Source organism: Aegilops tauschii, chromosome 7, assembly GCF_002575655.3.
Source record: "Aegilops tauschii subsp. strangulata cultivar AL8/78 chromosome 7, Aet v6.0, whole genome shotgun sequence".
In the NCBI taxonomy this organism is placed as follows: Eukaryota; Viridiplantae; Streptophyta; class Magnoliopsida; order Poales; family Poaceae; genus Aegilops; species Aegilops tauschii.
The window spans coordinates 504,835,243-504,907,331 of NC_053041.3; the positions used below are offsets into that span (position 1 = coordinate 504,835,243).

A 72,089-nucleotide genomic window follows, 5' to 3' on the forward strand; every position below is an offset into this window, starting at 1 on the left:
TTTTCGTTACCGACTCATAGCGCAGCGGGAAGTAGAGTCGATGACGATCGGCGGTGCAGATCCTCGCAGCTAGGATTTACAACCTCCCAACCGCGAGGATGTATACCCTCATCTGCTCCTCAGACAGCCCTCCGGGAGGCGGTCGAACAGCCCCCCGGACGGTGTCGCGGACAGCCCTTCGGGAGGACCTTCGAAACTCGAACGGTCACTCGGACAGCCCTTCGGGAGGACCTTCGAAACTCGGACGATCACACGGACAGCCCTTCGGGAGGCACTCACGAACTAAGACCAAAACTATAATCTTTCTACAGAGTTGCACACATACTGTGTCATCTATCCGGCAGGGCTTCGCCGTCCAGAACTAGTTCCCACCGGAACCCAGACAGCCTTTCGACTCTACGAAACTATTTCGCTGGGAGGGAGAGAGAAGCCAGATCATGCATGGCACTTGTATGTGAGAAGGGATGAGTGTGGAGGGCTGCCCCTCCACCTCTATTTATAGGAAATCCCAAGGCGTAGGGTAGTTTCACACAAAAACCCAAAATGCACATGAATGAAGTCCTTCCACAAGGACCTAGGAGTGAAACCAATGAACAAGAGGGTCCCCAAGGGGGGATACCCCATGTGGCCGGCCACACCCCCATGAGGGGCCCAAAAATGGCTCCTATCCATCCATGTCATCCCCAAGATCTTTTGGAGCAAAGCCCCAAAAGGTGGCTTCCCATAAAGTAACCATAAAGCTGATTTTCACTATTCACGACGACATTTTTCAGCGTCCGTTCGAACTGAAAATATTTATGTGGGCTTAGAACATTTCCAGTACCCACCAAAATTATTTTCAACGCGTTCCGAAACAATTCCGGTTTAGTGATTTTCATCTGCGAAAAGCATCTGAAGTGGTTCCGGCAGCTCCGGAGCATATCCGGTTATTATCCCGGAAAATTCCAGAAAGCTTCCAGAATGATTCTGGCACCCTCCAAGAATTATCAAGCATGTGCCGAAACCAATTTAACTTTATGGTATCCCCTAAAACAACTTTTCAGTTTCATCGAAACTCATCCGATGACCTCTTTCTGCGGAACCTTTTCCGCTGTCCGAAACTTTTCCGGTGTCCGAAACTTTTTCGGTGATTTTCTCTCAGACTCCTTGTCTAGTATTCAGCAGATAGATGACCCTTAAGCGTGTGACCCTATAGGTTCGGTGAAGTATAGACATGACTGGAACCCTTTCCGATCAATGATCAACATCGGAGCCGTGGACACCCATATTAACCCCTATACCCACACGAATAAATATTCGAGTGAACCTCCAGTTGCCGTGTGCTATTCCTGTTGCTTCGTGATATGTTACAAATACCCGAGGTGAGACATGTTGGCATTCCCATGGATCAACAACTTGTCCACTATGCTAGTTACCTCATTACCGGTATTGTTATCTTTTCTCGTTATCGTGTTCCGGCATCCCCGTGATCAAATCACAAAGTGTCTGGCCAGACGATGATGGATACCGTAACACCGAGAGGGCCCGATTATATCTCTCCATCGTCGGAGGAGCAAATCCCAATCTCGAGCTATCAAGTTACTTAACACTTTCCCATGAACCCGTAAGCCGCCGTAATAGCCATCCAGTTACGGATGACGTTTAACAAACCCCAAAGTTCATGAAGCAAGCATGAAGAAACTCGATACTCTCATGGTCTAAGGAATTATGCAAACATTAACTATCTCTGTGTTATAAACCATTAACTTGTGACGAATGTATCTCATAGCATAACATCAATTCGGGTCGATTCAACACAAATGTCCTTCCTGACATTGTGCCCTCAAAGTTGCTTGGCATAGACATGCCCATGATTGGGAAAACATAATCATCATGCAACACTTGAGCTAGTCTTAGAGGCACGACTAGGAATACAATTTATCGTTTATTATTCCACACGTGCATATGGGTTCTCCCCAGAGCCTTTATGGATATACGGGCTCGGGAACCACAACAGTTATAGCATGGAACATAAACATAATTATGAACAGGGAGATAATCAATAACATTTATTATTGCCTCTAGGGCATATCTCCTACAGACTCCCACTTGCACTAGAGACAATAATCTAGCTTATCCTAATGCACTTCACACTTGTGGCACACCGGTGTAAATATGCTTCGCTTGTGGTATAGCCTGATGTCCAACGGATCTGACGACTTCAGCTCCGTTTGTATCTTTGCATGTCCTCGCGTTTTCACATTTTCACAAAATTCATATTTTGTGTGGACTTGGCTTTGTATGTATGTGAATCACAGGTCGAACCTGGATTCCTCAGACTGAGTTATGGAGCAACTCTCTGCAGTAGTGTCCCATTGTCAAAAGCCATCTTGGAACCATACTAAGTTCATGAATGAACTATATGAGTCAACATCTTCTTTGTCGCTTCTAAAGCGTCAACATACTTAGCCCTTGTTATAGAATTCGCCACAGTAACTAGTTTGAACAAATTCCAATTAACTGTGTCACCACATTGTATGTTACACAAAACCCTTAATTTAAATCGAAAATCGCATGGAGAAAAGATGAAGACTGTATCGATGTAACATTTTACAACGAACTCTTCATGATCTCTGCTTGCGAGAAAACCATGTCATCGGTACTTACTCTAGTACTCTGTGACATCTTTCACTGTTGTCCCATGATCAGTAATTTGATCACTTTGGTATCCATACTCGCAACACCTTGGGAGTATCGGACATATCTGGTTGTTTTACATACCATGGCATACATGATTAATCCAAACACAAGAGTGTGTGGAATCTCCATCATGTATTTTACTCATCAGTGTTTTGGGGCACCGAGTCTTGCAAAAACTCTTTCCATGTGACTTCGGCAAGAATCACTCCTTGGCGTTTTAAATGCTAAAAGGTTTTAGCATCTTGTCAATATATATTCATTGCTTAGCCCCATTAGGTAAATATATCTCCATAGATCATCATGCCTAATATTGAGGCTATTTAGCCTAAGCACTTCATCGAAAAACTATTTTCAAATGAAGTCCTAATTCGTGTCAAGAAATTTATTTCCAATTACCAATGTGCCAAGCACATAAGGTTTTTAGAAATATTATTACGCTCCCACTTACTTTCTTGAATTATAAGCATCTTCATTACCCATTGATGAAGTCAAAACCCCTTTGACCATTTCATCAAAACACAAAGATTCCAACTCCATTTTGCTCTCTTCTGTCCATTGCTGGAACTCTGAAGTTTGCATACCTACTAGCATCCTCTGGATCGACAAATTACTTTGGACTGTATCATATACAAGTCCTAGCTTTCATTTCCATCAGATGGAAATCCTTTTATCATCCATGTTTCATATCTCATGATTGAAATATGTATTAATTGCTAGTTCAACCCGAACCGACTTTAAGCATCGCTACGGTGAAACCACCTCATTGTAGTCAACTCCTTGAACTTGTTATTTCAACAAGTTGAGCTTTATGGATAAAACATTTTTATCCGTATCAGTTTTAAGTTCCATAGATATTCGTTAGACTCTAAGTCTTCCGAAAGGTGTATCAAGGTTTTAATCTTGAATCACTTATATGGAAACTAACTCGGGTTGTATTGGCATTTAGCCAATTCCGGAGTCAGGGCCCATCAACGCTTCCTTGTGTATCATAGGTATATTGTTGTCTAACAACAATATCTCGTTTGCGCACCTGAGAAGTTTGCACGAGCTTTGCCTACGTGGTTCAGCTGCAAGTTTGACTGAAGTCCATACATTTTATTGTAGAGACTTTCGTATCAGTCGCAGTAGGAAACTCTGGAATTACTTCCAAGGTCTCTTTGCTTTGATCTGATGACGAAGATACTGTTTATCTCGTCGAGTTGCACTATTCTCCCACTCACCTTTTTGAAAGAACCATTCTCTTTAAAAGCACACCGTTTCACGGCAAAACTATTTGCCTCGGTATAGTGAGGGAGGAATACCCAACATTTTGGTATAACCTACAAAGTAGCACTTGTCTGATTTGGAATAGGTTTGTAACCTTTTACACAAGCCCCATATTCCAAATGTTAAGAAAAGATATAACATGGTTGGGCGTACCATAACATGGCTTCATTTCAACAGACCCGATGTAGCTCTTTTCAGTGTAAAAGCCGCAGTCTCTAAAGCATCACTTTAAAAAGGATAATGGCAAATTTATTTCTGTCATCTTTGACCTTACCATGTCATAAATGGTTATATTGCATCTCCACGGACTTTTCACTTGCAGTGGTGTTCCGGGAGGTGCAAGTTATGAAACCCCTTTCACAACTCATCAGACATTCGCTAAACATGTAACTCAAATATTCCTTTGTGCAATCAAATTGTAGAAACATAATTTTCTTGTTACAATAACTTCTACTTCATTTTTGAAAACCTTTCAAATGATTTCAAAAGATCCAGACTTACGTCTCATCAAGCAAATATCCATATATCTACTTGAGTCATTTCTGAAGATATATAAATCCACTACTTGCAACAACATTTATTGAACTACACACATCAAAATGTATGATCACCAATAAGTTTGTTGCTCGTTCCTTATGGCCTGTGAACGGTATTTCAGTCACTTCACTTTTCGGAGAAAAGTTGCAAGTGTCAGATGATTCAAAATCAAACGACTTCAAAATCCATCACAATGGAATTTTTCCATGCGGGTTTCTCCAATGTGACCAAATACAGTGCCACACATGTGTGGTATTCTCATAGTCTTGCGACATTTAGCGTCAGTGTTATGGATGTATATATTACCATCAATATTCATAACATACATCCATCTTGGATGGAAGCATGGCCCTTCATGTTATTCATAATACTTAACAACAATTGTTGTTTTTATGAACAACTCTTTTGCAACAAACATTGTGCAATGGGCTAGAGTGTATGAAACTCTAAAATGAATTATGAAAGTAAACCCAGAGGTATTGTATTATTATCAATATTCATAACATACATCTCATTCATAATGAAAGTATGGCCCTTGTGTTATTCATAACATCGAACATAAGAAGTTCTCTTATGAACAACCTTCTTGCAAGATACCTTATGCAATGGGATAGAGTTTGTAAAACTCTAAATGAATTATGAAAATAAATACAGATGGCAATACACCGATGGAAGGTATAGTAACATTTACTATGTTCCCTGTGTATACCTTAACCTCATTTTTGGCTAGCCTTTTAGGCCATAGTAGCTCTTACATTGATTCGTAACAGAATGCAATTGAGTGGGTATCTTTGTGATTAACTCACAATACCCAAGAATTAGTGATTAACATGTTTAACCATAATTCCCAAGAACTATATCTTTGACCAGCCTACTATACATCAAAAACTTGTATGACATTCATACATGAGCTGGATATTCCAGTCATCTTTCTTTCTGCCTTTATACTTCTAACAGTTTAACTTTTAGTATTTCTCCTACTCGCAAAAGAAGCACCCAACTTAAGAGTGGCGTTAGCCCCGGACTTCCTAGGCGTGTAAGTCATACTAACACCCTTTGGACACTTCCTTTCTGTTTAAGTTGTTGTTTTATTCACCTTTCATTATATGACAGGCGTTCTTCTGGATCCCTCTCTTATCAGTCTAATGCATAGTAAACACTTTACTAATAATTTGCAATCAAACATTGCTTTGGATATTTCATATCTTTCAGCCTTTGTTTGTATCTGAAAATTAATTTCCAGTTCCATGAATATCACATAACTATCCCAAACTTTCAAAGTTCGAGTTTCATGGAAGCAAACATATTTCACTTGACCATAACAGAATTCTAGCTTTTGGATCGAAGGACGAGAGTCACATGATCCATAGCATTAGCGGGAGGATACGGAAAGCATGCGATAGGACAAAGTCCTTCTCGGCACTTTTGAGGACAATCCTCATATTACGTTACCAATCATAAAGTTTTAACCGGATATTTAACAGCTATTCAATTTTAATAGGGAAGGTGGAAACGCGAGCCGTTATTCTACAACTATTTTGCATATAACACTTAGACAATGTTCATAATTAATTGCACTAAGAATTAAACATGTTAATTCAATAGTGCGCTCCCACTCAAATCAATATCTCTCAAAATTGATTGTGAGTGATACAAGACCCACATTTCAATTGTTCTCCATTGGTGTAACACCACTGATGACGAAAAATCTCAACCGGTAGGCCAACTTGCCAATCACATCTCTATGTGACTCTTGTTCATCTTTCGATGCGTGTGTTCCAAGCTCATGACGGTCATGCCTGAACGTCAAGACAACCAAGTGATCTCGCTGCGAGGTCTCAACTCACCCGCCTCACACTTCTCTAATCGTTCGTACCCATGTGACACGGCGCACCCCGAAAAGATAGGTGCCGTGACGGTGCTACACTTGGGAGAACACTAACTACTTGGTATTTTTGTGAGAGATCACCCTAATAAAAAGCGACTACCGCGCAATCAAGAAGGGTGCAACATAAGGGATAAACATCTCAGGCAATTCATAATAGCATGATATGGTATAGCCCTTTCTGACGAAGAAGTATTTCATTTCTTCGTCTTCGGCATTCATGTTGGTGTTCACCTTCGCGAAGATTGCCACCACCTTGTCGATGCACCAGATAATATTGCTATCTCCATAGCGTATAAAATTAATGCATTACTTAAGGTTGACACGCAGGTCATTAAAGTGCAATCATATGGCTCCAGCCATCATGCCGAACCATGACACGCAGGTCATGTTAATCAAATTACATCATATAGTCATCTCATACATAATCGAATTAGTATGAGCACTGCTATACCACATCACATGCACATCCTGCAAAACCAAGTTAGACGCCTCTAATCGATTTATGCAAAATTTATTTTACGTGGCTTCTAAGGTTTTGACTTAAACCGCAGCGACCAACGTTCATCATCAAGTATGATAGTTCATGTCGCTACATTAACTTTGCAGGGTGTATGAAGCACGAGACAATAAAATCTCGAACCCCATACTAAACTTCATCATACGCATGACCCCCGTGCAGATCATATCTGCATTGCCCTGTCGTCTGCGAATTTCATCTTTCTTTTGACTACGGCAGAACCCAAAGAACTGATAGAACTTCCATGATCAATCAGGATCACGGATTGCAAGAACTTTGTCAAATTCCACCATGCTGTCTCGAGATTGAGCAAACGCAAATTCTAGGGAAGCAACAAGAACATCGGGTAACAGATTTCATCTGTCACCCGCATAAATAATTTTCAGCAATAGATCTCATCTACTACCTAATTATATTATGCAATACCCATACATCTCTATGTATTCTAGATCGCAACCTGCATCTACGCATAGCACGGCTCATGATGACACTGTAGGGTAACGCAGCAGAAAACAAAAAAATTCCGACCTACACACCAGCCCAGGACCACTATGGAGACTGCATACATGGTTTGATCTTTTTCATTACCGACTCGTAGCGCAGCGGGATGTAGAGTCGATGACGATCGGCGGTGCAGATCCCCGCAGCTAGGATTTACAACCTCCCAACCACGAGGATGTACACCCTCATCTGCTCCTCAGACAGCCCTCCGGGAGGCGGTCGAACAGCCCCCCGGACGGTGTCGCGGACAGCCCTTCGGGAGGACCTTCAAAACTCGAATGGTCACTCGGACAGCCCTTCGGGAGGACCTTCGAAACTCGGACGGTCACACGGACAGCCCTTCGGGAGGCACTCACGAACTAAGACCGAAACTACGATCTCTCTACAGAGTTGCACACATACTGTGTCATCTATCCGGCAGGGCTTCGCCGTCCAGAACTAGTTCCCACCGGAACCCAGACAGCCTTTCGGCTCTACGAAACTATTTCGCTGGGAGGGAGAGAGAAGCCAGATCATGCATGGCACTTGTATGTGAGAAGGGATGAGTGTGGAGGGCTGCCCCTCCACCTCTATTTATAGGAAATCCCAAGGGGTAGGGTAGTTTCACACAAAAACCCAAAATGCACATGAATGAAGTCCTTCCACAAGGACCTAGGAGTGAAACCAATGAACAAGAGGGTCCCCAAGGGGGGATACCCCATGTGGCCGGCCACACCCCCATGAGGGGCCCAAAAATGGCTCATATCCATCCATGTCATCCCCAAAATCTTTTGGAGCAAAGCCCCAAAAGGTGGCTTCCCATAAAGTAACCATAAAGCTGATTTTCACTATTCACAACGACATTTTTCAGCGTCCGTTCGAACTGAAAATATTTATGTGGGCTTAGAACATTTCCAGTACCCACCAAAATTATTTTCAACGTGTTCCGAAACAATTCCGGTTTAATGATTTTCATCTTCGAAAAGCATCTGAAGTGGGTTCCAGCAGCTCCGGAGCATATCCGGTTATTATCCCGGAAAATTCCAAAAAGCTTCCAGAATGATTCTGGCACCCTCCAAGAATTATCAGGCATGTGCCAAAACCAATTTGACTTTATGGTATCCCAAGAAACAACTTTTCAGTTTCATCAAAACTCATCCGATGACCTCTTTCTGCGGAACCTTTTCCGCTGTCCGAAACTTTTCCGGTGTCCGAAACTTTTTCGGTGATGTTCTCTCAGACTCCTTGTCTAGTATTCAGCAGATAGATGACCCTTAAGCGTGTGACCCTATAGGTTCGGTGAAGTATAGACATGACTGGAACCCTTTCCGATCAATGATCAACATCGGAGCCGTGGACACCCATATTGACCCCTATACCCACACGAATAAATATTCGAGTGAACCTCCAGTTGTTGTGTGCTATTCCTGTTGCTTCGCGATATGTTACAAATACCCGAGGTGAGACATGTTGGCATTCCCGTGGATCAATAACTTGTCCACTATGCTAGTTACCTCGTTACCGGTATTGTTCTCTTTTCTCGTTATCGTGTTCCGGCATCCCCGTGATCAAATCACAAAGTGTCTAGCCAAAGGATGATGGATACCGTAACACTGAGAGGGCCCGAGTATATCTCTCCATCGTCGGAGGAGCAAATCTCAATCTCGAGCTATCAAGTTACTTAACATACTTTCCCATGAACCTGTAAGCCGCCGTAATAACCATCCAGTTACGGATGACGTTTAACAAACCCCAAAGTTCATGAAGCAAGCATGAAGAAACTCGATACTCTCATGGTCTAAGGAATTATGCAAACATTAACTATCTCTGTGTTATAAACCATTAACTTGTGACGAATGTATCTCATAGCATAACATCAATTCGGGTCGATTCAACACAAATGTCCTTCCTGACATTGTGCCCTCAAAGTTGCTTGGCATAGACATGCCCATGATTGGGAAAACATAATCATCATGCAACACTTGAGCTAGTCTTAGAGGCACGACTAGGAATACATTTTATCGTTTATTATTCCACACGTGCATATGGGTTCTCCCGAGAGCCTTTATGGATATACGGGCTCGGGAACCACAGCAGTTATAGCATGGAACATAAACATAATTATGAACAGGGAGATAATCAATAACATTTATTATTGCCTCTAGGGCATATCTCCTACATACCACGTAGGGCGCGGATGTAAAAATTACATCCGCCCCTACTTCCGCTTATGTTGTTGTGCCTGGCCAGAGCCCACGGTACTACCGCGTAGGGCGCGGATGTAAAAAATTACATCCGCCCCTACTACCGCTCGAGCAGCTGCGCCTGGCCTGAGGCCACGGTACTACCGCTCCCAGGGAGCGGTACTACCATGAGCACCTGTGGTACTACCGCAAGGACATGCGGTACTACCGCTCTGAAGAGCAGTACTACCACATGCCCCAGAATGGCAACACTAGGAGTCCTTCATTTTACATAGACACAAAGAGACGGAGGATGCTCCAAAGAGCCAAAGGGAAATGTGGTGCAAAAGGAATAGACGTGTACGTGATGATTCCACCCAAACCTTTCCAACGCGGACCCCCTCTTAATAGTATGGCTTTCCTATGACTCAAATCCACCAAAAAGAAATGTAGATAAACGCCGTCTTCAATAAGCTCCGAGGGGCACCAAATCATCTTGTGCTTAGACATGGTATATCTGAAATGCTCACTGCACACGATTAGTCCGTAAAAGCATTGTCATCAATCACCAAAACTACTAAGGGATAAATATGCCCTTACAATCTCCCCCTTTTTGGTGGATTGATGACAATACGGGATTTGCACAAAGGGATATAAAAAGAAACAACGACAATCCCACCATCTATAAAATATAGACGGGCTCCCCTAGATGTGTGCACACTAGAGAAGTGTTTTGGACTGCATGACACACATACTAGGATCAACACTCCCCCTATATTTTATAGACAAGGCATATCTTGCAATAATGAACCTAACACTAAGCAAGCAGGCAAGATAATAACTATGAGCATAAAGAAACTGGCACAAGATATCATACGCTCACGGGATACTAAGCATGAAAGACAATAAGATACGCTAGAGTGCATATGTCTTACACCATATGATAGGGAACTAGGTCTTACGAGCACAAACCAAACCAAAGCAAACGAGGTCTAACAGAACGAAAGCAAAGCGACAAAGCGAAACAACAGACACAAGACGCAAATCGCAAATCCTACACTCTCTCCCCCTTTGGCATCGAGACACCAAAAAGGCAGAGAGGACACCTATGACACAGGTGGTAGCTCGGGCTGATACGATCACTCGTCGCGCTCCTCGTCAGTCTCGGCAGTGGCATGGTCTCCTCCTTCTCCTCCTCAGAATCAGTCCACTTGTAGCCCTGCTTTGCCATCCAAGCTGCCTCTAGGGTGATGTACCCGATGGATACCTCCTCGCCAAACGTCCTCAAGATCCTCTTGTCGCGCCGGCGACTCTCCTTCTGAGCAACATGTGACCTGTACTACCCATTGGCCTGCATGCAGAACAGAGCCTTCATCTTGTTCTTCAGCTTCTTATCCCAAGAAGGCTCAGAAGATGAAGGTGAGTAGCCAGCAGAGCTGTCCTCATCGGCGTCCTCCTCCTCGATCTCATCCTCATCCACATCCATCTGAGCAGCCGCTGCCTCAGCACGGGTAGTGGTGTTGGCCCACTGGGTCTTGATGCGGAGCTTGATGGGCTCATGACGAATCCAGTCAGGGGCAACAAACTCATCATTGGGATAGAGCTTCTCCCAAGTCTTCGTGATCAAAAGAAACAGATAAGGTCCACAGATGGGTACCTTACGGTTGAACACCGCAAACTGAAGCTCGCACCACATGATATGTGAGAAATCAAGTGGTTACGTCTGAGCATGACGCGCCTCCTCACAAATGAGAATCATATCCACGAGATAGGCATGCACCTTGTCCTTGTCACCAATGCGCAGAAAGAGGGAGTTGCGGAAGATGCGATGCATGATGTCAAGGAATGAGTTTAGCACCCATGCCTTCTTACCACTGGGAAGCGTCTTCTCAACATAGTAGGGCTGAAGCTTGTTCTTTCTGGCTGACTTGGGATTGGCGTGAGGGCGTACCCCAATGGGCGTGTCGAGCCCCTCATCAGGAACCTGAAGCAAATCCATAGCAGTCATCCGCTGTCCATTGGTCATCCAGGTCATGGTCCGCTCCTCAACAAGATGGAAGTGGACCGAATCAAAGAACTGAGCCACAATCTCAGGGTCAAAGTCCAGATGGAAAGTGATCAAGCCTCAATGCCAAACTGCTCTACCAGGTCCAAAGCCTCACCAAAATAGCCACGGTGCCTATCCTGCCTCATATGATTCATGTCAATCCAGTGCACATCCACGTAGATGTTCTGCTTGGCCTTGATCACATCCAGATAGATAAGATTCTGCTGCTTGGTCCAGAACAAATCATTCCCTCTGGAGTTTGCACGGGGATTCACATAGGGTTGATCTTCCTACGAGTAACAAACTCAGCCAGTGGTATCTCATCCATGCCCATTGAGGGCTCCTTATTCTTGTTGGCGGTGGTCTTGGTTCTGCGTTGGGGGGCATTGGAGCCCTCTGAAGCTTCATCTTGGTTGTGCAGGCGCTTCGAGCCCGTGTCACGAACAGGGTTCGACCGACGGACATTGGAACCGGAGCCACCACCTTTTTCCATGGCAAGAGGGCGTGGTGGGGAACGATCCCACCGGTTGAAATGCGAGGAGAGCGGCCGGAGACGGAGATCCGGCGAGGTCCTCCGTCGCCGTTCTTGGGCAGGAGAGAGAGAGAGAGACGACGTGGGGAAAAGAGTTGAATGGGTATGGGGGAGTTGGAACTCCCCCTGCCCGCTCTTAACCCCCGCGCGCTCGCGACTACGCGGTAGTACCACGTCATCGCGGTAGTACCGCCCGGGCGGAAGTACCGCACCGTGGGCGGTAGTACCGCTCCTGCAGCGGCAGTAAAAAAATTACTGTTGTGCTGGTTGCGGCAGTACCGTGGCAAGCCACGGTAGTACCGTAGACCCAAGATAATGCAAGGTTCGCAAAAAAGAGAGGAAAACAGCCTTTGCAAAGCAACCTTCAAGCGAACGGACTCACCAACGAGCTAACACACGAGACACCACAAGCACAAGCTCGGCACGAAGAAAGAAAGGCAAGAGACAACAAGGACCAAACATGCGACACAACCTCTCCAAGGAGAGGGCGGTGGCCGGAGCCACCTATGTTTGAGTCAATTGGTATGGCACCGCGAAGAATTATCCTTGGGCCCATGACCAAAACTCGTCTTTGAAGCACAAGTACCATAAAAATGGCTAATGTGAAAGAGTTGATCAATTTATGCATAATGGGGGGAGGGAGAGTTCATTGAGAGAACAACAGTCCCCCTATGTCCATGCCTACACCTAAACAAGACATCAAGATGCATATGGTGGGGTGTGCAAGGGTTCAAGCCACATTGCTAGAATCAATGATATTTAGCTCATGCCTTAACTCGCGAAGTCTTGCTTCATCCAAGGGCTTCGTGAAGATATCTGCAAGGTTATCATGAGTGTTGACATAGTTGAGCTTGATCTCCCCTCGCCTGATATGATCCCGGATGAAGTAATACCGAATCTCAATATGCTTCATCTTGAAGTGTTGCACCGGGTTGAGAGAAATCTTGCTGGCACTTTCATTGTCACACGAAAGAGGCACTTTGTCACATATGACACCGTACAAAACCTTCTTGTTGTAACATATACAACTTTTCTTTAAGATCTCCATTAAGGAATGTAGTTTTGACATCCATTTGCCAGATTTCATAAAATGTGGCAATTGCTAACATGATTCAAACAGACTTAAGCATCGCTACGAGTGAGAAAATCTTATCGTAGTCAACACCTTGAACTTGTCAAAAACTTTTTGCGACAATTCGAGCTTTGTAGATAGTAACACTACTATCAGCATCCATCTTCCTATTGAAGATCCATTTATTCTTAATGGCTCGCCGATCATCGGGCAAGTCAATCAAAGTCTATACTTTGTTCTCATACATGGATCCCATCTCAGATTTCATGGCTTCAAGCCATTTCGCGGAATCTGGGCTCATCATCGCTTTGTCATAGTTCGTAGGTTCGTCATGGTCAAGTAACATGACGTCCAGAAGAGGATTACCGTACCACTCTGTTGCGGATTTTACTCTGGTTGACCTACGAGGTTCGGTAGTAACTTGATCTGAAGTTTCATGATCATCATATTAACTTCCTCACTAATTGGTGTAGTCATCACTAGAACTGATTTCAATGATGAACCATTTTCCAATTCGAGAGAAGGTACAACTACCTCATCAAGTTCTACTTTCCTCCCACTCACTTCTTTCGAGAGAAACTCCTTCTCTAGAAAGGATCCATTCTTAGCAACACATATATTGCCTTTGGATCTGTGATAGAAGGTGTACCCAACAGTTTCCTTTGGGTATCCTATGAAGACGCATTTCTCCGATTTGGGTTTGAGCTTATCAGGTTGAAGCTTTTTTCACATAAGCATCGCAGCCCCAAACTTTAAGAAACGACAGCTTAGGTTTCTTGCCAAACCACAGTTCATATGGTGTCGTCTCAATGGATTTAGATGGTGCCCTATTTAACGTGAATGCAGCTGTCTCTAATGCATAACCCCAAAACGATAGTGATAAATCGGTAAGAGGCATCATAGATTGCACCATATCTAATAAAGTACGGTTATGACGTTCAGACACACCATTACGCTGTGGTGTTCCAGGTGGCGTGAGTTGCGAAACTATTCCACATCATTTCAAATGAAGACCAAACTCGTAACTCAAATATTCGTCTCCGCGATCAGATCGTAGAAACTTTATTTTCTTGTTATGATGATTTTCCACTTCACTCTAAAATTCTTTGAACTTTTCAATTGTTTCAGATTTATGTTTCATCAAGTAGATATACCCATATCTGCTCAAATCATCTGTGAAGGTTAGAAAATAACGATACCCGCCGTGAGCCTCAACACTCATCGGATCGCATACATCAGTATGTATTATTTCCAATAAGTCAGTTGCTCGCTCCATTGTTCCGGAGAACGGAGTCTTAGTCATCTTGCCTATGAGGCATGGTTCGCAAGCATCAAGTGATTCATAATCAAGTGATTCCAAAAGCCCATCAGCATGGAGTTTTTTCATGCGCTTTACACCAATATGACCTAAACGGCAGTGCCACAAATATGTTGCACTACCATTATCAACTTTGCATCTTTTGGCATCAATATTATGAATATGTGTATCACTACGATCGAGATTCAATAAACCATTCACCTTGGGTGTATGACCACAGAAGGTTTTATTCATGTAAATAGAATAACAATTACTCTTTGACTTAAATGAATAATCGTATTGCAATAAACATGATCCAATCATATTATGCTCAACGCAAACACCAAATAACATTTATTTTAGGTTCAACACTAATCCCGAAGATAAAGGATGGTGATCTTATCAACCTTGGAATCACTTCCAACACACATTGTCACCTCGCCCTTAACTAGTCTCTGTTTATTTTGCAACTCCCGTTTTGAGTTATTACTCTTAGCAACTGAATCAGTATCAAATACTGAGGGGTTGCTATAAACACTACTAAAGTACACATCAATAACATGTATATCCAATATACCTTTGTTCACTTTGCCATCCTTCTTATCCGCCAAGTATCTAGGGCAGTTCCACTTCCAGTGACCATTTCCTTTGCAGTAGAAGCACTCAGTTTCAGGCTTGGGTCTAGCTTTGGGCTTCTTCATGGGAGTGGCAACTTGCTTGCCATTCGTCTTGAAGTTCCCTTTCTTTCCCTTGCCCTTTTACTTGAAACTAGTGGTCTTGTCAACCATCAACATTTGATGCTTTTCTTGATTTCTACCTTCGTCGATTTTAGCATCACGAAGAGCTCGGGAATCGTTTTCATCATCCCTTGCATATTATAGTTCATCATGAAGTTCCAGTAACTTGGTGATAGTGACTAGAGAACTCTGTCAATCACTATTTTATCTGGAAGATTAACTCCCACTTGATTCAAGCGATTGTAGTAAGCAGACAATCGAAGCACATGCTCATTGGTTGAGCTATTCTCCACCATCTTGTAGGCAAAGTACTTGTCAGAGGTCTCATACCTCTCGACTCGGGCATGAGTCTGAAATACCAATTTCAGCTCTTTGAACATCTTATATGCTCCGTGGCATTCAAAACGTTTTTGAAGTCCCATTTCTAAGTCGTATAGCATGGCACACTAAACTATCAAGTAGTTATCATAGCGAGCTTGCCAAACGTTCATAACGTCTGTATCTGCTCCTGCAATAGGTCCGTCACCTAGCGGTGCATCAAGGACATAATTCTTTTGTGCAGCAATGAGGATAATCCTCAGATCACGGACCTAGTCTGCATCATTAATACTATCATCTTCCAACATAGTTTTTCTCTAGGAACATATCAAAAATAAACTGGGAGCTACATCGCGAGCTATTGATCTACAACATAGTTATGCAAATACTATCAGGACTAAGTTCATGATAAATTAAAGTTCAATTAATCATATTACTTAAGAACTCCCACTTAGATATACATCCCTCTAATCATCCAAGTGATCACGTGATCCATATCAACTAAACCATGTCCGATCATCACGTGAGATGGAGTAGTTTTCAATGGTGAACATCACTATGTTGATCATATCTACTATATGATTCACGCTTGACCTTTCGGTCTCAGTGTTCCGAGGCCATATCTGCATATGCTAGGCTCGTCAAGTTTAACCCGAGTATTCTGCGTGTGCAAAACTAGCTTGCACCAGTTGTATGTGAACGTAGAGCTTATCACACCCGATCATCACGTGGTGTCTCGGCACGACAAACTGTAGCAACGGTGCATACTCAGGGAGAACACTTGTACCTTGAAATTTAGTGACAGATCATCTTATAATGCTACCGCCGTACTAAGCAAAATAAGATGCATAAAAAGATAAACATCACATGCAATCAAATAAGTGATATGATATGGCCATCATCATCTTGTGCCTTTGATCTCCATCTCCAAAGCGCCGTATTGATCACCATCCTCACCGGCTTGACACCTTGATCTCCATCGAAGCATCGTTGTCGTCTCGCCAACTATTGCTTCTACGACTATCGCTACCGCTTAGTGATAAAGTAAAGCAATTACATGGCGATTGCATTTCATACAATAAAGCGACAACCATATGGCTCCTGCCAGTTGCCGATAACCGTTACAAAACATGATCATCTCATACAACAATTTATATATCATCACGTCTTGGCCATATCACAACACAGCAAGCCCTGCAAAAACAAGTTTGACTTCCTCTACTTTGTTGTTACAAGTTTTACGTGGCTGCTACGGGCTTAGCAAGAACCGTTCTTACCTACGCATCAAAACCACAACGATTTTTTGTCAAGTTTGCTATTTTAACCTTCAACAAGGACCGGGCATAGTCACACTCGATTCAACTAAAGTTGGAGAAACAGACACCCACTAGCCACCTGTGTGCAAAGCATGGTGGTAGGACCAGTCTCATGAACGCGGTCATGTAATGTCGGTCTGGGCCGCTTCATCCAACAATACCGCCGAATCAAAGTATGACATGCTGGTAAGCAGTATGACTATTATCGCCCACAACTCTTTGTGTTCTACTCGTGCATATAACATCTACGCATAGACCTGGCTCGGATGCCACTGTTGGGGAACGTAGTATTTCAAAAAAAATCCTACGATCACGCAAGATCTATCTAGGAGAAGCATAGAAATGAGCGGGGAGAGTGTGTCCATGTACCCTCGTAGACCGAAAGTGGAAGCGTTTAGTAACGCGGTTGATGTAGTCGAACGTCTTCGCGATCCAACCGATCCAAGTACCGAACGCATGGCACCTCCATGATCTGCACACGTTCAGCTTGGTGGCGTCCCTCGAACTCTTGATCCAGTTGAGGCCGAGTGTCGGGTGGTAGGTGCGACATTTGCCAACGGGTGGCTTATCATTGTGGGAGCCAGTAAGACATCGCCGGTGCCTGGAAACGGGATAAGGCGAAGACATGCACGCCGGTGAATCTTACCCAGGTTCGGGGCTCTCCGTGGAGATAACACCCCTAGTCCTGCTCTGCGGGGTCTCCGCATGATCACTAGATCAACACAAGTGGCTATAAGTGGCTCCTTGAGCTGTTCGGCTAGAGGAAGAAGAAGGGCAAGGCTAGCCCTCCTCTTCTCTCTATGTGGTGTCTAAAACTCTAAGAGATCAACCCTTTGCATGGGTGCCCTGGGGGGTTTATATAGGCCTACCCCCCAGGGGTACAATGGTAATCCGGCTGGATGCGGGTCCAGGCCGTCAATGTCTGCATCCGTCGGCTTCTCCGCTGCCCGCTGGGGCCCGCTGACTGGTGGGTCCCGCCGGCTGCCGGCCTCTTGGCCGACAGGCCGGCCCCACCGCTTGGGGGTCTTGCCGGCGGCTGGTTACTGTAGCCTCGCCCCTGATGACGAGGGCTTTGCCGAGGTAAGCATGGCTACAGTGCCGCCGTCTGGCGGGCTCTCACTATAGTCTTACCTCGTCTTGTCTCCTTAATGATGCACATACTTCGAGGGAGTGAGGTAGCCGGCTATTGGGAGCCGGCTACACCCCAGGCCGACTGGGGGGGCATGGCCGCCTTCGAGCGTCTCTCCGGCTGAAGGGGCTCGCCGCCCGCGGGCTGTACTGACAGCCTGTCGTGGGTGACGTCATGGTCAACATGGCAACAGTGCCACGCCGGACGGGGGATGGCCGACCCGTACGGCGCACTGTGGCCATGCGTGCTCCAGGATTCGGGGGTGGCAGGCTTTACTGTAGCCACGCCCCGTCTCATCACCGTTATGTGGGTGCAGTCCTTGAGGGTGCAATCTTGGCCGCTTACCGGGAGCCGGCCCTCTTGTGGCCGGCATCGTGGAGTCGGTCTTCTTGTGGCCGGCTTCTTGGAGTCGGCCTTCTTGTGGCTCTCTTCGGGAGGGTTTTAGGGCCAGGCCGCCTTCCAGTAGTCGGCCTGTGAGATAGCCGGCCAGGGGAAGGCGGCCCTGTGCTTTGGGTGCTTGAAGGATCGATCGGCCCGATAATTTTTGAAGAGCCAGGGGGAGTCGGTTAGGCTACCCGTGGTCATTTACTCCGACAGTAGTCCCCGAAGCTGGTTGGGCTACGTGGCTGAAAGGAGGACGAGAAGCTTAATCAGCTTCCTATCTTGAGGAGCCAGCAGCTAGGAGCCGGCTTTGATCAGGTGCGCCGTCTTCGTGAGACTTTGAAGTCTGAAGGCGGGAACCAGCTGGCGCGCACGCCAGGTTGCGGGCCGGCCGCTTGCCGCCCGCGCGCCACGTGGCGCCCTCCGGCTGGGAGAGCCCTCCAGCCCACGCACGCGATGGGACGCCGCCGCAGACCGGGGCCTGCCGCTTCCACGCCTCGGCCTAGGTGTGGATCTTCTGTGGCCCAAAACGGGCCATTCGCCTTCCAACGGCAGTTTCCGCACGCCGTTAGGGCGCAATAATCGCGGGACGTGGGGGAGTGGGCGCAGTTAATCCCACGCCCCCCCTACGCCTCGCCTCCTCGGCTTCGCCGCACGAGGCTATAAATAGGGGGAGGAGGAGGAGCGGCAGACGCTCGCATGCTCGCCCTCGCTCCGCCATCTTCTTCTTCTTCTCCATCGCTGTAGCCCTTCGCTGCCGCGCGTCCCTCCAGTCATCGCACTACCCCGCAGCTTCGCCGCCGTGGGGCCGTGCTTTCGCCGTCGCCACGCCTTTTTCATCGGCTTCTTGCCCTCATGTCGCGCGGCGGAGACTGGGACGGCTCCAACGTCCACGAGGACCACATCGACTTCCTCCGCAAGACGCGGTGGTTGCCCGACAAGGATCATGTGCGGGTCCGTCTTGCGCCGGAGAGGGAGATCTCGCCGGCGCCGGAGGAGGGCGAGTGGGTAATCTTCCGCTCGCACTGCCTGTGCGGCCTCGGCCTGCCTGCGAGCGGCTTCTTCCGTTCCTTCCTCGAGTTCTACCAGCTCCAGCCGCACCACCTCACTCCAAACACGGTGGTGCTGCTGTCTGCCTTCGTCACTTTGTGCGAGGGCTTCCTCGGCGTCCTTCCCACCCTCGAGCTCTGGGGGGAATTCTTCCAGTCCAAGCTCGGTACCGCCATGAGGGGCGTGCCGGCTCAGAGCGGCGCCTTCATCGCGATGCGGAGGCCGGTAGCCGACAATCCTTTTCCTCCCATCACGCTGATCCAGTCGGTGAAGCTCTGGCAGCAATCCTACTTCTATGTGAAGAACGTCGCTCCGCAAGGCGACTTCGTCAACTTGCCGGCTTATGTAGCCGGCCCGCCGGCTGGGAGGCGGCCCCAATGGTCCTATCGGGCCAAAACACTATCGCCTGCTAGAGCCGCCGCCGTCGCATGACTCCGGGTATTGGTCCAGTCGGAGGGCCTGACCGGGCCCGACCTGCTGGCCGCCTTCGTGGCGCGCCGGGTGCTCCCGCTCCAAGGCCGCCCTCATATGATTTATCAAATGAGCGGCCAACTCGATCCGAGTCGGTTGTGTACCAAGGAGATGCCTCATGCAGAGGTAGCTCACATGGTGAACTACCTTGCGAACTGCAAGCTCACCGACGAGTGGCAGTTTGGCAAGGAGCCGTACTCCCGTGCCAATCCCCCGCATATGGTAAGCTTTCTTTTTCTTCTCTTCTTTACTTTTGTCACCAAGTTTCTCTTGGCCGACTCTGACCAGTCGGTTTGTCTTGACAGAGCCCCCTCCTTCGACCGACAGCCGGGGCAGCGGGGGTGGAGCGCCAATATCCCCCGACTGGACGACACACGACTTGGACGACCTCGACTTGGGGGCGGCCGCTCTGGACGATGACACCGTGGGGGGAGGCGGCGAGGCAGGCGGCCGGATGATGACGAGGCGGAAGTCAACCCGCGCCGCCAGCCGGCGTCCGATCATCATGGCGCGGGTTCATCTGCCGCGCCAGCTGTCCGAGGCGGCGCGCAGAAGCGCCGGGCCGCGCCGAGCCTCGGCAGTCGGCTGAAGAAGCCCAAGAGTGCGGCGGCGGCGACCAAGCGGGACGAGGCAGCTGCGAAGGCTACCCGCTTCCGCAAGGTGGTGAAGCAGCCACAAATGGTTTCGGCGTAAGTGTCAATTCTCTCACGTATTCCTTCTTCTTTTTTGTTGATATTCTTCTGAGTCCTTGTCTTGACTTAAAAAAAATAGGGCTCCGCTTTCTCTTGAGCGGACCGCTGCCGCCTCCGTGGTTGGAGCGGCGGGAGGATCTGCAAGCGCCCGCCGCGTGGACCCCCGTGCCGAGCTTCAAGCGGCGACGGAGCGGAATGCGCGGGAGGAGCGGGAGGCGTAGGAGCTGAGGGCGGCCGCTGCCACGGCGGCGCAGGAGACGACGGAGAAGTCGGCGGAGGCACAAGCCGACGCAGCGGCCAAGGCTCAGGCGGAGGCTGCAGTCGCAGAGAGGGCGGTGGAGGCCCTGCGTAACCGGCATCCGCAGCTTGTCGTCCCCCTTCACGCTGTGGCGCCCGAGTTCCCGGTGCCCCCACCGGAGGAAGCCGGTGGCGACCAGTTGGTGATGGACAGGGAGGAGGGCGACGTCGTCGTCCTGGAGAGGGAGGCTGCACCGCCATCGCCGACTGGGGCGGACCAAGGCAGCCGGCCTAGCATGCCGCCCGTGCAACCAGCTGGAGGCGAGCCGGCTGCGAGGGCAGACCTTGTGGTCCGGTCGCCATCGCGTCAGCGCGCAGGGAAGGCGACTTCGGCGCCGGACCCGCAGAAGGCCGCGGGCTCTAGCTCGTCGGCCCAGGATCTGGAGACGGCCAGCGCCAGCTCGCCGGGGTGGACGCCGGGTGGTGGGACGGCCATGCTAAACATGGCGGCGCAAGAAGTCCGGAACCGGCTTCAATCCCAAGCCACCGTGCTGAAGCAGTATACTCAAGAGTTCCTCGCGACGCAGACGGCCATTCGGGTGAGTCTTCCCGCTTTTTTGTTTCTTGTTCTTGATTTCTTCCGTGGGGGCGCGTCAGCGCACCCACTGGGTGTAGTCCCCGAGTTCCGAGTCGGCTGCTGAGCGGGCGGCTTGGAACTTCTTAGTAGACTTCGATTGCTATCTTGTTCTTATTCGCTCCTCTGTCCTATTTGCAGGACTATCACAACCTCCGCGCGGCTACCTTCAACTCCCAGGCCCGAGAGCTGAACCAGAAGACCATTGATCTGACCGAGAGCCGGAGTAAGTGCTTCATCTTTTATCTCACGTGGGGGCGCGTCAGCGCACCCACTGGGTGTAGTCCCCGAGATTCGGGCCGACTGCTGAGCAGTCGGGCCGGATCTTTCCTGGCGACTTCTTTCTTATTGCTTTTTTCTTCTTTACCATATCTGCAGAGGCCAATGCCGACCTAAGGGAGCAGTTGGGTGGGGCCCAGACCGCCCTTCGTGCCAAGGAAGCCGAGTGCAACGCCTTGGCTCAGGAGCGTGAGCGCTTGGTCAAGAAGCTGGCCGACCAGGAGGAGAGCCATAAGGCGGCCCTGAAGGCGGCGCAGGACACCGAGGCCGCCCTCCAAGCCGTATACGAGACCGAGGCGGCGAGCTGGGCTGAGGGAAGGCAAGCGACGGCGACGGCCAGATCGAAGATTTGGTTGACGGTAGGCCACCTTCTTCTTCGTCCCTCTGCTTGCCGCTTGCCATTTGGTCCATTTTCTGACTTTGTGTTTTTTCTCTTCCTTTCTTACTTGCGCAGAGTACTTCCCTGGTTACTCCGTTGCCGCCAACCAAGTCATCGAGGCCCGCCACGACGCACAAAGGCAGGCTGGAGCTGAGATCGCGTCGGATGCTCGCCGGTCGCTTGAGGAGCAGCTTCTGGCGATCCAAGCCCGCCTTCAGCCGGCTCACCGCATGCTCCGCCGTCTTCAGCGTGTTGGGGCGCAAGTGCTGGCCGCCCTATGGCCCGGCGAGGTGGTTCTCCGTACCCCCAGTCGGACTGCCGACTGGCTGGAGGTAGCGGTTGGCCGCTTCGAGGCCTGGAAGGCTTCTGCAGCTCGGTCAGGTGCCAAGCGGGTGCTGGAGTTCGTCCGAGCTTGGTATCCTGGGCTGGATTTGGCCCAGCTGACTACCTGGCGGTAGGAGGCCAACAAGGAGCTAGAGGCGGTGTGGCCGGCTATCATCCAGCGCGCCCCGGCGATCGCCAACTACACCGACACCAGTGCCTTTGCCCCTGAGGTGAATGATGACGGCGTTGCTCGGCCGGAGGAGTGGTTTGGGCTGAACCCAGCGGATGGTGAAGACTCGGTGGAGGAGATCGACTCCAGTGACGAGGGCGAAGAGGAGGAGGGAGAGGATGGTGAAGACGCCGTGCCAGACGGTGGAGCAACCGGCCAGCCTTAGCTTGATCGTGCCTCCAGCAACAAGGTGCGTGCGAGCGCGTCGCCTGCAGCCGGTTATGATCAAGCCGAGACTCGCCAGCCGGCCACTCCTCCAGCCAGCACTGCCGTCTCCACTGACCTTCCTGGCTCGCCTGTTGCACCTTTGGCCTGATCCGCCACCTTTGCTTTCATGTTTATTACTCTTTGAACAATATTTGTTAGGTTTGCGCAGTTCCACCCACTGGGGGTGTATTCAAACTATGTTGAACGCCGGCCTTTCGAAGACCTTTTGTGTAAATATAATCATGCATGTGCTTGGCTTCCGATTGTATTTGCTTTTCATCCTTTTGGTTGTTTCCTTTGCCGCCCTCCCTTGGTCGCCGCCTTCTCAGCCGGACAGCTGCTCTGCAGTCTGTGGCTGGGGAAGGGCTTGGCTGTTTGGGAGGGCAAGTACTCTAGCTTTCTTAGATTGTAGCAAGGTGAATCGGAAGCCGGCCAGCCGGCTGTTCTGACAGCTGGTTGGTGGGGTAGGAGGTCGGCTTGTGTTATATAAGTTCGTTAGTCCTTAGCCGTTTTTCGTGTGGGCATCCTTTCCTGCCTTTGACTCTTGCCAGTCGGACAGTCGATTCTTCGAGCTGCGACTTCCAACAAGAGAGGGCTTGGGTGCCGGCACACTACTTGTTTGACTGCAGGTAGAACTTTAATATAACTCAAGGCGGCAAGTCCCCGGGCCGACTGATCGAATCCGGTGCCGGACAGGAAAACAAATGTAGTAATACATTCATAGGTATGACACTCATCATACATAGATAAAAGAGGGTAGTCCCCGAGTGCTCCTCGGGGGGCCCGTTGTCTTGTACTTAATACAAAAGGTAGTGTGGTACATACTGCATTTAGCTGTAAAATCTTCAGAGGAGATTGGCGTTCCATGGTCGTTCCAACTCCTTGCTGGAATCATCTCTCTTGCGTGCCTTCGGCTTCTGTGCGTCGATCAGGTAGTAGGAGTCGTTGCCTAGGGCCTTGCTGATGACGAAGGGGCCTTCCCAAGGGGCCGAGAGCTTGTGTTGGCCGGCTGTTCGCTGGATCATCCGGAGCACAAGATCGCCTTCTTGGAAGGATCTTGGCTTGACCTTCCGGTTGTGGTAACGGCGCAAACCCTGCTGGTAGATGGCGGACCGGCTGAGTGCTAACAGCCGGCCCTCTTCCAGCAGGTCAACGCCGTCTTCTCGCGCTTCCTTGGCCTCCGCCTCCGTGTACATGGTGACCCAAGGTGAGTCGAACTCAATGTCAGTTGGGATGACAGCCTCGGCACCATATACAAGGAAGAAAGGGGTGAAGCCGATTGACTTGTTCGGGGTAGTACACAGACTCCAAAGGACGGCCGGTAGCTTGTCGAGCCAGCAGCCGGCCGAACGCTCCAGTGGTACGACCAGTCGGGGCTTGATGCTGGAGAGTATGAGGCCGTTTGCTCGCTCGACTTGGCCATTAGACTGCGCGTGGGCAACGGATGCTAAGTCCAGTCGGATGCTCTGTGTCGCACAGAAACGTGCCAGTGCTCCTTTGGCAAAATTCGTACCATTGTCGGTGATGATGTTGTGTGGTACGCCATACCAGGTGGTGATATCTGCGATGAATGTCACGGCAGTCGGCCCGTTCAGCTTCTTGATTGGCTTCGCTTCAATCCACTTGGTGAATTTGTCCACGGCGACAAGCAGATGTGTCATGCCGCCGCGCGCCGTCTTGAATGGGCCCACCATGTCCAGTCCCCAGACGGCAAAGGGCCAGGTGAGGGGGATGGTCTTGAGTGCAGAAGCCGGCATGTGTTGCTTGGAGCTGAAGACTTGGCACCCTTTGCAGTATTTGACTAATTCCTTGGCGTCTTCCAAAGCAGTCAGCCAGAAGAACCCATGGCGGAAAGCTTTGGCGACAAGTGATCTTGAGGCCGCGTGGTGGCCGCATTCGCCTTGGTGGATGTCCTTGAGGATTGCTATGCCCTTCTCTGGCTCGATGCAGCACTGGAAGACTCCAGTGACGCTACGCCTAACGAGTTCTCTGTTTACTATTGTTTATGCTCCGGCTCGGCGTTGAACTTGTCTTGCCGAGATCTCGTCAGTCGGCAGCTCTCTGTTTACCAGGAAGTTGAGGATGGGTTGGGCCCATGATGGAGCTGTGACTTCTTCTATTGCCAATACGGCTACTGCGACCAGGGTGGGTGGGTTGGGTGGTGAAGAGTTGGAGTCAGCCACCGCCTGTTGTGTCGTTGCAGTCCCCGGGCCGACTGCTGCAGTCCCCGGGCCGGGTTCTGAAGTCCCCGAGCCGGGTGCGACTACGTCAGTCCCCGAGCCGCCTGTCGAAGTCCCCGAGCCGCCTGCTGGGTTCCCCAAGTCGGATCCGACTGCATCAGGTTCAGGCGGTACGAAGATGGAGTCTGATTCTGGAGACGGCTTGACAGACGGTTTGAGGAGGCGTTGGAGAGAGACACCGGTTGGGATAGCTTGTCGGGTGGAACCGATTCGTGCCAGGGCATCTGCTTGCTCGTTGTCGGCCCGTGGCACGTGGAGGAACTCGCATCCTTCAAAGTATCCGTTGATTTGCTGAACGAGGAATCGGTAGCTCGCCATGTTTGCGTCCTTGGCGTCCCAGTCGCCAGATGATTGTTGGACTACCAAATCCGAGTCGCCATAGCACAGGATCCGGCGGATGCCGAGCTCTTTGGCTAGCCGGAGCCCATGTATGAGCGCCTCGTACTCGGCCACGTTGTTGGAGGCGGCAAAATGAATTTGCAATGTGTATCTGAGTTTGTCGCCCTTGGGAGAGGTGAGGACGATGCCGGCTCCCAAGCCGGTGCGCACCTTGGATCCATCGAAGTGCATCCGCCAATGAGTGGAGTCAGGAGCCGGCGATAGGTACTGGGTCTCGGCCCAGTCGACAAGGAAGTCGACCAATGCTTGGGACTTGATGGCGGTGCGAGGCTGGTAGAAGATCGTGTAAGGAGCCAGCGCAATGGCCCACTTGGCCACCCGGCCGGATGCATCCCGGCTGCCTATGATCTCGGCAAGCGGGGCAGTACATACGACCGTGATGGGATGCTCTTGAAAGTAGGGCTTCAGCTTCTTGGCGGCGAAGTATACTCCATAGCACATCTTCTGGTAGTGCGGGTAGTTTTGCTTCGAGGTGGACAGTACTTCACTCAAATAATACACCGGCCTCTGGACTAACTGAGCCCGGCCTTCTTCTGGGCGTTGGACCACAATAACTGTGCTGACCACTCGGCTAGTCGCGGCAATGTAAAGGAGCATGGGCTCTTTCTCAGTTGGCGCCGCCAAGACAGGTGGCGTGGTTAGCATCTTCTTCAACTCGTGAAAAGCTTGGTCTGCTTGGTCGTTCCACTCGAAGTGGGTGGACTTTTTCATGAGTCGGTACAGGGGGAGAACCTTCTCTCCTAGCCGGCTGATGAAGCGGTTCAGGGAGGCCAGGCACCCGGTAAACTTTTGGACGTCTCGCAGCTTGGTAGGAATCTCCATTCTCTCTATGGCCTTTATCTTCACTGGGTTGCACTCGATGCCGCGTTCGAAGACCAAGAAGCCTAGAAGCTGGCCGACTGGTACTCCGAACACGCATTTCTCAGGGTTGAGCTTGATCTGAAACCGGCGCAAGTTGTCGAATGTTTCTCTGAGGTCTTCCAGCAGGGTGCCGCGCTTCTCCGTCTTCACCGCAATATCGTCTACATAGACGTGGGCATTTCTGCCGAGTTGCTTGAGGAGGCATTTCTGCATGCAACACTGAAAAGTGGCACCTGCATTTCTCAAGCCGAATGTCATAGTCAGGTAGCAGAAAGCTCCGAATGGTGTGATGAAGGCGGTCTTCAGGCGGTCGGCTGGATCCAACTTCATCTGATGGTAGCCTGAGTAAGCATCCAAGAAACTCAACAGCTCGCATCCGGCTGTGGAGTCTATCACTTGATCGATTCGAGGTAAGGCAAACGGATCTTTGGGGCAGGCTTTGTTGAGGCTGGTATAATCTATACACATGCGCCATTTATTATTTTTCTTCAATACAAGGACCGAGTTGGCAAGCCATTCTGGAAAAAACACCTCCATAATGAAGCCGGCTGCCAGAAGCCGGGCTATCTCTTCTCCTACAATCCTTCTCTTTTCCTCCGACAGTCGGCGGAGAGGTTGTTTGACTGGTTTTGCGTCTGCTCGGACGTGTAGCTTGTGCTCGGCGAAATCCTTCGGAACACCCGGCATGTCCTTTGGGGACCATGCAAAGATGTCCCGATTCTCACGGAGGAAATCGACGAGCTCGCCTTCCTATTTGTTGTCCAGGTTTGCTCCAATGACGGCAAACCTCTCCGGGTTCTCTGGGTCCAGAGGTATCTTCTTTGTTTCCTTGGCCGGCTAGAAGGAGCCTTGAGCATCATATTCCTTGGGGTCAGGGGACAGGGCCGGCTGCTTGCCGGCCATGGCCACGACTCGGTCCAGCATCTTTTTTTCTTCGGCAATCACGAGGGACTCGGCCAGCCGGCTGCTGGCTGCAGCACACTCAAAGGATTTCTTGTAGTCTCCGGCTATGGTGATGATCCCCTTTGAACTAGGCATCTTCATCTTGAGGTAGGCATAGTGGGGCACAGCCATGAACTTGGCCAGGGCAGGTCGGCCAAGCAACGCGTGGTAAGGGCTCTCTAAATCCACCACTTCAAACCAGACTGCTTCTCGGCGGAAGTGATCCTTGTCTCCGAAGAGAACATCTATCTTGATCTTGCCGATTGGTGAGCAGGACAGCTCGGGTACGATGCCATGGAACACAGTCCGGCTTGGCATGAGTTGCTTCGTCTTGATGTTCAGCTTCTCCATGGTGTCACGGTACAGTATGTTGATGCTGCTCCTGAAGGAAATATGCCCTAGAGGCAATAATAAAATTATATATTTCCTTATATCATGATAAATGTTTATTATTCATGCTAGAATTGTATTAACCGGAAACATAATACATGTGTGAATACATATACAAACAGAGTGTCACTAGTATGCCTCTACTTGACTAGCTCATTAATCAAAGATGGTTATGTTTCCTAGCCATAGACATGAGTTGTCATTTGATTAACGGGATCACCTCATTAGGAGAATGACGTGATTGACATGACCCATTCCGTTAGCTTAGCACCCGATCGTTTAGTATGTTGCTATTGCTTTCTTCATGACTTATACATGTTCCTATGACTATGAGATTATGCAACTCCCGTTTACCGGAGGAACACTTTGTGTGCTACCAAACGTCACAACGTAAATGGGTGATTATAAAGGTGCTCTACAGGTGTCTCCAAAGGTACTTGTTGGGTTGGCGTATTTCGAGATTAGGATTTGTCACTCCGATTGTCGGAGAGGTATCTCTGGGCCCACTCGGTAATGCACATCACTATAAGCCTTGCAAGCATTGTGACTAATGAGATAGTTGCGGGATGATGTATTACGGAACGAGTAAAGAGACTTGCCGGTAACGAGATTGAACTAGGTATTGAGATACCGACGATCGAATCTCGGGCAAGTAACATACCGATGACAAAGGGAACAACGTATGTTGTTATGCGGTTTGACCGATAAAGATCTTCGTAGAATATGTGGGAACCAATATGAGCATCCAGGTTCCGCTATTGGTTATTGACCGGAGAGGTGTCTCGGTCATGTCTACATAGTTCTCGAACCCGAAGGGTCCGCACGCTTAATGTTACGATGACAGTTATATTATGAGTTTATATGTTTTGATGTACCGAAGGTTGTTCAGAGTCCCGGATGTGATCACGGACATGACGAGGAGTCTCGAAATGGTCGAGACATAAAGATTGATATATTGGACGACTATATTCGGACACCGGAAGTGTTCCGGAGAAGTTTCGGATTAAACCGGAGTGCCGGAGGGTTACCGGAACCCCCCGGGGAAGTATTGGGCCTTAGTGGGCCTTGAGGGGAGAGAGAGGGCAGCAGCCAGGAGGTGGTGCGCCCCCTCCTAGGAGGAATCCTAGTTGGACTAGGAGAAGGGGGCGCAGCCCCCTTTCCCTCTCCCTCTCCCTCTCTTTCCTTCCCCCCTTCTTTTCCTAGTTGGACTAGGAAAGGGGAGTCCTACTCCTACTAGGAGGAGGACTCCCCCCCTCTCCTTGGCGCGCCTAGGGCAGCCGGCCTCCCCCTTGCTCCTTTATATACGGGGGCAGGGGGCACCTCTATACACACTTGATATACGATATTTTAGCCGTGTGCGGTGCCCCCCTCCACCATATTACACCTCGATAATACCGTTGCGGAGCTTAGGCGCAGCCCTGCGTCGGTGGAAGATCATCATCATCACCACGCCGTCGTGCTGACGAAACTCTCCCTCAACACTCGGCTGGATCGGAGTTCGAGGGACGTCATCGAGCTGAACGTGTGTAGAACTCGGAGGTGCCGTGCGTTCAGTACTTGATCGGTCGGATCGTGAAGACGTACGACTACATCAACTGCGTTGTGATAACGCTTCCGTTGTCGGTCTACGAGGGTACGTGGACAACACTCTCCCCTCTCGTTGCTATGCATCACCATGATCTTGCGTGTGCGTAGAAAATTTTTTGAAATTACTACGTTACCCAACAGTGGTATCAGAGCCTGGTTTTATGCGTTGATGCTATGCATGAGTAGAACACAAGTGAGTTGTGGGCGATATAAGTCATACTGCTTACCAGCATGTCATACTTTGTTTCAGCGGTATTGTGAGATGAAGCGGCCCGGACCGACATTACGCGTACGCTTACGCGAGACTGGTTTCACCGTTGCGAGCACTCGTTGCTTTAAGGTGACCGGCGGGTGTCTGTCTCTCTCACTTTAGTTGAACCGAGTGTGGCTACGCCCGGTCCTTGCGAAGGTTAAAACAGCACCAACTTGACAAACTATCGTTGTGGTTTTGATGCATAGGTAAGAACGGTTCTTGCTAAGCCCGTAGCAGCCACGTAAAACTTGCAACAACAAAGTAGAGGACGTCTAACTTGTTTTTGCAGGGCATGTTGTGATGTGATATGGTCAAGACATGATGTGATATAATTTGTTGTATGAGATGATCATGTTTTGTAACCGAGTTATCGGCAACTGGCAGGAGCCATATGGTTGTCGCTTTATTGTATGAGATGCAATCACCATGTAATAGTTTTACTTTATCACTAAGCGGTAGCGATAGTCGTAAAAGCAATTAGTTGGCGAGACGACAACGATACTACGATGGAGATCAAGGTGTCGCGCCGGTGACGATGGTGATCATGACGGTGCTTCGGAGATGGAGATCACGAACACGGTGCTTCGGAGATGGAGATCACGAACACGGTGCTTCGGAGATGGAGATCACAAGCACAAGATGATGATGGCCATATCATATCACTTATATTGATTGCATGTGATGTTAATCCTTTATGCATCTTATCTTGCTTTGATTGACGGTAGCATTATAAGATGATCTCTCACTAAAATTTCCAGATAAAAGTGTTCTCCCTGAGTATGCACCATTGCGAAAGTTCTTCGTGCTGAGACACCACGTGATGATCGGGTGTGATAGGCTCTACGTTCAAATACAACGGGTGCAAAACAGTTGCACACGCGGAATACTCAGGTTAAACTTGACGAGCCTAGCATATGCAGATATGGCCTCGGAACACGGAGACCGAAAGGTCGAGCGTGAATCATATAGTAGATATGATCAACATAGTGATGTTCACCATTGAAACTACTCCATCTCACGTGATGATCGGACATGGTTTAGTTGATTTGGATCACGTAATCACTTAGATGATTAGAGGGATATCTATCTAAGTGGGAGTTCTTAAGTAATATGATTAATTGAACTTAAATTTATCATGAACTTAGTACCTGATAGTATCTTGCTTGTCTATGTTAATTGTAGATAAATGGCCTGTGCTGTTGTTCCGTTGAATTTTAATGCGTTCCTTGAGAAAGCTAAGTTGAAAGATGATGGTAGCAATTACACGGACTGGGTCCGTAATTTGAGGATTATCCTCATTGCTGCACAAAAGAATTACGTCCTGGAAGCACCGCTAGGTGCCAGGCCTCCTGCAAGAGCAACGCCAGAAGTTATGAACGTCTGGCAGAGCAAAGCTGATGACTACTCAATAGTTCAGTGTGCCATGCTTTACGGCTTAGAACCGGGTCTTCAACGATGTTTTGAACGTCATGGAGCATATGAGATGTTCCAGGAGTTGAAGTTAATATTTCAAGCAAATGCCTGGATTGAGAGATATGAAGTCTCCAATAAGTTCTATAGCTGCAAGATGGAAGAGAATAGTTCTGTCAGTGAGCATATACTCAGAATGTCTGGGTATAATAATCACTTGATTCAACTGGGAGTTCAACTTCCGGATGATTGCGTCATTGACAGAATTCTTCAATCACTACCACCAAGCTACAAGAGCTTCGTGATGAACTATAACATGCAAGGGATGGATAAGACAATTCCCGAGCTCTTCGCAATGCTAAAGGCAGCGGAGGTAGAAATCAAAAAGGAGCATCAAGTGTTGATGGTCAGTAAAACCACTAGTTTCAAGAAAAAGGGCAAAGGGAAGAAGAAAGGGAACTTCAAGAAGAACAGCAAGCAAGTTGCTGCTCAGGAGAAGAAATCCAAGTCTGGACCTAAGCCTGAAACTGAGTGCTTCTACTGTAAGCAGACTGGTCACTAGAAGCGGAACTGCCCCAAGTATTTGGCGGATAAGAAGGATGGCAAGGTTAACAAAGGTATATGTGATATACATGTTATTGATGTGTACCTTACTAATACTCGCAGTAGCACCTGGGTATTTGATACTGGTTCTGTTGCTAATATTTGCAATTCGAAACAGGGGCTACGGATTAAGTGGAGATTGGCTAAGGATGAGGTGACGATGCGCGTGGGAAATGGTTCCAAAGTTGATGTGATCGCCGTCGGCACGCTACCTCTACATCTACCTTCGGGATTAGTTTTAGACCTAAATAATTGTTATTTGGTGCCAGCGTTGAGCATGAACATTATATCTGGATCTTGTTTAATGCGAGACGGTTATTCATTTAAATCAGAGAATAATGGTTGTTCTATTTATATGAATAATATCTTTTATGGTCATGCACCCTTGAAGAGTGGTCTATTTTTAATGAATCTCGATAGTAGTGATACACATATTCATAATGTCGAAGCCAAAAGATGCAGAGTTGATAATGATAGTGCAACTTATTTGTGGCACTGCCGTTTGGGTCATATCGGTGTAAAGCGCATAAAGAAACTCCATACTGATGGAATTTTGGAATCACTTGATTTTGAATCACTTGGTACTTGCGAACCGTGCCTCATGGGCAAGATGACCAAAACACCGTTCTCCGGAACTATGGAGAGAGCAACAGATTTGTTGGAAATCATACATACAGATGTATGTGGTCCGATGAATATTGAGGCTCGTGGCGGATATCGTTATTTTCTCACCTTCACAGATGATTTGAGCAGATATGGGTATATCTACTTAATAAAACATAAGTCTGAAACATTTGAAAAGTTCAAAGAATTTCAGAATGAAGTTGAAAATCATCGTAACAAGAAAATAAAATTCCTACGATCTGATCGTGGAGGAGAATATTTGGGTTACGAGTTTGGCCTACATTTGAAACAATGCGGAATAGTTTCGCAACTCACGCCACCCGGAACACCACAGCGTAATGGTGTGTCCGAACGTCGTAATCATACTTTATTAGATATGGTGCGATCTATGATGTCTCTTACTGATTTACCGCTATCGTTTTGGGGTTATGCTTTAGAGACGGCTGCATTCACTCTAAATAGGACACCATCGAAATCCGTTGAGACGACGCCTTATGAACTATGGTTTGGAAAGAAACCAAAGTTGTCGTATCTTAAAGTTTGGGGTTGCGATGCTTATGTGAAGAAACTTCAACCAGATAAGCTCGAACCTAAATCGGAGAAATGTGTCTTCATAGGATACCCAAAGGAGACTGTTGGGTACACCTTCTATCACAGATCCGAAGGCAAGATATTCGTTGCTAAGAATGGATCCTTTCTAGAGAAGGAGTTTCTCTCAAAAGATGTGAGTGGGAGGAAAGTAGAACTTGATGAGGTAACTGTACCTGCTCCCTTATTGGAAAGTAGATCATCGCAGAAATCAGTTTCTGCGACACCTACACCAATTAGTGAGGAAGTTAATGATAATGATCATGAAACTTCAGATCAAGTTATTACTGAACCTCGTAGGTCAACTACATCAAGATCCGCACCAGAGTGGTACGTCAATCCTGTTCTGGAGGTCATGTTACTAGACCATGACGAACCTACGAACTATGAAGAAGCGATGGTGAGCCCAGATTCCGCAAAATGGCTTGAAGCCATGAAATCCGAGATGGGATCCATGTATGAGAACAAAGTATGGACTTTGGTTGACTTGCCCGATGGTCGGCAAGCCATTGAAAATAAATGGATCTTCAAGAAGAAGACTGACGCTGATGGTAATGTTACTGTCTATAAAGCTCGACTTGTTGCGAAAGGTTTTCGACAAGTTCAAGGGATTGACTACGATGAGACCTTCTCACCCGTAGCGATGCTTAAGTCTGTCCGAATCATGTTAGCAATTGCCGCATTTTATGATTATGAAATTTGGCAAATGGATGTCAAAACTGCATTCCTGAATGGATTTCTGGAAGAAGAGTTGTATATGATGCAACCGGAAGGTTTTGTCGATCCAAAGGGAGCTAACAAAGTGTGCAAGCTCCAGCGATCCATTTATGGACTCGTGCAAGCCTCTCGGAGTTGGAATAAACGCTTTGATAGTGTGATCAAAGCATTTGGTTTTATACAGACTTTTGGAGAAGCCTGTATTTACAAGAAAGTGAGTGGGAGCTCGATAGCATTTCTGATATTATATGTGGATGACATATTACTGATTGGAAATGATATAGAATTTCTGGATAGCATAAAGGGATACTTGAATAAGAGTTTTTCAATGAAAGACCTCGGTGAAGCTGCATATATATTAGGCATTAAGATCTATAGAGATAGATCAAGACGCTTAATTGGACTTTCACAAAGCACATACCTTGACAAAGTTTTGAAGAAGTTCAAAATGGATCAAGCAAAGAAAGGGTTCTTGCCTGTACTACAAGGTGTGAGATTGAGTAAGACTCAATGCCCGACCATTGCAGAAGATAGAGAGAAGATGAAAGATGTTCCCTATGCTTCAGCCATAGGCTCTATCATGTATGCAATGATGTGTACCAGACCTGATGTGTCCCTTGCTATAAGTTTAGCAGGAAGGTACCAAAGTAATCCAGGAGTGGATCACTGGACAGCGGTCAAGAACATCCTGAAATACCTGAAAAGGACTAAGGATATGTTTCTCGTTTATGGAGGTGACAAAGAGCTCATCGTAAGTGGTTACGTTGATGCAAGCTTTGACATTGATCCGGACGATTCGAAATCGCAAACCGGATACGTATTTACATTGAACGGTGGAGCTGCCAGTTGGTGCAGTTCTAAGCAAAGTGTCGTGGCGGGATCTACGTGTGAAGCGGAATACATAGCTGCTTCGGAAGCAGCAAATGAAGGAGTCTGGATGGAGTTCATATCCGATCTAGGTGTCATACCTAGTACATCGGGACCAATGAAAATCTTTTGTGACAATACTGGTGCAATTGCCTTAGCAAAGGAATCCAGATTTCACAAGAGAACCAAGCACATCAGAAGACGCTTCAATTCCATCCGGGATTTAGTCCAGGTGGGAGACATAGAAATTTGCAAGATACATACGGATCTGAATGTTGCAGACCCGTTGACTAAGCCTCTTCCACGAGCAAAACATGATCAGCACCAAGACTCCATGGGTGTAAGAATCATTACTATGTAATCTAGATTATTGACTCTAGTGCAAGTGGGAGACTGAAGGAAATATGCCCTAGAGGCAATAATAAAGTATTATATATTTCCTTATATCATGATAAATGTTTATTATTCATGCTAGAATTGTATTAACCGGAAACATAATACATGTGTGCATACATAGACAAACAGAGTGTCACTAGTATGCCTCTACTTGACTAGCTCGTTAATCAAAGATGGTTATGTTTCCTAGCCATAGACATGAGTTGTCATTTGATTAACGGGATCACCTCATTAGGAGAATGACGTGATTGACATGACCCATTCCGTTAGCTTAGCACCCGATCGTTTAGTATGTTGCTATTGCTTTCTTCATGACTTATACATGTTCCTATGACTATGAGATTATGCAACTCCCGTTTACCGGAGGAACACTTTGTGTGCTACCAAACATCACAACTTAAATGGGTGATTATAAAGGTGCTCTACAGGTGTCTCCAAAGGTACTTGTTGGGTTGGCGTATTTCGAGATTAGGATTTGTCACTCCGATTGTCGGAGAGGTATCTCTGGGCCCACTCGGTAATGCACATCACTATAAGCCTTGCAAGCATTGTGACTAATGAGATAGTTGCGGGATGATGTATTACGGAACGAGTAAAGAGACTTGCCGGTAACGAGATTGAACTAGGTATTGAGATACCGACGATCGAATCTCGGGCAAGTAACATACCGATGACAAAGGGAACAACGTATGTTGTTATGCGGTTTGACCGATAAAGATCTTCATAGAATATGTGGGAACCAATATGAGCATCCAGGTTCCGCTATTGGTTATTGACCGGAGAGGTGTCTCGGTCATGTCTACATAGTTCTCGAACCCGAAGGGTCTGCACGCTTAACGTTACGATGACAGTTATATTATGAGTTTATATGTTTTGATGTACCGAAGGTTGTTCGGAGTCCCGGATGTGATCACGGACATGACGAGGAGTCTAGAAATGGTAGAGACATAAAGATTGATATATTGGACGACTATATTCGGACACCGGAAGTGTTCCGGAGAAGTTTCGGATTAAACCGGAGTGCCGGAGGGTTACCAGAACCCCCCGGGGAAGTATTGGGCCTTAGTGGGCCTTGAGGGGAGAGAGAGGGCAGCAGCCAGGAGGTGGTGCGCCCCCTCCCAGGAGGAATCCTAGTTGGACCAGGAGAAGGGGGCGCAGCCCCCTTTCCCTCTCCCTCTCCCTCTCTTTCCTTCCCCCCTTCTTTTCCTAGTTGGACTAGGAAAGGGGAGTCCTACTCCTACTAGGAGGAGGACTCCCCCCCTCTCCTTGGCACGCCTAGGGCAGCCGGCCTCCCCCTTGCTCCTTTATATACGGGGGCAGGGGGCACCTCTATACACACTTGATATACGATATTTTAGCCGTGTGCGGTGCCCCCCTCCACCATATTACACCTCGATAATACCGTTGCGGAGCTTAGGCGAAGCCCTGCGTCGGTGGAACATCATCATCGTCACCACGCCGTCGTGCTGACGAAACTCTCCCTCAACACTCGGCTGGATCGGAGTTCGAGGGACGTCATCGAGCTGAACGTGTGTAGAACTCGGAGGAGCCGTGCGTTCGGTACTTGATCGGTCGGATCGTGAAGACGTACGACTACATCAACTGCGTTGTGATAACGCTTCCGCTGTCGGTCTACGAGGGTACGTGGACAACACTCTCCCCTCTCATTGCTATGCATCACCATGATCTTGCGTGTGCGTAGGAAATTTTTTGAAATTACTACGTTACCCAACAGCTCCCACCGTCAATCATTACTTGGGAGAAACGGGCAGCTCGCCTTTCTGTCGCGAGGGTGGCGTCCAACACCAATGCATAAGAGCCGGGAGACGGCATCACCTCTAGGTGATCGGCCCGGCTCCAGCTGATAGGCTTCTCAGACCAATGCATAAACTCTGGGTTGTTAGAGGCGACCGCGTTGACTTCTTGGTGTTGTCGGCGCCGACTGCGTCTGTCTTCAGTTTGGCTTGTAAAGACGACGTAGGCGGCATGCTCGTCCGGGAACTCGTCTTGAATGGCTCCGACTGCTGGTCGAGCAGCCGACTGCTGAGGGGTTGGAGGTGGCTGGCCAGCAGGTGGAGGCGGCACCAGCCCTTCGCCTTTGGAGATTCGCATGAGCCAATGACACTTCCGAGTCATGTGGTTGGACGGCTTCGCGCCGCTGTGGAACTTGCAGGGGGCATCAAGGGTTTGCTCGTAGGAGAAAGCCGGCTGCCAAGCCGGCCTGCCGCCCTTCTGCTTCTTGGGCATGAGCCGCCCTTCAGGTTGTTCGTCTTCGACTGTGGCTACTTGTCGACTGGTGGAAGTCATGCTTCTCGGGCATGGGCCTTGCGCTTATTGTCATTTGGGTACGGGCGTCGATTGGAGTCACCAGCCGGCGTCTTGGGAGCCGGAGCGAGCACCTTTCCAGAGGCATCCACTCGAAGCTCAATCTGCATTGAAGAGTCGGCCGTGGCGTACTTGTCTGCTATGATCAGCAGCTCGTCGAGGGTAGTCGGCTCGTCGCAGAGGAGCCAGTGCTTGAGGAGGGTGCCCTCTCGGCACCCGGCGGTGAAGTACTCTATGGCTTGAACCTCGTGCACCCCTTCGTAGGAGTTGTGGAGCTCGGCCCAACGCGTGAGGTAGTCGCGAGTTGATTCGCTGGGCCCTTGGACGCACAAGGAAAGCTGGCGGGGCTTGGGAGGCCGCTTGTATGTGCTGGTGAAATTGCGGATGAAGACTTCCGTGAAGTCTAGCCAGCTGTTGACGCTGTAGGGCTTGAGGCTGTTCAACCAGGTGCGTGTTGTGCCTTGAAGCATGAGCGGGACGTACTTCACGGCAACGCGCCTGTTGCCGTTTGCTATGCGGACTGCGGTGGAGTAATCGATCAACCAGTCTTCCGGCTTCACGGAGCCGTTGTATTTTGGCGTGTCTCTTGGGAGTGAGAACCCTTTGGGGAAGGGCTCGTCGCGGATGCGGGGGCCAAAGCAAGGCGGGGCGACATCATCTTCTTCTTCTAGCGCCAGGGATCGCGCTAGGCGGTCGATCCGGTGGCGGGCGTCATTCTCGCCGACTCCTTCACGGTGGCCTAGTCGGTCGCCGAGAGTCGGATGCGTAACAGGCGGCGGGGCGAGATATCTCTCCCCACGAGGCGGGGGAGGAGGCGGATTGCCTCGTTGTTCCACAGCTCGGGGGCGGCCTTCTGCGTCGCGCTCGATGGTGAGCCGAGTCCGACTGCGGCTAGCAGCCGGCTCCTTGTCTTTTCTCCCGCGGGCGCCGCTTGCAGTCGGCGTCCGGGATGTCGCGCCGTGCTCTCGGCGTGGGGGAGGATTTCAGCGCGGGCGCTGGCTTCATGCCACTCTGCGGCCGCGTCGATCAGCTGCTGGATGCGTCTAGTCATGTAGGGGAGCTCGTCTACGGCCGCCTGAGCGGCATGCAGGTTCTCGAGTGGCGTGGCGTAGACTGGGCGGTCTTCTCCCAGCATGCTGGCGATGGCCGCTCCGCGCTTCTCATGGATGCTATCTTCTGGCCCTCCGCGATGAGGGCGAGGCGGCGTGCCTCCAGTGTCTCGGCGTCGGCGTCGGCCGGGATGGGGGCGGACAGGTCGTGTAGCGCCGCTTGTAGGGCGTCATGGGAGTTCTCGCCTGAGGCGGCGCCATGGCTGATGACCAGCACCTCAGTGACAGTGCTGCCGTCACTGTCGGCTCGAGGAAGAGGGTCGTCTGATCACCACGTTGGTGGAGAAGGCGTCAAGCGATGCCGTGTCGGAGTCGACAAGCATCGGGTCGGTGGAGCCGACCGACTCCAAATCCACAGCAGGCTCGCTGGAGACGTGAAGCTGATCGAGGAGGCCGACGAGGCGGCTCTCGGGGCAGTCTGTGCCCGCGTCGGACGCAGGCTCGTCGGAGATGCGAGCCTCGCCAAGAAGATCGGCGAGGCAGCTCGCCGCGCAGGCGTCGTCGACGCCTTGCAGCGCGTCGGGGCAAGTGCCATCGGGCGTGCCGGGCTGGCTACGCTCGCTGGGAAGGAAATGGATTCCCGTCCAGAACAGGTCTCCGGACGACGGTGCACCTGGCCCCATGGTGGGCGCCAAATGTCGGGTGGTAGGTGCGACATATGCCAACGGGTGGCTTATCATTGTGGGAGCCAGTAAGACATCGCCGATGCCTGGAAACGGGATAAGGCGAAGACATGCACGCCGGCGAATCTTACCCAGGTTCGGGGCTCTCCGTGGAGATAACACCCCTAGTCCTGCTCTGCGGGGTCTCCGCATGATCACTAGATCAACACAAGTGGCTACAAGTGGCTCCTTGAGCTGTTCGGCTAGAGGAAGAAGAAGGGCAAGGCTAGCTCTCCTCTTCTCTCTATGTGGTGTCTAAAACTCTAAGAGATCAACCCTTTGCATGGGTGCCCTGGGGGGTTTATATAGGCCTACCCCCCAGGGGTACAATGGTAATCCGGCTGGATGCGGGTCCAGGCCGTCAGCGTCTGTATCCGCCGGCTTCTCCGCCGGCCGTTGGGGCCCGCCGACTGGTGGGTCCCGCCGGCTGCCGGCCTCTTGGCCGACAGGCCGGCCCCACCGCCTGGGGGGTCTTGCCGGCGGCTGGTTACTGTAGCCTCGCCCCTGATGATGAGGGCTTTGCCGAGGTAAGCATGGCTACAGTGCCGTTGTCTGCCGGCTCTCACTGTAGTCTTACCTCGTCTTGTCTCCTTAATGATGCACATACTTCGAGGGAGTGAGGTAGCCGGCTATTGGGAGCCGGCTACACCCTAGGCCGACTGGGGGGGGCTTGGCCGCCTTCGAGCGTCTCTCCGGCTGAAGGGGCCCGCCACCCGCGGGCCGTACTGACAGCCTGTCGTGGGTGGCGTCATGATCAACATGGCAACAGTGCCGTGCCGGACGGGGGATGGCCGACCCGTACGGCGCACTGTGGCCATGCGTGCTCCGGGATTCAGGGGTGGCAGGCTTTACTGTAGCCACGCCCCGTCTCGTCACCGTTATGTGGGTGCAGTCCTTGAGGGTGCAATCTTGGCCGCTTGCCGGGAGCCGGCCCTCTTGTGGCCGGCATCGTGGAGTCGGTCTTCTTGTGGCCGGCTTCTTGGAGTCGGCCTTCTTGTGGATCTCTTCGGGAGGGTTTTAGGGCCGGGCCGCCTTCCAGTAGTCGGCCTGTGAGATAGCCGGCCAGGGGAAGGCGGCCCTGTGCTTTGGGTGCTTGAAGGCTCGATCGGCCCGATAATTTTTGAAGAGTCAGGGGGAGTCGGTTAGGCTACCCGTGGTCATTTACTCCGACACCGAGGGAGAGTTTCATCAGCACGATGGCGTGGTGACGGTGATGATGAAGTTACCGGCGCAGGGCTTCGCCTAAGCACTATGGCGATATGACCGAGGTGTGTTTCTGTGGAGGGGGGCACCGCACACGGCTAAAAGATCAACTTCTCTGTTTGGTGTGCCCCCTGCCCCCGTATATAAAGGAGGGGAGGAGGAGGCCGGCCAACAAGGGGTGCGCCAGGGAAAGGGGAGTCCTACTAGGACTCCAGTCCTAGTAGGATTCGGCCCCACCCTTTTTTCCTTCTACCGGAGGAAAAAAGGGGAAGGAGAGGGAGTAGGAGAAGGAAAGGGGGTGGCGCCCCCTTCCCAAGTCCAATTCGGCCTCCTCCCTTGTGGGGGGCGCACCAGCAACTTGTGGGCTGGTTAGCCTCCCTCCTATGGCCCATAAGGCCCATATCTTTCCCCGGGGGTTCTGGTAACCTCCCGGTACTTCGGAAAAATGCCCGAATCACTCGGAACCATTCCGATGCCCGAATGCAACCTTCCAATATATGAATCTTTACCCCTCGACCATTTCCAGACTCCTCGTCATGTCCGTGATCACATCCGGGACTCTGAACAAACTTCGGTACATCAAATCACATAACTCATAATACAAATCGTCATTGAACGTTAAGCGTGCGGACCCTACGGGTTCGAGAACTATGTAGACATGACCGAGACACATCTCCGGTCAATAACCAATAGCGGAACCTAGATGCTCATATTGGCTCCTACATATTCTACGAAGATCTTTATCGGTCAAACCGCATAACAACATACGTTGTTCCCTTTGTCATCGGTATGTTACTTGCCCGAGATTTGATCGTCGGTATCATCATACCTAGTTCAATCTCGTTACCGGCAAGTCTCTTTACTCGTTCCGTAATGCATCATCCTGCAACTAACTCATTAGTCACATTGCTTGCAAGGCTTATAGTGATGTGCATTACCGGGAGGGCCCAAAGATACCTCTCGAATATACAGAGTAACAAATCCTAATCTCGATCTATGCCAACTCAACGAACACCTTCGGAGACACCTGTAGAGCATCTTTATAATCACCCAGTTACATTGTGACGTTTGATAGCACACTATGTGTTCCTCCGGTATTCGGGAGTTGCATAATCTCATAGTCAGAGGAACATGTATAAGTCATGAAGAAAGAAATAGCAATAAAACTTAATGATCATAATGCTAAGCTAACGGATGGGTCTTGTCCATCACATCATTCTCTAATGGTGTGATCTCGTTCATCAAATGACAACACATGTCTATGGTCAGGAAACTTAACCATCTTTGATTAACGAGCTAGTCTAGTAGAGGCATACTAGGGCCACTTCGTTTTGTCTATGTATTCACACATGTATCAAGTTTCCGGTTAGTACAATTCTAGCATGAATAATAAACATTTATCATGATATAAGGAAATAAAATAATAACTTTATTATTGCCTCTAAGGCATATTTCCTTCAAAAACTCCCATCATCAAGTGCTCAAATAGGAAACGAATAGGTAGGCATTACATAGGGATTTTATCCATCTAGAGAACTGAACCTGGATAAAAGTATCATGTCACCATCATCCACCATTTGGGAACCACCCCTCTTTCTACAGTCTTCTACGACAACTTATAGATGTAAGATAGGTGGAGCATTATTCGTCGATTTTTGGCACCCATCATGCGCCTCAAATGGACCACGCACATCTTCTCAAACATCTTTTCCAATGGAACTCACAGCCATGAACTTTGAGTCAATGGCCTCACCTAGCAACAACCCCAGTGAAGAGGGTTTCTCCATCAATGACCAAAGCGCAAGGGAGGACTGCTCCATGACCGAGAAGGTGGTCTGCAGGCCGTGTAGGGGGCCAGCCACCTCGATGCACACCTGGGATGGCAACATGCTGCACTCCTACTCGATGGTGACCAATAGTATGGCCTAAGCTCCTATATCTAACGGTCGTGGTTAGCAGCACGTGGTCACGGTAGCGCTCCTCTAGCCAATCTATGCTCGACGTGCGAGCGAGGAGTAAACAACAGGACTTGGGCTAAAGACAAAGCTCTCCCCGTCGCCACAACTCCTGGGGAACCTCTTGCCTACCAAGTCGACTATGCTGCCACGGGCACCGACGCGAAGGAGCGCATGTAGGGTGTGTGGAGGTCGACAACTGGCCTCACCGATAATGAATTTTTAGCAATGCTCCTATCACCCATGGGAAAAGGGTATTTGAAAGAATTATGCAGTGCCCCCATGTTTGGTTTTGGTAATTAATGACAATCTCTATGGACTAATGGTTGCCTTGAGTTATATTTGAAGGATTTGTCCATAGGCTTTTCTTGGAGTCCATTTGTTGGTTTAAAGGTGCTATTCAAGGAATTACCTAAAGATTGGTCATGTAAGAGGTTGATCAAGACTAAGTCAAAGAGTAAATCAAAGTGATCAACACACAAAGCGTACAAGATGTACCAAGGGATCAAGTGATCCCATGGTATGGTAAGCATTGTCCATTACGCTCTGTATGCTAACCCGTGGTATTCGTGAGAGTTCTTTGTGGGGTTAGGTTGCGGTGTGCAAGTTCAAGTGGAGCATCATGAAGAGATCAAATGCTTAAAGCTTGCCATCCATTGTGGTAACAATGGATTTGTGAAGATGTGCAAAGAGTGGCTCACCCATAGTGGAGTATGGGGGAGCAATCAACTACTATTCATCGAGCCAACGCAATCAAGAAAGGTGGTCCAACTGTATCTAGACTATATTTTTAAGTACCGGGGCGTATTGAAGCCGTTCATATAAGGGGCTCGTTCTGAACATTGCCCATTGACACTTTATATCTCTCTTCCGAAATCAAAACTTTTAAATAGTAGGAAACAGAAAGCAAGAACAACGTAAATGAGGAAAAGCATAGATAGATCAGGAAAGTATGCATGGTTATCACAAATAAGGATTATTATTCCAACATTATTGGGTCAAGTTTTGTTTAGACTTGGTCTTAGATGCAGTGGGGTCTTAGACCATTGCTTTACCTTTATCAACCTTAGAAGGAGCATTAGACTTTAACATATCCATCAACCCGACATAGGAGCATGGGATTTGGACACACCAACAACAAACGTGTTGTTGAAGTCGGTATGGGATTTGGCCTTATCTTTGCATTTAAGTTCTTGAGAGGAGAATCGGTCGGAGGCTTTACACCTATTCTTTTTCTTTTGCAGGGTGGAGGCTTTACAGCTATCTCGAAAGGAGAATCGGTTGGAGGCTTTACACCCATCCTTTTCTATTTGCTTTTCATTTTCTAAAACTAAGAGATATATGAAATGGAAGGAATTCATTACCGATAAACTGTCTTAAAATAAGGACTAAATATGCATTTTACTCGCCACAAAACAAAACATGAGTTTTTTTTTTGTTGAGACAAACAAAACCGAACATGAGTGCTGAAGAGATGTGCCCAGTCCTACCATCAGGGGAAAGTATCTGGTGCACCGGTGCTTGTGGTGATACCGGTGCACCGGACGCTGTAGCGCGTTCAAAAATGTTTCAAAAATTCTAGAAAAAATGTAGCATATTGACACAACATCTGTCTATGTTATCAAAAAAATTCAAATCAAAACTCAAAACATCGCAAGAGATACAAAATGACAAATTTGACATCGGTGTGATAATGGGCCAAATCTAAAGCCCAACTTATGTTGCGTACTATTCAGTGTTGACTTTGTGATTTTTGTACCTCAAGAATTGTTTCAAATTTTGAGCTGAATTTTTTTGACAACATAGAACAATGTTGTGTGAATGTGCTAATTTTTTTCAAAAAGTTTTAAACATTTTAAAACGGGCTACGGACGTCCGATGCACCGGATACTTTCCCCTACCATCAGCAGAGCCACATCAGGGGGCCCGGGTGGAGGTTTGGGTCGCTCCTACTCAGAAACCCCAGATTCCCAAATTCCTCCTCGACCTCCATCCCGTGGAATCCAACCAACGCGGGGAGGCACCCAGCACGCCGGCGGCGATGATCCAGCTCCTGTTCGTGGTGCTCGTCGCCGAGGCGGCCGTGGCGACGGTGCTGCTATTCAAGACGCCGCTGCGGAAGCTCGCCATGCTGGGCCTCGACCGCCTCAAGCGCGGCCGCCGGGCGCCCGTCGCCGTCAAGACCGTTGCCGGCGTCGTCATCACGCTCCTCGCCTCCACGCTCTACAGCATGGCCGAGATCAGCGGCCGCGCCGGGGACCCCGAGGCCGGAGGCGGCGCCGCCCTCTCTCCCACCGACCAGGTCCTCTTCTCGCGCCACCTCCTCGAGGCGTCCCTCATGGGTAAGGTCCTTGGTGATCCCTCTTGGTCCCTTACGGTGTTTTGACTGGAAATCGTGTATATGTGCCTGCTTTAGTCTTGCTTGTATCGTCGTTGTATGAGACGGTATAGAGATTTGGTGATGTACAGTACAGATCCATCTCATACAGATCTTTGTTCAAATTGCAACATGCAAGTAACTGAAATTGGTAGGTAGAAGACACGAGGGGTTAAACAGTAAGGTGGTGTGATGGGAATTGCAATCTGAGATGGATATTAGGATATGGAGATGTGGGTTTTGGATTACAGTATGCCAGTTTCTTTCACCACAAAATTTCTTGTATGTTTCAGGTTGGGGAATAAGTTCCATATGACCAAAGGGATGAACCATAGGGGTTATTATGGAACTTAGCAAGCATTCACGTATATGTTCATGGGAACAAATGGAAAATTCTCACTGCTTACTTATGTTTTGTCTTGTTCTAAAGAATCCCCATAACTAAGTTCAAGCAAGAGTTTCCAATTGGTTGGCTGTAGCAAACTTATTCCTCCATCTGTTTTGTATGAATGAACTAGCTTTTGATGTAGACCTAGGCTCCGTGTGCAAGTATCCTAGCCATGTGAGATCTTAAACATTAGGCTTTGATATTGTTTGTCTTATCGGCCTGGAATCCCTGGATTGTTTTTTCCCAAATCCACTGAATTTTTTTTCTGAAAATTGTAGTTAAGGTTAAGTTATGAATCCTGCAACTATTGCATTCAGTAGATTTAGGTGCTTGGATTTTTTTATTCTTCTGCCCTGTAAATTCAGGCCAAATTAAACAGCTCTTCTCTTGAGTCTTGACTTATATATCATCCTTGATTTATACCTAAGTTCTGGCGCAACTAATTGGTCCAATAGAGTTTATAGTGCCATTCAAATGCTTAATTTTGGTTTCTCTTGCCAGTTAAGTCTATGCTGGGATTTTATTTCATGTTTGCTTAACTCGTTTATGTTCTCGTACATCAGTTTTTATCATGTTCTAGATTTCTATTGTATGTTTATTATGATGTAGTATGTGTTGATGAAACAGAACAAAAAGAGTTATTAGTAGGTTTACCTTTTCCATACCAATACCTTTCTTCAGTACTGTATTTTCTTCCATGTTAGAAGTTACTCCCTCCGTAAACAAATATAAGAGCGTTTAGACCACTAAAATAGTGATCTGAACACTCTTATATTTCTTTACAGAGGGAGTACTTTATTTTCTCATTTCCCAAACGTGTGATGTTACCTATGTTCAAATCTGAAACTGTTTCATTGCTGCAACTACAAACTTCGTCAGACGAGTGACGTGGGGAGGCAGGGGTTTGGGCGCGAATTGCCACAATTTTGTTGTTACATACGTTCAGGTCAGTGCAGCTACTAACTGCATTAGACAAGTGACATGGGGAGGCGAATTCGGGTTTATAGATAATATAATGTATTCTTAACTGTACCAAAATAAATCCACTTGGTACTTACCATGTGTTCACGCTATCTGTTCTCCTATGTGGCTATGCTAATGTTCTGAGTGATTTTTTCAGGTTACACTTTGTTTCTTGCTCTAGTTATTGACCGACTCCACCAATATATCAGAGAACTACGTGGGCTAAAGAAGAATGTCGAGGCTGTATCGAAGCAGAACAAAACGTTAGAGGAAGGAAAACATGGAAGATCTCAGGAGATAGCGAAATACCAGGAAGAGGTTGCCACTCTGAACGAGGAGATGAAGAAACTGAAGCTGCAAGTACAAGAGAAGACCGAGGAGGTCCATGTTGCTGAGGACAAGGCACTTGCTATTCAAAAGCAATCTGAAAGCTTGCTGCTTGAATATGACCGGCTCCTGGAGGATAACCAACATCTCCGGGAGCAGCTGCAGTCAATTGATCTCAGGCTCTCCAATCCTTCCTGAGAGAAGAATGTATTGAAGTAGAACATTATCCTATCGTCAACCTACTTCGTGCTTGAAATTGTCTGTTTCACTTTTGGTGCGAAGTCGAGTTTACTCTTTCCGTAGGATGTTATTACCCAGATGACATGCTAATTTAGTAATGCCTCTCTTATCGGTTTTATTGTATTACCTAACAATATGTTGAAACATGTATGCTAGTATGCTAGTACGCAGTTAAATTTGTGAACCACTGTTACAGTGGTGCACTGTTCTAATGTTTTTAGTGATGACTATTTTTCTGCTTAGTCATTCAGCATCATATAATCTACTCCCTCTGGTCCATAATAAGTGTCGCTGAGGGAGTATATGTTTTAAAAATGTTCATTTTTTTTTAAAAATGTTTGAGAATTTCAAAAATTATTTGGATTTTTTAGAAATGTTAAATTCAAAAAAAGCTCACATTTTAAACTAGAAAGTTTTTTTTGTGTTAACTGCTAGAAACAGTACCACACTGAAAAAAATCATTTGCTGCTGGAGATGCTCTTACACGTATTATAAGTAGTTCCAACTAATATTCCAGCACTTCTGCATTGATTAATTTTCCCATGCGCAAGTGTGATTCAGATCCATGCAGCTCATGAAAGTGCAGAGTGCACACCGAGGGAAGCACGATACGGTCTTTCACGTGTTTCATTCATTTATTCTAGGTAATTTCTGGGTATTTTAGTCCATTATATATTCCGTGATGCATCCATCAGCTCAGCAGTTGGCGGGCATGGTGAGGCCGCACTTGCCTGGCAACGCCATGGCGCGTTTCATGTCGATCTTGTAGAACCTCGCCACATGCCACCGATGTTCTTCTACCGGCAAAGGCATGGCAGGTCGGCCCCTGCCAGCGCCGCGCCGCAGAAGCCGGCGCCGCCGGCTGGGGGGGACCAGCCCTCCGATGACACTATAGACAGGGTCTTATTTCATCTTCGGAGAGCCGCTGACTTCTATGTGTCAATTTACTTTCTATACCTTGGCGTGATCGACTAGAACAACCTTTGAACCGGACTCGCCGGCAGAGGTTGTTAACATTATGAATACCACTTGGTCCTCCAATTTCCCAAACATCTAAAGAACCACAGTTGATCAGACCAAATACCAACCGCATTATGAACAACCGCGTTAACACTATAAAGGGTACTCCCCCTGTTTAACAGAGGAGTGCCCTCAAAAGAAAACACAATCGTGTAGACATAAAGAACTAACAATGCAACTCCTACTAGCAATTTGAGCCAACTAATGAGCAACTCCACTAGACATCTCTATATACAATGCAGAAGCACACCCAGCACCATTTTACACTTTGATGTCCTTTATAATGACTCCATCCCGCTCTGCTCTATCTGGAGTTCGAGGGTTCAGCGCTTCCACCACAACCCTGGCACCAGCGTCTTTAATCTTAATCTAAATGTTTATGAATAAGTGCGCCACAATACAGAACGCCGAAAGCAACAAATGCATTGGAAGTAATCCTTATTTTCCTTCGAAACGCGACTCAATTCCTGTAGGACAGAAAGAAAAAAAAACTTTTGAGGAAGCGAGCAACTTCCTACAAAATTATAACTGCATATGATTGATGATAATTACGCTTTGATCTGTGATTCAATTGAAGGTTCGTCACTGGTGGTCGTCTTGGAAGAGAAAGTTCGCCCAGCCCCTGTAGCTGGACGCACAGATGCTGACTTCATGATGTGATTTATGTTTACTGAGTTCACACCAGTCCTTGAGCAGCTTCTTGTAACAAGCTCACGAGGACATGGAGAGGTGTTCAAGTACCTTGCTGTCTGCGTGTGGATTAGACAGGATAAGAAGTCAGAACATGCACCTAAAGTAAATATTTTTTTTCCCAAACTAAGAGAAAGGAAATACCACTGCCGAACCAAGAAATCAGATTAATTCTGAAGTTCAAGATTACAGTTTTTTAGAAAGAAAAAATAACTATAGGTTCCGCTAATTTTTTCTTTCTTTTGCAAATTATGCAGGACTCAAGCATTCACTTCAGAAGGTGAGAAGCACCAGGTTAATCCTAGAACTGAACCTAGGCGAGGGTTAATCCTAGAACTGAACCTAGGCGACGTCTTCTAAAACATACAGAAATAAAGCAAGTAATCTATCAACTTACAAAGCCATGGAGCCCATTGTTATTGGGGATCGCCAGTCTAGGATGGAGACCTCCACTAAGAGCATTACTGAGAGACGCAACACCGCCTTCCTGGAACCAGCATGGAAGGAAATTTCATAAGTTTCATAATATTGCATGGAGGAGATTTCATCAATTTGCTAATATCGCATGGAAAAAAGAAACAGAGATTTCTGCAGCATGGGCTATTTATTCAGTTTGACAGATAGACTGAACGAAACAATAACAATTAAGGTTGTGTTTGGATATAGAGTGTTTTAAAAACAACAGTATCCCAAAACCATAGTATTATAACCTGTTGGCACTAATACCACAGTATACAAATACTCCCTCCGTAAAGAAATATAAGAGCGTTTAGATCACTAAAGTAGTGATCTAAACGCTCTTATATTTCTTTAAGAGCGTTTAGATCACTAAAGTAGTGATCTAAACGCTCTTATATTTCTTTACGGAGGGAGTACTACAGTAATTTGCAGTATTAAAAAAAACAAGGATGTTTAGCAGTTTGCAGCATTTAGCAAAGTACAGTACATTTTTAATTTGGGGACCGCTAAAACTCAGTCGACTGAGTTTTAGCGAAGTCTCAGTCGATGCCCCCGTTCGTTGGATCGTTTCCAGATTTAAACGATCGCTGATGTCTTGTATTGGAGTATCGGCCTGTTCTAGTGGTGCGACCGGCCCGTTATCTTTTTCTTTTCCTTTCTTTCGGCCTTTTCGTCTGTGTTGGACAGGGATACGCCATGGGCTGACCGTGACGGGCGTTGTGTGCTTTTTCTTTGTTTCTTTTTTTTTTTTTTTTGCCTTTTCTTCTTTTTAGGCTTTCTTCTAGGCTGGGCTTTTTTCCGGTGCTAGTATTTGCTGCATGGGCTTTCTTCTAGGCTGGGACAGGAGCGAGCAATGTGATCCCATTTTCTCCTGCTGGCCGTTCATCTCTCTCACATAGCCACATGCAAGTTCGTTCATCTCTCTCACATGGCCACATGCAAGTTTTTTTAACTAGACGTGGAAGACAAAGTCTGTGTGTTTTTGTTATTGTAGTAGTCTATAAATGAGCATATACATTTTTCAACATTTTTACTAATCTTTTTGTTGCACAACATTTGCACGTAATCATGCCGACTGCAATTGAAAGGGTCGCAACACGTCTAAAATCAAGAGAGAGGGAGCGCCAATTGCACGTCCACACCCTGAGCTGCATTTTCATATGGGCTATAGCTTGTCTTGTGTGTGCCACCGACGTCAGAGTAACGACAAGGATTCATTTTTATTTTTTATTTTTTTGGGTGCCCAGTTGCATTCCCATTCCCTGAGTTGCAACTTCATGCGGGCCATGTCAACTATAATTGCATATCTGCCACTAGACTCGCAACTGCAAGGGTTGGCATCCGAATGCAATTCATGTCCAGCCCTGAGCTGCATTTTCATTTGGGTTATAGCTTGTCATGTGTGGCGCCGCCGGAGTGACGACAAGGATGCTTTTTATTTTTTATTTTTTGGGTGTCAGTTGCATGCCCATTCACTAAGTTGCAATTGCATGCGGGCCATGTCGACTGCAATCAGTGGTGGTGCCAGGAATAAAATCATGTGTAGTCAGTTTAAAGTTGTGTAGTCTGATATAATAATTTTGTGTTTTTTTGCATGATTTATACTTGATGTATTACGTTTTGCCCAAATAGCTGTGTAGTCAAGTGACTACACAGCCTAGACGTGGCTTAGCCACTGCCTACAATTGCATGTTTGTCACTAGACTCGCAATTGCAAGTGTCGGCACCCGACTGCAATTCATGTCCATCCCTGGCTGCATTTTCATATGGGTTATAGCTTGTCTTGTGTGCCGCCGCCGGCGGAGTGACGACTAAGATTCATTTTTATTTTTTATTTTTTGGGAGCCATTTGTATGCCCATTCCCTGAGTAGCAACTGCATGCGGGCCTTGTCGATTGCAATTGCATGTCTGCCACTAGACTCGCAACTGCAAGTGTCGACACCCGACTGCAATTCATGTCCACCCCCGAGCTTAATTTTTCATATGGGTTATAGCTTATCTTGTGTGTCGCCGCCGGGGTGACGATAAGGATGCATTTTTTGGTGCCAGTTGCATGCCCATTCCCTGAGTTGCAACTGCATGCGGGCCATGTCGACTGCAATTGCATGTTTGTCACTAGACTCGCAACTGCAAGTGTCGTCACCCGACTGCAATTCATGTCCACCCCTGGCTGCACTTTCATATGGGTTATAGCTTGTCTGGTGTGCCGCCGCTGCCGGAGTGACGACTAGGATTCATTTTTATTTTTTATTTTAATGGGAGCCAGTTGTATGCCCATTCCCTGAGTTGCAACCTCATGCGGGCCTTGTCGATTGCAATTGCATGTTTGCCACTAGACTCACAACTACAAGTGTTGACACCCGACTGCAATTTATGTCCACCCCCGAGCTTAATTTTTTATATGGGTTATAACTTATCTTGTGTGCCGCCGCCGCCGGAGTGACGATAAGGATGCATTTTTTGGGTGCCAGTTGCATGCCCATTCCCTGAGTTGCAACTGCATGCGGGCCATGTCGACTGCAATTGCATGTCTGCCACTAGACTCGCAACTGCATGTGTTGGCAACCACCTGCAATTCATGTCCACCCCTGAGCTGCATTTTCATATGTGTTATAGCTTGTCTTGTGTGCCGCCGTCGGAGTGACGACAAGGATGCATTTTTATTTTTTTTTTCTTTTTGGGTGCCAATTGCATGCCCATTCCCTGAGTTGCAACTGCATGCGGGCCATGTCGACTGCAATTGCATGTCTGCCACAAGACTCGCGATTGTGAGCGTCGGCACCCAATTGCAATTCATGTCCACCCCGAGCTGCATTTTCATATGGGTTATAGCTTGTCTTGTGTGTCACCGCCGCCGGAGTGACAATAAGGATGTATTTTTATTTTTGTTGTGTGCCAATTGCATGCCCATTCCTTGAGTTGCAACTGCATGCGAGCCATGTAGACTGCAATTGCATGTCTGCCACTAGACCCGCAACTGCGAGTGTTAGTACCCGACTACAATTCATGTAGATCCCTGATCAAGCCATCACACAAATCACTGATGGTGGGTTTTCTAACTCGTTTAGTCCCACAGTTGCATGTCCACCTCCTGGATATGTGATGCCATGCGAGGCTCTTCCAACATGGTTGAACTGGACTTCTGTTTTGTCAGAGGGCACCAGGAGAGGGGGTGCAATTGCATGTGTACACTAGCCTTGCAACTGCAAGCGCCGTCCCTTACTGCAATTGCATGTCTTCCAATATGATGAACTGTACTTTGATTTGCTCGGGGTGCAGTTGCATGCGTACACTAGGCATGCAACTGCAAGTGTCACCCCTCGACTGCAACAGCATGTCTTTTCAACATCGCTGTATCTAGACTTTGTTTTGTTGGAAGGGACAGCGGGAAATCGCACCGGTGTGGCCCTGATCTCTCAAGTCACTGGAATGTGGCCCCAATACTCAACTTCTAACGTTCTCCCAGAAATATCCAGTCGTCACTGTTTAAATTTAGACACAGAGAGGGGGGGGGAGGACAAGAGAAGGTCGTACATGGGGCCCATACCTCAGGTGTCAGCGACGCAGGTCGTCGGTGTCGAGATCCATGGGCACACCGGTGCAACTCCAGCCTACTCGCGCCCTGCAGAGCATGTAATGAACCTACTTGCCCAAGTAAATCAATCCCCGTCGTCGTGTCTGTGCGCCAAAATTCAGCACCCCTACCTCAATTTTCTCTCTAGGGTTCACCTATGTGTGCCAAAATTACCATTCATAGAGATGTCCCAACGCAAGAGAGTAGCCCAAATGTCAAAGTAGCGACTAAGGTGCCAACGATTTTTTTTTGTTCTGCCTGTGTTGTGTTTTTGCTCGAGTGGAGCCCAAATTTTGGATGCTCCGAAATGGAGGGTTCCCCTTTTTCTTGGCCAGTTTTCAATGTGTCCAATAAGAAATGAAGTGGCTGAAAAATTTCAAAGTAGCTTGTGATCACTTTTTTAAGTAGCCGCCGTCAGGTTCCGAGCGCCTCTGTTTTTGTTATAACTGATGAACGGAGCTGATTGTTTTCACTAATTGAACCCAACTCTAACCAAAGTGCGCGCACACACAGACCAAGCTGACTTGTGCATGCAAACAAGACAAACAAACAAACAGGGAACCGAAGGAATTCTCGTCGTTTAGGTACAGAATAGCGTTTTTAGCTGTCTCTTTCTAGGCTGTAGTTTTCTTTTTCATTTTAGCAAAAAAGACAAACAAACAAACAGCCCAAACCAATAAAAAGACAAAGAAAAGACCAGAACTGAAGCCTATAACGGGGGAATTAGAACCCACTATCCAGGGAGGCAAAACGGGCCAAATCATCTCTAGGTGACATCATTCGACTGAGACTTCGCGAAGTCTCAGTGGACTGATTCCTAGACACACCCTTTTAATTTATGTCAAGTGACTTTGTTTTGAATTATGTCACATGGCTATCATTAAAAAAAAAAATCCAATAACTTTGTGTCGGAGTATGCATAATTTGGTTTAGCACATGTTAACGCATGTATTACAAATCCACATTTATATATCTATGTGTGTCAAGCCTTCAACTTATGTTGTTTTAATCTACTTGTGGATAAAGCAACTATCCGCTAGATACTAGATTAAAATTTACAGGTGAAGGCTAGCTGAAGTTTCATATACATAAGAATCAGAAGGCACTAAAAAACAGATCACATAAAGGGAAAACAACAAGGCATGTAGGAACGAACAGAATGTTTCTCAATTCTCTGTTTAAAAAAGAAATGAGGTCAGAGGTAGATGCTTTAATACCCCCCAATTACCATGGTTACGGGGAAACTCTGGGTTTGTTTAACTATGTAATCGTATTTCGTTGGATCCAAACACCTCAAAGTGATCCAGCGCAACGGTCTACTGGCGAGCTAGACGGTAGCTAGGGCCAAGAGGACAACAAGGGCGCAAGAATGGATATTTTTTTTACGATTGTGCGCCATCCTAAATTCTAGGGCTCACATTTCCTCGCCAGGGAGTTGCGTGGCGTAAAAATATGGGTTTTTTTTTCAGAAACTGCGGTGCTCTCAGATACAACTCTAAAAATTAATTTCAATTTTGCTAAAGCACATCTAGGTCCTATGTCATTGATTTTATGTCAAGATTCGTGCAAGCATAATTTATTTTATCTTTTATCCTTTTCTTTCTTGTTTGATTGAATTATTTAGGTGTGCAATAACTCTAGACAGACCAATTTGTATCCAAACGGGGCTTAAGAAATTTTCCGTGCGCAATAAGACGAAGATTGAAGGGCGGAGTATACGTACCGAGAAAGATCCGGCCAGCTGGGAGTAGGATTTCTTCAGCAACACCCGCAAGGCCATCGCGGATCGAGGCGTGGCGCTGTACAAAAATCTGCGATGCCCCCACGAACGATTTGCTCGGCCAGCTGATGAAACGATTTATTAGCCCTGCTGCATATAAACTACGTGTGATCAGGAGGCAAGACCTTGCGCGGTACCGGAGGTCGATCCGTGTTTGGATTCAGTTATTACAGGTCCGCCGCCGCTCCCGCAGCTTCCGGAATCCAGAGCAGAGAGGAGAGGAGATAGGTCTCCTTGCGACGCCAGCGAACGCAACGGATATGGGCCAGAAAAATATTAAAAGCCCATCTTTGCCAGCGGCTCGCCGGATGAAAACTGAAACCTGATGGCGCATGTAGCGCCAGTACAGGCGTTTTCGCCAACTGGCGCATACCCTCCCCTGCGTTCGATCCAAATTGGCTGACCCGTTAAGAGTTTTTCGAACGACAGCCTTGTTCCGGTTTTGGCCAGCTTCCAGAAGCTTCCCAGGCCGGTTTTGAGAAGCTCCCAGTCCGGTTTTTCTATGCCGTTTTTCTATATGTTTTTGTTCCTTTTTTTTGTTTTTTCTCTCAAGTTTTTTTATTTTTTCCTTTTTTTAAATTATGAAATATTATCAAATTCTCAACCTTTTATATTTTTTATTACGTGATTTTTTTCAAATTCGAAAACATTCTTAAAAATCTATATATTTTTTAATTCGTGAACCTTTTCTTCAAAACACGCGAACTTTCTTTCAAATGCATACAACAACCTTTTGATTAGGGGTATCCTCAATAGTGTGGTTAGTGTTAGTAGGCGCGGTGTGTACAACAAACTTATACAAACTGATACTCCCTCCGTCCTAAAATAAGTGACTCAACTTTGTACTAACTTTAGTACAAAGTTGAGTCACTTATTTTGGGATGGAGGGAGTACAATGGTGTTTTTTTTAAATATGTCCAGCCGGCTCATGGGAGTGCGACTTGTCCTATGAAAGTGTTGTTGAGGGTGGTGCCAGGCACACGAAACACTTAGACACCCCTTTTGGCCCACAACTCCAGACTAGTACGAGCCTTAGAAGGTCCCTTGGACTTTGAATCTAAGCTTTCCTAACTCTCCTGAAGAAAGCTAGTAAGGGAGAGTGACCTTCCTCTTAAGGTTATTTAAGAATGAGTGAGTGATTTAAATGCTAGGGGGGGGGGGGGCTTATATAACCTAGGGATTCTTGACAAATGACCAAGCATACCCATAAAGAAAGGAGGTGGAAGGGTAAATCTAGATAAGTTTTTGTCCTTTGGCCCATGTGCCTTTAGTTGGGATATATAATTCGTACATTTTTTTCACTATATTTTAGTAGTTACTTCACACATAAAACATTTCATACTTATAAACTACAACCAATAAATGAAATAAAATCTTGTTTTCACTAAGTCATACAAATGAACTTACTAATACACTCACATAACAATGAATTTCGGTCTTTGTAACTTAAGACAATTACTTTTACTTATATACAGAAACGGTCATGACTAATATCAGTGTTTTCGATGTTCATGGAAATTTTCCGCGGGTCGATGGTTTAGAGACCAGAGATGTGTACGTCCCAAAACACATTAGCTTGGTGAGAACCACCAAGAGGAAGTTGCAACTTTAGTACAAGTTACATACATGCATACCATGGCCTTGATGGAGATGCACTTGTATAAGGAAGAGGAAATGAGCATGTTGAATGTGCATGTATTGCCTAGGGAGAGTTCCATGTGTGTGCATGCTGGCCCGTACATGTTGATCCGGGAGTGCATGCTGGCTCATACACTAGCCCATTTGATCTAGGAAAAAGAAGAGATAATTTTCTCAGAAAGAAGGCACCAAATTCGCTGGCAAAAAAAGAGCTACTTTCGTTGACATGTTTTAGGCCTCCTTTGGTTTGTAGGGTAGGAATATCACAGGAATAGGAATCTTGTAGGTAATTTGTCATGTATCTCAAATCCTATGAATAGGAATAGGAAAAGAGATGTTTTTTTGTTTCACATGATAGGATTTTTACATTGAGTCTAAAACCTCCTTTGGTTCATGGGATAATAATAGTATAGGAATAGGAAAATCATAAGAAGTGAGATGGCATGCATCTCACTTCATATAGAAAAAGACATGTCATTTGATGTATAGAATAGGAATTTTTTCATTGAGTCTAGGCTAATGTTTTTTTCCTTTGAAATGTGAAGGATTGAATCATATCCATAGGAATAGGAACCCATTCCTACTTCAAAGGATTTTTTTCCTACAAATTTTCTATCCTTTACAATTCCTACAAAATTCCTATGATCCAAAGGAGGCATAAGGCAACCCAAATGATAAGTGCCACACGTGTGGCACAAAGCAACATGGTACAAACGCCCCCATCGTCATCCATTTTGCCACATCAAATAGATGACATCAGCGATTTTTTTTTGTTTTCCGGACTTAAACATGTTTTATCTCTTAAATAGGAAACCGATTAAAAATCCCTTTTCATCATTAAATCCGTCTTGACGAGATCTTCAAAACTAGATCCCATATCAATTATGTTTTGATGACTTTTAGTTGCCATGATGTTACACTGAAGTTGCCATAGTGTTTACACTAAAGTTGTCATGATATGTTTCATCTATTTTTTCTAGATTTAAAGCTGCCATTTTATTTAAACTATTTTCACGATTTTTTTATTAATTGACCATGGCAATTTTTAGTAATTAACCACGGCAAATTGAATTAATGTATCATGGCAATTTTTAGTAATTCATCATGGCAAATTTAGTTTATAGGTCATGGCAACTTTAATTTATAGATGTAAGTGCATCTAGTGCCACCCCTAGTTAGTTTTGGAGTATTGACGACAAACGTGGTTGAGGGACTAATGTGTTTGTGAGATTCACGGGAGAACCCAGGTAGAAGTCCCTCAATAATTCGGTTTACCTATCATAGATGGCCCCTAAAAATGTATGAAGACATTGAAGACAATGGTGGTTCATGAAGACATACACGTCGAAGATAATGACGTGTGAAGACATTCACTTGAAGATAATGAAGTGTGAAGACGTAGTTTCTTTCGTTGTTTCATTTTCTTCTTTCTTGAGTCATATGAACCGCCGAACTGTCAAGTGGGGTCCAAGTGAACAAAGTCAGAAAACTTATGTGATGCTCAACCCAAATCCTATGTCTTCGAGCGAAGACAAATGAGAGCAAATCTTATCCAGAGTTGGGTAAGTCATCTTTGCTTGTAGCCCAAGTCAAGCTGCCGCGTGTGTTTGAAATCCGACCGTTGGACACGTGTCGGTTCCTTAGTGACCCAGGGTCATTTCGGACATATCCTGTCGGGTTGCCTCCTGGCTATAAATAGCCCACCCCCTACACCATAAATTGGTGGTTGCTCAGAGTTAGTGCACGACTTTTGTCGTTTGAGAGCAACCCACCTCCGAAGCCTTTGAGAGAGAATCCTTGCAAGGACAAAACCCAAAACACCCAAAGCCCAAAGATTGTTGGCATCACTGAAGTCTTTCTGTCTGCGTGATCTGAAGACTTATTACACTTGAAGACTGTGTATCTTCCAGTCGGTTAGGCGTCGCGTTCTGAGGATTCAAGAGTCATTGTGGATCGCCGGTGAACGAAGTCTGTGAAGGTTTGGAAGTCTACCTTGAAGACTTACCTGAGTGATTGGGTGAGGACTAAGTGACCTTAGCTCAAGGGGAATAAGGTGAAGACGTGGTCTTCTGAGTTCAAGCTCAGCCTCCCTAACCAGACGTATAGTTGTCACAGCAACTGGAACTAGTCTACCAAATCCTTGTCTTCACCAAGCAACTGGTTCTATCCCCTCCCTCCTTTAATTACTGTTTAGCTTCATGAAGTCATTGCTTGCTTGCCTGATCTGTTTGACTTCATTGTGTGAAGACTTTCACTTCGTACACTTGTTTAGCTTCATACTGTCTTCCTATTCCGATCTGTTCTACCTTGCATCTATTTGTGTTCGTGCTTTCATTGTTCTGCTTACTTGACTATGGCCTGTCTAGTGTAGTTTATCTTTCGCTGCATACTGTGTAGGTGTTGTTTGATTGTCTGTCTTCGAAGACATTGCTTTTTCGAAGACTTTCATAAAAATCGCCTATTCACCCCCTCTAGTCGATAACTAGCACTTTCAATTGGTATCAGAGCAAGGTGCTCCCTTGTTCTGTGTGATTCGGTTTAACCACCTGGAGTTTTAGCTATGTCGACTACAGGGATAATCAAGGTCTTCGCTGCGTGCCCCGTCTTTGATGGCACTGATTACCCCTACTGGAAGAATAAGATGCGCATGCATCTTAAAGCCATTGACAATGACCTCTGTTATGTCGTCAAGACTGGAGTTCCCAAAGTTGGTGAAGGTGTCACCGCTGCTGACGTGAAGGGATTCACGCAATTGGATTCAACCGCCAAGAACATCATTTGTGGTCATCTGACCAAAGGGCAGTATGAGCGTGTGAGTACTCTAGAGTCTGCAAAGCTAGTCTGGGACTGTCTGTCCAAAGTCAACGAAGGCGTCTCAACTCAGAGAGACTCAAGAATTGATGTGCTTCGCAATCTCTTCAACCGCTTCAAAAGGCTTGACAATGAAAATGTCCAGCACACCTTTGACCGTCTTATTGATATCACCAATGAGCTTCGTGCTCTTGGTGCCACTGAGATCACCAAGCATGAAGTCGTGAAGAAACTACTGAGATCACTTGACAACTCATTTGACACTCTAGCCTTGATGATCCAAGAACGTCCTGACTTCAAGGATCTCGACCCATCTGACATACTTGAGAGGCTCAATACACATGAGTTCCAGCTATCTGAGAAGAGAGATATCTATGGCCCCAACTATGGCCGATCCCGTGATTTGAAGGCAAAGGTTGTTTCCTCGTCTGAAGAATCTGAATGCAGTTCTGATGATCCTGAAGATATTGGCAAAGAGCTAGCAATGCTTATGTGAAAATTCCAAAATTTCTCCAAGAAGAATCGCTTCGGAAGGTCTTCAAAATCCAGCTCCAAGAATGTTGAGGCTTCCTCTCATGACTACAAGAAGAGAACCTATCACAAATGCAAGAAGACAGGTCATTACATATCTGAATGTCCTCAATGGGAAAAGGAAGCCAAGAAAATGAAGAAGAGTAAGGAATATGACTCTAACGATAAGAAGAAGAAGAAATCCTCAAAGTCTTCATCTCACAAGAAGAGTTCATCTGGCAAGGCTCGTGCGTTCATTGGCAAGGAAATGGATTCAGAGGAGGAGTCTGCTTCTGAGGAGGCGAAGGTGGAGTTTAAGGAGGAGTCTGATTCAGGCGTGGCAAGCCTAGCTCTAGCTTCGGCTTTCGTCGCCAAGTCTATCTTCAACATTGAAGACAATGGTCACGTCGTCGACGCTGAAGCCAATGATGGCGATGACTCTACTCCCACCCACTGCTTCATGGTAAGAGGTGCTAAGGTAAACTCACGCGATGCTTACTTTCAGACATGCAATGAAGTTGACTCTGAATGTGAATCCAAACCCAGCTATAAAACTCTTGCTAAAATTGCAACTGAGCAACAAACTGCTATGGAAAAGATTCAAAAATTGCTAGACAAAAGCGATGACCTGTTGGACGAGGAAATAATCAAACTCAGTCCTTAATCGAAGACATAAAAAATCTTCGAATTAAGTATGAGGACCTAGAAAGTCGTCATGAAACCCTCTCAGCTGATCATGAGAAGCTTTCCTGTGATTATGTTCAAAGGAAGCAAGATCTAGAGAAACTGAGAGCGTCTCATGAAGATCTTCAAAAGGAAAACGATTCACTACTCGCTCAACAGATCAGTACCGCTCAGGAAGAGTTTGTGCCACCTTGCTTAAAATGTCTTGAGCGTGATAATGTTGTCTCTGTTGCTGAATGTTCGAATGCTTCTGAAGTTGCAATATCTTCTACTGCTGATGTGGCGACTAACCCCTCATCTAAGGATACCACTACTATTGCTGATGAGAATGCCAGGTTGAAGACATTGCTTGAAACAGGCATGTACAAAAGCCTCAAAGGGCATCAGACTCTATGTGATGTCCTCAGAAAGCAGATTCTAAACCAAAACCCTAGAAAAGGGGGTGTTGGTTTCGAGAGGAACATGAATGCTGATGGGTCCTACTGGAAGTCTGAGTAGTATCCCAAAACCACTTGGGTTGATGCAAATGGCCCTTTAGTGGATCCATCCACCTTATCTGGTTTCACATCCTATCATCATTGATGAGTCCTTTGACTCTAACTATAAACTATTCAAGAACCAGAATGGTGAAGTGTTTGCCAGGTTTATTGGAATTAACTGCAGGAATGGGCCACCTATGAAGATCTGGGTTCCTAAAAGTCATCTTGTGAACCTTCCCGTGAATGTCATCATGACCCCACCAGGGAATAAGACAAACCCCAGACCAAAGGCTTCATATGGCTCAAAGGCTTCATACAGACAGAGCACCTCACAAGGTCACCCTAACGCCAATGTTTTGCAGGGAAACTGTCATCATACTCATGAATATGAGCATGTTTCTTCGCCGCTATGCTCACAAATCAAATAACTTTTCTGCATATTCATTTGAGTATTATTCTCCTCCCACAAAACTATTTGCTAGGGCTTCAAAGCCAAAATTCTCTGATGCTGCACTTAGACTCATTGCTTCTAAGCCACCCCTTAAGATGTGGGTGGTTAAGAAGAATTAACTTCTTTTGCAGGGTCGGGTCTCCAGGAGAAAATTATTGACTTCTGAAGACAAGGCTGGAGACCTGAAAAATCTTGTTGGGCGCAAGATAAAATTTGAAAATGGTCTTACCATTTAGTTTGCCCATGGTTTTCTTGATGATCGTCCTACCATATCCTCAACTATGCTTACCTATGATGAACGACTCTATCATCGATACATGTTTGTTCTTCACAATACTCTTGGTGAATCCTATCCTACTAACTGCACTGTAGGGTACAACTCCGAAAGCTACTGAATGGATCATGGATAGTGGATGCACTAACCACATGACTGGTGACTGAAGTCTTCTCATGGATTCCACTCTTCGACCATCTACAAAAAGCCACATCACATTTGCTGACACTGGTAAAAGCAAGGTATTGGGTCTAGGTAGGGTTGCTATCTCAAAGGATCAACACATGGATAAAGTGATGCTTGTTGAATCCCTTAGATACAAGCTCATGTCCGTGTCAATGCTTTGTGATCTTGACACGATTGTGATATTTGGAAAATATCGATGTCTTGTGCTAATGGCTTCTGACAAATCTAAAGTCTTTGAAGGTTATCGAAAGGATGATCTGTATATGGTAGATTTCTCCGCAGGACCACAACTTGCCGTATGTCTTCTAGCAAAAGCTTCAGAGTGCTGGCTTTGGCATTGAAGGCTAGGGCATGCAAGCATGAGGAACTTGCACACTCTTGTGAAGAAGAAGCACATCATTGGCATCGAGGGCGTCAAGTTCAAGAAGGACCATCTATGTGGTGCTTGCGGAGCCGGGAAGATGACTAGGGCAAAACATCCCACAAAGACAATCATGACGACTTCACGTCCATTCGAGCTGCTGCACATGGACTTATTTGTACCTACTCACTACTCTACCCTTACTACCACTGCTCATCTTTATGGCTTCGTGATTGTTGATGATTACTGTAGATATACTTGGGTGCATATAATTCTCTACAAGACTAAAGTGCAGGATGTCTTCAGACGATTCGCAAATCGTGCCATGACCAACTATGACGTCAAGATCAAGCACATCAGGAGTGACAATGGCACCGAATTCAAGAATACCGGCCTCGACACTTATCTTGATACTCTTGGCATCACACATGAGTTATTAACTCCATATACTCCTCAGCAGAATGGCATCGTGGAGTGCAAGAACATGACTCTTGTTGAGATGGCTCGCACTATACTTGATGAATACAAGACTCCACGAAAGTTCTGGCCTGAAGCTATTGATACTTCATACCACATCATCAACAGAGTTTACCTTCACAAATTCTTCAAGAAGACATCTTATGAACTACTAACTGGTAAGAAGCCAAATGTAAGTTATTTCAAAGTCTTCGGTGCTAGGTGCCGGATCAAGGATCGACATCACACTTCCAAATTTGCATCGAAAGCACATGAAGGTTTTATGCTTGGTTACGGAAAGGATTCGCACACCTACAGAGTCTTCAACCTCTTTCACTATAAAGTGGTTGAAACTATGGATGTGCGGTTCGATGAGACTAACGGCTCGCAAAGAGAGCACCTGCCAAATGTGCTAGATGAAGCTTCTCCTAGTGAATCTATCAAGCTAATGGGTACTGGAGAAATCATACCCACCGAGGAACAAGCAGAAGAGGAAGTTGTCATTCCTGCTCCTACTCAACGTGAAGACAATCCTGATCCTGAAGACAATGCTGAAGATGAAGACAATAATCATCAAGGGCAAAGTCTTCACCCTGTTCATGCTCGGGTCGCTAATGAAGTTCAGATTGAGAAGATTATCGATAGCATCAATGCACCTGGTCCACTGACTCGATCAAGAGCTAGGCAACTAGCTAACTTCTGTGGGCACTTTGCATTCGTCTCCATATACGAACCCAAGAAAGTTGATGAAGCTTTATGTAACCAGAATGGACTCAAGCTATGCAAGAAGAGCTTCAACAATTTGAGCTCAACAACGTCTAGGAGCTAGTCAAGCGTCTTGATCCTCGCAAGCACAATATCATTGGCACAAAATGGATCTATCGCAACAAACAAGATGAACATGGACAAGTCGTCAGAAACAAATCTCGTCTCGTTGCTCAAGGTTACACACAAGTAGAGGGAATTGACTTCGATGAAACCTTTGCTCATCTGGCTAGACTTGAAGCCATTCGCATACTGCTAGCCTATGCAAATCACAACAATATTCTTCTTTACCAAATGGATGTGAAGAGTGCCTTCCTCAATGGAAAAATTGAAGAAGAAGTTTATGTTGCTCAACCACCTGGTTTTGAAGATCCAAAGCATCCTGACATGGTCTACAAGCTCAACAAGGCACTGTATGGCCTCAAACAAGCACCACGAGCTTGGTATGACACACTCAAAGAATTTCTGAAGAGCAAAGGCTTCAAACCTGGTTCTCTAGATCCCACCATCTTCATGAAGACATATGATGGAGAGCTATTTGTATGCCAAATCTATGTGGATGACATTATCTTTGGCTGCACTGACAAAAGATACAATGATGAATTCAGTCATATGATGCAAGAGCAATATCAGATGTCCATCATGGGGGAGCTGAAATTCTTTCTAGGTCTTCAAATCCGTCAACAGAGCAATGGCATGTTCATATCTCAAGAAAAATATCTCAAAGATTGCCTGAAGAAGTTTGGAATGCAAGACTGCAAAGGCTACACGATGCCAGTGCCAACCAAAGGTCAATTGGGCTCCGATGACAATGGCAAAGAGTTTGATCAAAAGGTAACCGCTCCATGATTGGTTCTTTATTGTACTATGTGCATCTAGGCCACATATAATGCTTAGCGTTTGCATGTGTGCCCGATTCCAAGCGGCACCAAAGGAGTCGCATCACCTCGCCGTGAAGTGAATACTTCGATATTTGGCTCATAGCCCAACGCTAGGATTATGGTATCCGAAGGGCTCAGAGTTTGATCTAGTTGGATTCTCAGATGCTAATTATGCTGTGACAAGGTTGACCGCAAGTCCACATCAGGCACATGTCACTTTCTTGGACGGTCACTAGTCTATTGGTCTTCAAAGAAGCAGAACTGTGTGTCATTCTCTACTGCTGAAGCTAAATACATTGCTGCTGGATCTTGTTGTGCTCAGCTTCTCTGGATGAAGCAAACTCTCAAGGACTATGGCATCAACAAGAAGAAGGTGCCCCTCTACTCCGACAATGAAAGCGCCATTAAGATTGCTCACAATCCAGTTCAGCACTCGAAGACGAAGCACATTCAGATCCGTCATCACTTTCTCAGAGATCATGTGTTGAAGGAAGACATTGATATCATTCACGTCAACACTGAAGAACAATTGGAAGATATCTTCACAAAGCCCTTGGATGAGAAGAGGTTTTGCAAGCTGCGGTGTGAGCTAAATATCTTAGAATCCTCAAATGTCTTGTGAATGGACACACATCCTAACGCTTATGCATGTTGATGACTTAGGTGCACAACACACGAAGTAACATATGTCTTCAATCCATGAAGATATACACTCTAAGTGTGAAGACATTAATGTGGAAATTGACTTCAGAGCGCCATGATAATTGCGTGCTGTGTCTAGGTCTAATACTTCCTATATGGTGGGTAACGCCACCACCAATCTTTCTTGAAGATTTTAGTTTGGTCTCACGTTGCATTATCTTCGTAGTTGATATGTCTTCAACATTGGTTTATCTTCATGATATATCATCACAAAGTTTGATTTGGAGTTCATTGCCTATCTATCTATCTATCTATATATGTCCTATCCTCTACAGCATTCATTTATAGTTATGTCCTCAAGTGCTATTTTCAGCACAAGTGAATGTGATCGGACCCTAAACCCATCTATGCTTATCTCTCCTACTATCTCTGAATCTTCATATGCATTCTGTTGACACGTGTCGATTGTCTTCACTGTGTCCTTGTCAGTCAAAGATTAAGAGACAAACTTTTAAAACACATTTAATATCCTTATCCTTTTTGCCTAAATCCAGAGAAGATGAAACGACCTCCCGTCTTACCAGGTGAACGTGGGATCGTGGCACACTTTTTAAACTGTTGCATGCATGCCACGCGTCGCCCAGATGTGTAACGCCATGGGTAGCTGAATCATTTCACTGCTCCACCTCCCTCCTTATAAGTACTCAGCTGTCGCGGTCACTATTTCCTTACTCCCCTCGCTGTCTCGCTCAAAACCCTAGCACCGTCGCTAGCTCTCGTCGTTGCCGAAGATGAAGCGCTTCGCTGTCGTGACTTCTTCGTTGTCGTCTTGATGCCGGCCGCGGACCTCTTCATCCCGCTGCCGCCATAGGTGTCTTCGGCCGCCAAGTTAGGGCGCGGGAGATCGGACTACTCGGCCTCCGTCCCAACTCGTCTAGCAGTTCCTCGACTGTTCTTGTGCGGTAATTAAAAGCTTACTTTTTACCGCATGCGTGATCCGCTAAACTTTCTTTATCTTCGGAAAGTTGTTTTGCCACTTTCAAATCTGGATCTTCCATTATCTGCATCTCATTATTTGTAAGTACTTTCACTTATGCTTCACAACTAGTTTGATTCCTCGCTTGTACCTATTCGTGGATTCGTACAAATCTGGAACCAACTTATCTCTATAAGTGAATGTCTTCAAACTGAATTCATCTTCAAAATTCTCTAAGAATGCATATGACCTCTCCTACTTCCCTCGTATCTCTAATGCTGTCACAGGTACATGTCTGTGGGCGAGTCTCTTGGTTCTCATAGTCTGTATTCATTTGCAGACTTCTTACAACATCACATTGAATCTCCTGAAGCCAGTTCTTGTCTGACCAGTAAAGCGAAGCCGATCAGTTTTGTGAAGCCAATGGCAGGTGAAAAATCTGTAAAGAAAGGGGGCAGATAGCACCATGATAGTATTGCAAAGGACCTGTCTCTAGATCTTTTCGAGTTGTACAAATCTGATCCTGAAGAAAGTTATGGAAAGTGCAAATCACGCGTTCAATGGATTCGCAGGTACTGGGCCTAACAATGGTTTCTGTATAACTTCGTGCCCCCAGAGTACGCTGACAAGAACGCTGTGAGGCCACCTTGGGATAACATTGTGTACAAAAAGCTTCATCCCAAGACCAAGCCTGAAGGCATTCAGCAAGGCTTCTTTTCGTGTATGGTAAGGCGGCCAATGCCTCAGAATGCCGACCCATCCAGCTTACGATGGTGTCGTGAAGATGATCTGTTTGAAGCCAACTATTAGTTCGCCAGGGCCTCTGCTGTACAAAACAAGTAGGACTATGGGATTAACTTCAACCCAGGTCCAACTAAACTAAGGCCTGACGGCAGCTGTGAAGCCGAACCCAATCTTATTGGCCCCTTCAACAACTTTGATGGGTTTCTTACATTGCTGAGCAACGAGCTAGTGTTGAAGCTGCTCATGATGAGCCATAGTCCGAAGACCCAGAACCCCTGAAGCCAGTGAAGAAGCCAAAGGCTTCAAAATATGCATCTACACCAAAAGCTTCAAGAGTGCAGCCATTGAAAATTGCACCTCCTGAATCCAGTGTGCATTCTAAAGACTTGTCTCGCACTTCTGTGAAGACAAAGAAAATCTCAGGGCACGGTCTTACTCCCGCAAGCATTTTGCGCAATGAGGAAGACGTGATTGATCTGTCCAGTGATGAAGATCTTGCTGATGATGCCCTTGAGCTGCTGATCAAGAGCAAGCAGGAGGCCAAAATCTTCAGGGATTTGCCTCTATTTGATGTTGATATATTGAACAATTTCATTGATGAATGGTTTGAAGATACTCCTCTCACCATTGATGATCTGCAACTTCCCATTGACATCAGCGTCACATTCCAGGGCTGCATAGCCAAATAACTTGCTATTGCTCAGAAAGTTGTTAAGCAGAAAAACAAAATTGACCCTGAGAAAGCTCTCCTCAAGAAGCACATGGCAAAGCTCAGTGTGGCTGATGTTCAGAACTTTAAGAAGATGATGGATGGCCTGAAGGCTGAGTTTCATAAGCGTCGTGATGAAGCCAATGAAGGAAATATGCCCTAGAGGCAATAATAAAGTTATTATTTTATTTCCTTATATCATGATAAATGTTTATTATTCATGCTAGAATTGTATTAACCGGAAACTTAGTACATGTGTGAATACATAGACAAACAGAGTGTCACTAGTATGCCTCTACTTGACTAGCTCGTTGAATCAAAGATGGTTAAGTTTCCTAGCCATAGACATGAGTTGTCATTTGATTAACGGGATCACATCATTAGAGAATGATGTGATTGACTTGACCCATCCCATTAGCTTAGCACTTGATCGTTTAGTATATTGCTATTGCTTTCTTCATGAGTTATACATGTTCCTATGACTATGAGATTATGCAACTCCCGAATACCGGAGGAACACTTTGTGTGCTACCAAACGTCACAACGTAACTGGGTGAGGTGCTCTACAGGTGTCTCCGATGGTACTTGTTGAGTTGGCATAGATCGAGATTAGGATTTGTCACTCCAATTGTCGGAGAGGTATCTCTGGGCCCTCTCGGTAATGCAAATCACTATAAGCCTTGCAAGCAATGTGACTAATGAGTTAGTTGCGGGATGATGCATTACGGAACGAGTAAAGAGACTTGCCGGTAACGAGATTGAACTAGGTATTGAGATACCGACGATCGAATCTTGGGCAAGTAACATACCGATGACAAAGGGAACAATGTATGTTGTTTTGCGGTTTGACAGATAAAGATCTTTGTAGGATATGTAGGAACCAATATGAGCATCCAGGTTCCGCTATTGGTTATTGACCGGAGATGAGTCTCGGTCATGTCTACATAGTTCTTGAACCCATAGGGTCCGCACGCTTAACGTTTGGTGACGATCGGTATTATGAGTTTATATGTTTTGATGTACCGAAGGTAGTTCGGAGTCCCGGATATGATCACGTACATGACGAGGAGTCTCGAAATGGTCGAGACGTAAAGATCGATATATTGGAAGCCTATGTTTGGACATCAGAATGGTTCCGGATGAGTTCGGGCATTTGCCGGAGTACCGGGAGGTTACCAGAACCCCCCGGGGAGTATACGGGCCTTATTGGGCCTTAGTGGAATAGAGGAGAGGAAGGGAAAAGGTGGAGGGCGCGCCCCCGTAGCCCAATCCGAATTGGGTCGGGGCCGCCCCCCTTCCTTCCCTCTCTCCTCCCCTTCCTTCTCTCCTACTCCTACTACTTGGAAGGGGGGAATCCTACTCCTGGTAGGAGTAGGACTCCCCAGGGCGCGCCATAGTAGAGGGACGGCCCTCCCCTCCTCCACTCCTTTATATACGGGGGAGGGGGGCACCCCATGGACACACAAGTTGACCATTGATCTTTTAGCCGTGTGCGGTGCCCCCCTCCACCATAATCCACCTCGGTCATATCGTTGCAGTGCTTAGGCGAAGCCCTGCGCCGGTAGCTTCATCATCACCGTCATCACACCGTCGTACTGACGAAGCTCTCCCTCGACACTCTGCTGGATCATGAGTTCGTGAGATGTCACCGAGCCGAACGTGTGCAGATCGCGGAGGTGCCGTACTTTCGGTACTAGGATCGGTCGATCGTGAAGACGTACGACTACATCAACCGCGTTGTCATAATGCTTCCGCTTACGGTCTACGAGGGTACGTGGACACCACTCTCCCCTCTCGTTGCTATGCATCACCATGATCTTGCGTGTGCGTAGAATTTTTTTTGAAATGACTACGTTCCCCAACAGTGGTATCAGAGCCAGGTTTATGCGTAGATGTTATATGCACGAGTAGAACACAAGTGAGTTGTGGGTGATAATAGTCATACTTCTTACCAGCATGGCATACTTTGATTCGGTGGTATTGTTGGATGAAGCGGCCCGAACCGACATTACGCGTACGCTTACGCGAGACTGATTCTACTGACATGCTTCGCACACAGGTGGCTGGCGGGTGTCAGTTTCTCCAACTTTAGTTGAATCGAGTGTGGCTACGCCCGGTCCTTGTCGAAGGTTAAAACAACACATACTTGACGAAAAATCGTTGTGGTTTTGATGCATAGGTAAGAACGGATCTTGCTCAGCCCGTAGCAGCCACGTAAAACTTGCAACAACAAAGTAGAGGACGTCTAACTTGTTTTTGCAGGGCATGTTGTGATGTGATATGGTCAAGACATGATGCTAAATTTTATTGTATGAGATGATCATGTTTTGCAACGGAGTTATCGGCAACTGGCAGGAGCCATATGGTTGTCGCTTTATTGTATGAAATGCAATCGCCATGTAATTGCTTTATTTTATCACTAAGCGGTAGCGATAGTCGTAGAAGCAATAGTTGGCGAGACAACAACGATGCTACAATGGAGATCAAGGTGTCGCGCTAGTGACGATGGTGATCATGACGGTGCTTTGGAGATGGAGATCAAAGGCACAAGATGATGATGGCCATATCATATCACTTATATTGATTGCATGTGATGTTTATCCTTTATGCATCTTATTTGCTTAGTTCGACGGTAGCATTATAAGATGATCTTTCACTAAATTTCAAGGTACAAGTGTTCTCCCTGAGTATGCACCGTTGTGGAAGTTCGTCATGCCGAGACACCACGTGATGATCGGGTGTTATAAGCTCTACGTTCACATACAACGGGTGCAAGCCAGTTTTGCACACGCAGAATACTCGGGTTAAACTTGACGAGCCTAGCATATGCAGATATGGCCTCGTAACACTGAGACCGAAAGGTCGAGCATGAATCATATAGTAGATATGATCAACATAGTGATGTTCACCATTGAAAACTACTCCATTTCACGTGATGATCGGACATGGTTTAGTTGATTTGGATCACGTGATCACTTAGATGATTAGAGGGATGTCTATCTAAGTGGGAGTTCTTAAATATTTTGATTAATTGAACTTTAATTTATCATCAACTTAGTCCTGGTAGTATTAGCATATCTATGTTGTAGATCAATAGCTCACATTGTAGCTCCCGTTTATTTTTATATGTTCCTAGAGAAATATAAGTTGAAAGATTATAGTAGCAATGATGCGGACTTGGTCCGTGATCTGAGGATTTTCCTCATTGCTGCACAGAAGAATTATGTCCTTGATGCACCACTAGGTGACAGACCTATTGCAGGAGCAAATGCAGACATTATGAACGTTTTGACAAAAGCTCGGTATGATGACTACTTGATAGTTTAGTGCACCATGCTTTACGGCTTAGAACCGGGACTTCAAAAATGTTTTGAACGCCACGGAGCATATAAGATGTTCCAAGAGTTGAAATTGGTATTTCATACTTATGCCCGTATCAAGAGGTATGAGACCTCTGACAGTACTTTGCCTACAAGATGGAGGAGAATAGCTCAACCAGTGAGCATATACTCAGATTGTCTGGGTACTACAATTGCTTGAATCAAGTGGGAGTTAATCTTCCAGATAAGATAGTAATTGACAAAGTTCTCTAGTCACACAACAAAAAAATACACTTCCGTGATGATACGTGTTTGTCACAGTAGGTCACGTTTTCTGTCATGCATGTACATCCATGACGATTTTATGACAGAATCAAGATAGTCATACCTGTGATGTCGTAGAAGTGTTCCATGACATTACCAAAATTATCATCACGGAAGTGTCCACTTCCATGACGATAAATCGCGTGTCACAGAAGTGCTTTCGTCAAGGGTGACCGACATGTGGCATCCACCGTAACGGAACGCCGTTAAGCTATCGGGTCCGGTTTTGGATCCGATAACACGTTAACAACCCCGACCAATGGGGATTTTCCACGTGTAAAATCATCATTGGCTGGAGGAAACACGTGTTGGCTCACCGTTGGGACAGATGTCATCCACTCATTGGACCCAAAGCGCCTATGATATGTCGACACGTGGCATGGCCCAACAGAGGCCCATTCCTGTGAAAAGGCCGGCCCGTTTGACTTGGTCAAAAGGTGGCGGGCCGGCCCACGGCAAGCCTGTTAACGGCCTGTTCGCATATAGCCCATTTACAGCCCGCTAACCCAGGGCCCGTTTACGGCCTATCCGAATTAGGCCCAGTAGCGTCATTTGGGCCGTCCGATATAATTCCAGCCCGTTTTAACTTTCGGCCCATGTATGGCCCATGACGTATTTCGGCCCATGACGTATTTCGGCCCATATGAGGACCTTTGTAACTCTGGGCCCATTAACGGCCCGTGGTAAAACTGGCCCGTAATGAACAGTGTATCACTTTATACCCATTAACGGCACGTGGTGAAACTGGCCCGTAATGAACAGTGTATCACTTTATACCCATTAATGGCCCATTATTCTGTTGGGCCGTTTCCAGCCCATGTTATCTTTCAGTCTTCTTAGGGCCCATTTATTCTTGGGCTCATTTCTAGCATTCGTTTACTTATAGCCCGTTACTGTCATTTTCTGCTTGTGGGCCAAATTTAGCCCGTGGTTACAGTCGGCCCGTTTGTGGCCCGTTAATACGTTGGGCCGTTTTCATAGCGTCATCAAATACGGCCGATTAACGACAGCCCGTTATGGTCGGCCCATGAACGGATGATTTCAACTCTAGCCCATTTACGGCCATAACGTGGTCTGTTATTGGTCCATGTTTGGCCAACCGATCATACGGCCCGTAGAAGGCCCATTGATGATACGGCCCGTAGAAGGCCATTGTGTCTACGGCCCGTATAAGGCCCATTGTTTCTATGCCCCGTAGAAAGCCCATTGTTTCTACGGCCCGTAGGAGGCCCATGTTAATTACAGTAAATATGTAGCCCATGGTTATTGTGGCCTAGTTTTAAAAAATAGGTTATTGCGGCCACTAGCAAACCGCGGAAAAAGAACTGCACTGACTACAAGAAAACAAATAAACAAGACAATAAGGAAATAAATTAGCAAGCAACTTACTCTAGGCTATCACGGCTATTACACATAGTACATCCACTGGGCATCAAAGTTCGCCACCAGTGCAAATATAGGGAACAAAGCAGCATATAAACGCCGCAACAAAACAAGTCCAGAACTGAAACCACTTCAGAAGAGCTCAAGAAACAATATCCTGGGTACCCATAATGCTGGCAAGATGCTTAGCAAGCTTATTAACTTTCTCTTGTTTGGCGCTTAAATCCTCCAGCACTTGCTGTTGCACCAGAAAGTATGCATCTGAATTCTGCAGGGACTTCCTCAGTCCTTCGGCTTCCTGTCGCATAACATCTGATCGATGTCTTTCAACTTGAAGTTGAGACTCAAGAAGCCGAACTGATTCAGGAAGCGAGTTCGAAGAGCTGGTGCCAGCAGTAGTAGCCAGTAACTCGAAAACTGCATCAAGACAGGACTTTGGGGTATTCTCAGTGTCTTCAATATAGTTTTTATCAGCTTTCTTGGAGACCAACAGGGATGTCTCACTATCTTGAACCTTATCTGCATTACTTCCTTTACCATTGCATAACGGGGTACTCTTCTCCAATATTTTATCCGCGTTCTAAAAGAGAAACAAACAAACACATCACAAGTTTACAATGTAGTATATGAAACTTATTTTGGTAAACCAGTTCAGTAGTAAGGT

The 72,089-nt window shown here is 46.8% G+C and overlaps 2 protein-coding genes across 10 annotated transcripts; one reads left to right on the top strand and one right to left on the bottom strand.

The window, feature by feature from the left end:
* The first annotated feature begins 43,902 nt into the window (after positions 1 to 43,902).
* On the top strand, positions 43,903 to 46,519 carry LOC109780274 (uncharacterized). The gene is made up of 2 exons (XM_020338864.4): positions 43,903 to 44,354; positions 45,898 to 46,519. The coding sequence occupies exons 1-2, from the start codon at positions 44,054 to 44,056 to the stop codon at positions 46,263 to 46,265; spliced, it is 669 nt and encodes a 222-aa protein (XP_020194453.1). The 5' UTR covers positions 43,903 to 44,053; the 3' UTR covers positions 46,266 to 46,519.
* Positions 46,520 to 47,399: 880 nt separating this feature from the next.
* LOC109780275 (uncharacterized) lies at positions 47,400 to 54,156 on the bottom strand. 9 transcript variants are annotated; one of them, XM_020338866.4, is made up of 6 exons: positions 53,969 to 54,156; positions 53,775 to 53,896; positions 52,025 to 52,099; positions 48,415 to 48,504; positions 47,880 to 48,076; positions 47,400 to 47,794 (listed from the first exon to the last, which is right to left on the bottom strand). In XM_020338866.4, exons 2-6 carry the CDS (start codon positions 53,829 to 53,831, stop codon positions 47,788 to 47,790), a joined length of 426 nt encoding a protein of 141 aa, XP_020194455.1. In that variant the 5' UTR covers positions 53,832 to 53,896; positions 53,969 to 54,156; the 3' UTR covers positions 47,400 to 47,787. The 9 variants fall into 9 exon arrangements, with proteins under 9 accessions (XP_020194455.1, XP_020194456.1, XP_020194454.1 ...); XM_020338867.4 differs by having other exon boundaries at positions 53,775 to 53,918; positions 54,003 to 54,102; XM_020338865.4 differs by having other exon boundaries at positions 53,957 to 54,090.
* Positions 54,157 to 72,089: the final 17,933 nt, after the last annotated feature.

What these genes read in the sequence shown, in the direction of transcription:
- LOC109780274 (XM_020338864.4), top strand. Translation starts at nt 44,054, where the DNA reads ATGATCCAGCTCCTGTTCGTGGTGCTCGTCGCCGAGGCGGCCGTGGCG. An exon ending in CCTCGAGGCGTCCCTCATGG is followed by an intron (nt 44,355 to 45,897) that starts GTAAGGTCCTTG and finishes TGATTTTTTCAG; the next exon opens with GTTACACTTTGTTTCTTGCT.
- LOC109780275 (XM_020338866.4), bottom strand. Translation starts at nt 53,831, where the DNA reads ATGGCCTTGCGGGTGTTGCTGAAGAAATCCTACTCCCAGCTGGCCGGA. An exon ending in CTGCGTCGCTGACACCTGAG is followed by an intron (nt 48,505 to 52,024) that starts GTATGGGCCCCA and finishes TGCTGGTTCCAG; the next exon opens with GAAGGCGGTGTTGCGTCTCT. An exon ending in ACAATGGGCTCCATGGCTTT is followed by an intron (nt 48,077 to 48,414) that starts GTAAGTTGATAG and finishes ATCCACACGCAG; the next exon opens with ACAGCAAGGTACTTGAACAC.